The 72,089-nt window shown below is 39.9% G+C and overlaps 2 pseudogenes; both read left to right on the forward strand.

Moving 5' to 3' along the window:
- The first annotated feature begins 6,295 nt into the window (after positions 1–6,295).
- Positions 6,296–54,837, forward strand: LOC123936874 (annotated as a pseudogene).
- A 9,703-nt stretch (positions 54,838–64,540) lies between these two features.
- On the forward strand, positions 64,541–65,183 carry LOC123929575 (annotated as a pseudogene).
- Positions 65,184–72,089: the final 6,906 nt, after the last annotated feature.

Below are 72,089 nucleotides of genomic sequence, written 5' to 3' on the forward strand. Positions count from 1 at the left end.
CCCAGGCACCACGCAGTTCTTTTTCTTAGATGAATATGGTTTAATCTGAACCTAGGAGGAACAGGTCATTGCACTTTCCAAACACAACTAGTTTGGAGCATTTATCTTGGCTGCCCCTTCAACATTTGTCAATCCCCTCACGGCTCCATCCTATTCAAACATGACCTTTTGGCCATTGTTATTAGAGCGCTCCACAATCTTCTCTCACCCTGACCTTAATCCTACATCATAGTCCTTCTTATAGCCTTCTCATGATTGTGCAATGTCAGTCCCTTTAAGTGCCTTTATTCAATTGGCCCAATGTGTTTAAAAAGTGATTTTTAAAATTTAGTTGTCAACTGTTCTCCTATAAGACCCCTGTGTTTCCAAATCAAATTTCACTTTAATCAGTCTGGTATCATACAACATTGAAGTGGTTGCCACAGTTCAATATGCATGTTGACATCCAAACTCATTAAAAAATACCCAGCTATTCCTGGAAGAGGCGCTCAATATATACTGTTTGAGTAAATGAAATAATGAATGACAAATAATCTTTACTATCATCTGGGAGATATACTGCATACTAAAACAACTTTTAATTTATTCCTTAGAGATCTGAGTTTGGATATAGCCTGTAGTGAGTGATGGAATCCATAATGTAATAAATGAAAGGGACTTTTCTAGAGGATGAGTGGTCTCTTTGAAAGAAGGCGATGGTGGTATCTTGTGCCTTGCTTATTAAAAACTGTAAGAAATAGTAACACTCAAGAGAAATACTGTCCAAAGTTAATAGCAGGCTGGGAATTATGGGAGGAATGTGGAATCTGAATTTTTTAAAAAAGAAGGCATTGAGGCACCTGGGTGGCTCAGTGGGTTAAAGCCTCTGCCTTCAGCTCAGGAAATGATCTCAGGGTCCTGGGATCGAGCCCCACATTGGTCTCCCTGCTCAGTGGGGAGCCTGCTTCCTCCTCTCTCTCTGTCTGCCTCTCTGTCTACTTGTGATCTCTGTCAAAAAAATAAATAAAATAAAATAAAAAAGAAGGCATAAGAACAGATAATAACCCAAAATATACTGAGTTTACCTGGAGATCAGAATGGCAACCAGTTACCTGTGAGTAACTGAAAAACCCAGATCACTAGAAGTTTCTATTGTAAACTAAATGTACAACTTGGAAAGCAATGATCAGTTTCTGGAAGTCATCAAAGGGCATCGGTAGCAAAGTAAGGGATGGAGTGTTGGACTCTGAAAGACATCCTTAATGTGGAGGCTAGTACTCCTCTAACCTCATATCCCCCACCCAAACACACACACATACACACACACACACAGCTGCACACACATAGGTGTGCATAGTATGAGTCAGCCAAAAAGGAAAAGAATATACAATGTCTATACTTAAGAAAGCTATATATAATACATTTCATGGGCAAAGAAAAGTAATAATCATTTGTCAAGTCACCTGATAAGGTTGGAGAAGAAGTACTTGAACCAGAGAGGCTGAATTTAAATTACTTGTTGAGATTTGGCCCAGTTAGGAAGGTCCCTGTCATTTTACAAGACAAGTTATCCAGAGGTTTTAACCTTCTGAGTTCAATGAAAAATAAGGCCACATGAATCTCTAGCCTGCTGATACTTGAGAAAATAATTTGATCATCTATTGTTCTTAGACCAAACCTGAAGCAATAAGCAGGAGTCCTGAAGACATTTTAAATGGAAAGGAATGGGAAATGATGGAGGAGAGATTGTCTTCATCAGAGGTTACAAAGGAACTAGGTTAGACGTGGAAGATGATGTGGTCTAGGCATTAACTAGCTCACAGTGATTTCTGGGTTAGGTTTGGGAATCGCTTAATGAACTCACCAACTAATTGGTTTAGCAAAAAATATCTTCTCTGAACCGAAATGGAAATACACTGTTTTACATTCTTGTGGTGTGAAACGGAGAACAGAACAGAAATATTTCTACAGATATATTTATAAATATAAGTGAGATGTCTATGTAAACATACTAAGCATACTAGCTAAATATTCAGGCTGTAGGAAAAATGAGGAGGCAGTTAAAGGTTTATTAACAGATCTTCATACATATTAGTCTACCTATTCTTAAAAATAATTATTTTGTTCAGTTTCGAGAACAATTTCCTTAGCTCAGAAAATCATTCTATGCCACGTTTGTGTTCAGGAGTAATGGGCAGATGTTGCTCAATGACAGGCTACTCTCCCTTTGTCTTCCTTCACTCTCTTGTCTCCCTTTCTCTCCCCACCTATCTCCTTCCTTGACCTCCAGTCCCCTCCTTTACTTCCACTCCTCTCCTCTCCCACACTTTTATGAACTTCTCTTTCCCTTTTATCCCCTCCCTTCCTCTCTGGTCTTCTCCCACCCCATTCTCCTGTCTCATCCTGTCCTCTATGAGGAGCAGAGAAGGAAAAAACAAAGTAGAAGAAAGAAAAAAAAAAATGCCTTTATTCATTTAGTGAATAACTATTGGGATCCACCAAATTCCAGGACTGGATCTAAGTTCTCTTGATTATAGAGTAAAGAATTTAACCATAGTGCCCACCCTCAGAGGGCATATCATTTAACAGGGATGCAGACAACCAAGTGAGACAAAATGTGTGTTGCATGTTGTGGTTGGTATTCTGATAAGACAAGCCATTAAGGATCCCAGAGTAAGAACCCTTTACGGTGTCTCCATGTTATTTCTATACAGACATAAGGGAACATGATCTTCTTACTAAATTTCTTAGAAGACTCTAAGTATAAAGGAACTATTAGATTTTAGTGAGTTTGAATGGATATTTAGTAGATAATTTGACAAATTGTTCCGGCTGTTGATTTTATTTTATTTTTTTAGCCTTATGGACAGTTACTATAAAACCAAACCAGGAGAATAAAGGATTCTTGAGTGGTATTTGTGCAATTCCAAAAGCAGTGTATGTTATTTTCCAAAATGATGAATAAGAAATGAATGTTCTTCTGCCTTATTTTAACTAATTAATTTTTTTTAGCCAGGGATTTCTTGAACTCAAGTGATTATGCTGGGCTCTAGGAATAAAATGATGGGTAAAATAGGCATTGTCTTTGCTCTTAAGGGTATTTAGTAAAACAGGCAGGGTTAAATCTAGTTGCCTTCAATAAATTTTCAAAGGAGTAAATGGGGTTTTAGTTTGGGTTTCCCAAAAGTAGAGACAGAGGCAAAGCTCCAGGTGGTAGTGGTTTAGCTAGGATGCAGGAATGAAGGAACAGAGAGGCTAAGACTGGAAGGTCATTATCATGGGCATGCTGGCTTGATTCCACAAGGGCCCACATTGAGAAGTGCACAATGTCTCCAAGAGCTGCCTCACTGGAAGCCCAGAGATGGGAGTACTTATCCACCACTCCTATCGGGTGAGGGCTGCTCCCAGGGGCATGAACTCTCCTGTGTACTTGTTGAGGGTTTGCATGTAGGCCAAAGAAGCTCCTGCCGTGTCTAAGGACACAGGATGGGATGTGGAGGCATGTTTGCTTGGGGGCTGACACTCAGGTGAGCAAACTGCATCGGCTGGAAGCAGAGAAGTGGTCTGAGAGGCTGTGACTGAGGACCAGGCATCATCTACAAAGGGCATTCTAAGACTTCCCACCTCGATGCTGAGCAAAAGCATCAGGATTCAAGTCTCTAAGAGAGAAAAAATCAGCAGAATGTAAATCTGCTCAACTGATCTTATAAAATTGGTCCAGGGATGAGTTCCAACCGCCAAATCATTCTCTCCATTAGTCATTCCCAACTTGGGAAATACCCTGGCAACATCCAAATGAAATATTCTGGTCCTTACATCTTTCTTCTCTCCCTGCTTCAGCCCCACAGTCCCACGGCTTACGTTGTTTGAAGAGGAATTGACACTATGATAAAGAAAACACATAGACATGATCTTCAGGTAGAAGCAAACAGACTGGCTTTGCCAAAGGAATATGCAGGGACTATTTTTTATCTATAGGAGTCATGCTGTCATTTGTATTTAAGCAGTGCCTTCCAACTCATCACTGGCATGGTATAATGCTGTTTTCCCCCTGAATAATACTGGTGGGTTTACTTTCATCACTCCACAGTTACCCTGGATGCTTTCTAGCCAGGAGCAAGTATTTGTCATTGAGTGGTGTAGCTGCGGGTGGTATTCACCTTCATACATCTGGGACCAAGTTCATAGATGTATGATACATTATTTATAAGTACCAGTGTGATTAAAGTATTTCACAAGAATGTTTGCAACTTAACAGAATGTTATGAATTTGTAAATTAAGGTGGAGGCTATTTGGGAGTCTGTTATTTTTATAATTTTTCTGTTAAGTTTAAGATACTTTTTTCTGAATTTATTTATTTATTTTAATTTTTTGTTAAGATTATTTATTTATTTATTTGATAGACAGAGATAACAAGTAGGCAGAGAGGCAGTTAGAGAGAGAGAGGAGGAAGCAGGCTCCCTGCTGAGCAGAGAGCCTCATGCGGGGCTCGATCCCAGGACCCTGAGATCATGACCTGAGATTGATGAAATAGGTTTGAAAGTGTAAATAAGTGTGATTTAAAATTTAAAATAAATATTAAAGCCTAAAAGAGAAAAGCAAGTTTTGCTATATAATCTTCAAGATTTTTTATGACCCACGAAGAGGCAATCAATGAAACAAATACAGAACTGTCACAGCTATTAGTATTAGCCCATGAAGTCATTAACAGAATTGTTTTAACTGTATTTCAAACAACGAGGTCAGTCCGTGTGCATCCTTGAAAGTGAATGCCTTCTCAGACTCTGTGCCCAGACATGTCTCACACCTGACTCTAGTCCTGGTCTTGGTTCCAGATGTTTGAAAATGAAGTTGAGACATTGAAGACATTAAAAAAAAAAGTCTCAAACGAGAGCTCTAGGAATGGCAACGACAATGCATGAGATGAAAAAATATATTGAACAGGATTAATAGCAGATGACATATTACAGAAGAAAAAATTAGTCATATTGAAGTCATCATAATAGAAACTACCCCAAATTAAATAAGTTGGAAAGGAAAATGCAAAAATAATCTGTGAACTCAAGAGTTTGATAACTCAAGAGACTCAACATATATGTAATTACAGTTTACAAAGGAAAGGAGAACAGCAAAAATATTCGAAAAAGAATGGTCTAAAAAACTCAAAATCTGATGGCATTTAGAAAACTGTATATGTAGGGAGCTTAATCCAAAACATAAAAATCATAAAGAAAACTACACGGAGGTATCATAAGCAAATTGTTCATAACCAATGATAAAATGAAAATCTTAAAAGCAGCCAGAGGCACAAAACACACGTGATGCATAGAGAAAAAGATGACAATAAAGGTCTCATAGGAAACAACACAGGCACAAAGAGCGTAGAAGAATGTTTTTAAAGTGCTGACATTTAAGGAAAGAAAATTATCTCCCTTGAATCCTATAATTGGCCAATATATATTTCAGAAATGAAGGCAGAATTAATAGTTTGCCAAACATAAAAAAACCTGGAAGAATTCATTACGTGTAGCCCCACACTCCAAGAAATATTAGAGGAAATCCTTCAAGCAGAAGAAAAATGATACCAGATGAAAATCTGGATTTCCATAAAGCAACGAAGAGCCCCAGAAATAGAATTACCAAGAACTGTAACTGCTGTGAAATTCTACCCTATCTGCAAGCTAGTAAGTTAGCCTTCCACAATGTCACGAGTGCTGGCAGGAGCGACGAGACTCCTGCATCAAAGAAAAATAACTTTATCACTAATAACGCGAGCCGCATGAGCTTTACGTTTGCGCCGGTGCCTATACCCATCACGTCCCATGTGTTGAAGAAATCACATGTTCACACAGCTGTGTTTGTAGTAATGAAACAATGGGAACCACCCAAATTTCTATCTACAGGTAAATGGGTAAATGCACTGTGCCATGTCCGTACAATAGAATACTAGTATCTGAGTTAGGGGCACTAGGGCAGAACACCATAGACTGGGTGACTTAAACAACACTTATATTGCACAGTTCTGGAAGCTTTAGGGTACCAGCAGAGTCGGCTTTTTGGTGGACGTCCAGTTCCTGGCTTACAGAGAGTCAGCTTGCTGTTGCATCCACACACAGTGAAGACAGCGAGCGAGCTGGGGCTCTTAAAAAGACACTAATCCCATCATGGAGGCTCCACCCACATGACCTAATTACTTTCTAAATGCCCCACCTTCAAAGGTCATCTCATTAAAACTTGGAGAGGTGGAAGGAGAAGGGGGCACACACATTCAGTCCATAGCAACTAGTCATCATTACAACAGAATACACTGCCGATATGTGCTACCGCGTAAATATAGAAGTCATTATGCTGAGTGAAGGAGGCCAGACAACAGGACAGATTCTGTATGATTTCATCTCGGTCATATTTGTGGACAAGAGTAAATGTCAGGGATGATCGTCAGAGTGAGATGACTAAGAGGAAACTTGGGGGTCGAAGAATATGCTCATTATTTTGCTAATGGTGATGGGTTCAGCAGTGTCAACATACGTTAAAACTTACTAAAAAAAAAAAAAAAAAAAAAACAACTTACTGCACACCTTAGGGGCGCCTGGGTGGCTCAGTGGGTTAAAGCCTCTGCCTTCAGCTCAGGTCATGATCCCAGGACCCTGGGATCGAGCCCCGCATCAGGCTCTCTGCTCAGCAGGGAGCCTGCTTCCTCCTCTCTCTCTCTTCCTGCCTCTCTGCCTTCTTGTGATCTCTGTCTGTCAAATAAATAAATAAAATCTTAAAAAAAACCCAACTTATTGCACACCTTAATATGGGTAGTTCATTGTATGTCAGTTATATTTCAATAAAGCGGTTTTTAAAAGCACATGGATACAAAATGCTAATTAATTAATTAATCAATTAGTTTATTTATTTATTGTCTAGCAAGGCTCCCCCGCATTGCTTTCCTACCATGGAAGAGGACTGGCTTTCCCTCATCACTGCATAGTTCTTGCCTACTTGAGAGGTGAAGGGACACTTCATTATTTTCCTTTGCATTTATTTGATTACTAGTTAGTTCTTTTTCAAATATTTAAAAGAATGGTATTGTTGCCTTCAAATAGGATGGAATTGCCCAGTGCTAGCTGGCTTTAGTCACTACATTTCTGATTCCCAGAAGACCTTGGATTCTGAATTATTTGGCAAATCTTTGTGTAAATTGCGGGGGGGAGGGGAAGAAAGAAAGACTGAGTGATATTGGACAATGTATCAATGCAAGCTGAGCAGATTTTGTTTTGAAGTCACTGTGTCAATGCTTTTGTATATTAAAAGGACCTTCCCTAACGGGAGAGGGAAAACACGAATAATGTGACCCTTGTATTCCTACTTCTCCTCTAGTCTGGTCTGTCCTCTGAACTCCGCTCCTATATCATACTTGAACCACAGAAAATACAATCCTCCATCCATGTGTACAGAGATCTCCCTTGACCTCTTCTTTATGGCATTTGTAAGAGTGCTAAAATATTTTTGATAATCACTGAAGAAAGAACAATGACCTTTGTAGCAAGTGCAGCTGGGCCATGGCGTGGAACCAGCTGGAAAATGTCCTCTCCTCAAGAGTTTGCCAATCATTCCTGGCAGGAGGTATCACCGTCTGCTCGACTCCTCTGGAAAGCCTCACCATGCAGTTTGCCGAGAAACTATTAGGGCTTTGGGAGCAGAGAAATTGTTCCGTCTGTGAAAACTACTTGCAGACCTTGGGGTTTAAGACTGGAAACACAGGAGAAATGGCTCTATAATCCAGGAGGTTTAAAGTGTTCCTGGTGAGGACCTTCAGGGTCAGATCGGGAATGTGCTACCGATCAAATCCCAGACCCTGGGGGGCTACATGAGGGAAAGTGAGGTGAGGAGGAAAAGAAACGAAAGGTCTGCTTTTGGGTATTCACACACTAGTCACCCTTCTCTCTGATTTGGCTTTCTTGTTGAGAGAAATTTTCATAATGGAACATTTCAGATACATACCAATATGGAGAGGATAGTACCTTAAGTTAACTCACTCCCAGCTTAAACGACAGCCAATCGTGTTTTATTAAACCGGAGCTTCTCAAAATTCAATGAATATAAAAATTAACCTGAATGTTACAATGTAGTTTTTTATTGTGTTGTACTTGGGCCTGAGATTGTTCATTTCTAATAAGTTCCTAGATGATGTGAATTTTGTTAGCCAGTGAATTACTCTTGGAATTGCAGAGTTCTATCCCCCTAACTACCTTCGTCCTATCTACTTATATTCCAGATACCCTGTCATTTCAGCAAATATCCTGAAAAAAGGAGTTCATTTTAAAACCATAGCCATGATACCATTACTCTACCTTAAAATTTAGTAATTCCTCAATAACACTAAATGTTCAATCACTATTCAAATTTCTCTGGTTGTCTAATAGTTGTTTTATTTTTTTTCCTTCACAGTTTGTTAGACTCAGAATTGAAATAAAGTCTGTACATCACAATTGATTGAATTTTCTATTTTGTCTCCCCCCCCCCTTTTTTTTTTTTGAAAGAGAGTGCAGGCACATGAAGGGTGCTGGGGAAGGAGAGGGGCAGGGAGAGAGGGAGAGAGGGAATCTCTCAGTGCAGAGCCTGATGCAGAGCCTGATGCAGAGCTCAACCCAACAGCCCTGAGACCACAACCTGAGCCGACATCAAGAACCAGAGGCCCAACTGACGGAGTCACCTAGGCATGCCTATTGATTTTTCTTTAATCTATAGATGTTTTTTTCTCTCCCTTTTTACTTTCCATTTTCCCACCCACCACTTATATTTCTTTGCAACAATTTTTGAAGAAATTGCAGAGTTTGTTCTGTGGAGTTTCCAATGGCCCATTTTGCTGATAGCATGGTTTTCATTAACATTCAGTAACAACGCCCCCCCCCCCCCAATTCATGGTTTCACGTTCCACAGTTTCGTTTATGCTGTGGTTAACCGCAGGCTGGGAGCAGATCTTCCTTCTGACATATCTTCAGAAGGTCAGTAGTAGCCTAACGCTTCGTCATCATTTCACCGTCATTCAGCTTCCTTCACCTCATCATGTAGGCATCCTATCGTCTCACATCATCACAAGAAAAAAGGCGAGTACAATACAATAAGATATTTTTTTTTTAAAGATTTTATTTATTTATTTGAAAGACAGAAACCACAAGTAGGCAGAGAAGCAGGCAGAGAGAGAGGAGGAAGCAGGATCCCTGCCGAGCAGAGAGCCCGATGCGGGGCTCGATCCCAGGACTCTGGGATCATGACCTGAGCCGAAGGCAGAGGCTTTAACCCACTGAGCCACCCAGGAGCCCCACAATAAGATATTTTGAGAGAGAAAAACCATACTCACATTACTTTTATTACAGCCTTTTGTTGTAACCGTTCTATTTTATTTTCAGTTATTATTGTTAATCTCTTACTGCGCGTAATTTATAAACTTTATCAGGGGTATGTACATATGTATGTATAGGAAAAAACATATCGGTAGTGTACTATCTGCCATTTCACACATCTTCTGGAATGTATTCCTGAGGATAAGCAGGGATTACTGGATTCCTTTTTACCTTGTTTTTCCTGGTAAAAGGGTAGTTATGGCTATAGAGATTAATTTGGGGGGTGAGGGCATGGGAGTGAAGGAGGCAAGACTATCTCATGGATGTTTTTGTATCCAAGCAAATGTGTGGCTCTCTCCCATTTGGTCATGTTAGTACACATTATTGTTCATTTCCACTATTGATTCATTAATTAGGGATTATAAATGGTGATGGTCTATCATTCTTCTATCATCTATCATTTGGCATAGATATACAGAAAAAAATCTTTCCCTATCAACTGTGTTTACCCTATATATTTTGTATTAAAAAAGACAAGATGATTGCTTTGTACTTTCTCCTTCTTGACCAGTTTTCAAAAAAGAAGTTTGATTACCTATTGCTTTGAAGTGATGAACTAAACTTTCATGTGTGTGTCTGGGGTCAATACCATTATAAACACATAGATTTAATTATATTTAATATATTTCACTCCATTGCAGTTATTTTTCTTAGCAATGCTCAGATGTTCTTCCCTTGTCCAAAGTAGCCTCCTTGAGTTGACTCCTATATAGTGTTGTGTCGGCTAAGAGGACCTCAAAGAAAAAAAAAGCTATAGTATGTAGCATGGTACAATTTCTTTGGTATAAATTCTCTCAACATGACTGATTGTAAGCTACCACTATTTTAACAACACAGTCAGAAAATTCTGGATATTTAATAATCAACTCTAATGATCTTACATATCCTCGCTCCAGCCTACCCCCGCTCTGGATACCCATTGATATAACCACCAAAGCCTGGGAATGCATCTTTGCGACCTATATGACAAGCTACTTCAGGTTTGTCTTGTATGTGTCCTGCCCCAGGCCTGGAATAGGCCTTTTCTCTAAGCAGCCCTGTTTCCTTTTAAGTGGGATAAGGGAATATTGGCAACATGGAATAAGCCACTGTTTAGACCTACTCCCTGAATATGGCTAGAAAAATTGCTTCTTTTCAAAAGATAACCTATTTATAGTTTTCTACTAATAATTGCCATTTAACTTCAGGACTGCAGTGTTTTTACTAAAAGTTATGTTATCTGTTTCTCTTTTCTCCCACACAAAAAATCCCAGTTCCCAATGAACCAACAGAATTGCTCGTTGGATTTATCCTACAATTCATGTACAATCATTTTAAGATAACAATATCAATACTATCTCCAACAATGTGGTTACTGAAAATATTTTGAAATTTGTCATTTTTTCCCTATAGTTCATTTTGTGTTATGACATATTCCATTAGGAGCATATGAACATTTTGCTCTGTTGTAAAATTGATTGAACTAATTCCTTCCATGCAGTTATTTTACCCATTTGATAAATACTTAAGTTTGTTTCAATATTGTTTTTGACTTTTGGGCATTGCTTTTCTAAAATTTAATTTTATGTTACAATTATGTAAAAATTCCAAAGTCAAATTTAGAAAGCAAAATATATTCAAAGACGTCTAGATCTATCTAGACGATTCCTATCAGTTCCTCCACCCTACTTCCTCTCTCCCACTACAGATGGCATTTTTAATAAAATGTTTTGGTTTATCCGTCCACTTAAAAATATGAATATGTGTATACACTCATCCCCTTCTTACATGAAATTTACTATGCTCATTTTTTTCTCCATATTTTTTAGACTTTATGTTATGGAGATCAATCCATTGCACTACGTGGAAATACTTCTCATGCTTTGCTTACAACTTTATAATACTCCATTATATAGACAGACTATTGTTTATTCGGCCAGTGCCTCGGTGAGGAAGTTTTAGATTGCTTCTAGTCTTTTTATTACAGGTACGATGTCTGTATTTTCTTTTCTTTTCATTTTTAAAGTAAGTTCCATGCCCAGCATGGAGTCCAATGCAGGGCTTAAACTCATAACCCTGCGATCAAAACCTGAGCTGAAATCAAAAGTCAGACACTTAATGGACTGAAGCACCTTGTTATGTCTGTATTTTTGTCATCATATCTTGGGGACAGATTCTTTGAAGTGGCTTTCTAGGTGAAGAAAAATGTGCACGTAATTTTGCTAAGTATTTTTTTCTCAATTATTGACCACCTTTAAGTGCAAAAGGCAAATAATAGTAAAAATCTTGAAACTCAGATTCACTGATCACTGGTACTGGTTTCTGAGTTTTAAGTCAGTCTCCCTGACTTCAGTAAACTCTTGGTACTGCTCTAAGAAATATTCCCTTTATTCGTTTTTCATGACAACTCCATTTTCTTTTCTAGAAGCATCGAATGTTTTCAAGAATTTTTAACATGACTTAACTTATCCTAAAAGTGTGTATAACATCATAACACAGAAATATAAGCTTTATACAATTTTTAAGTTAGAATTGACATTAAAAATATTTTCCTTTATTAAAAGTGGAGGAGTATAGATATTAAACAAAATAAGACTAAAGGGTATATTAGTGGTAGAAGCAGGATTAGAATCCAGGCTTCACTGTATGGGCTCGAGACTCATCTATATCTGAGATTCTCAAACTAGTATGTCAAGAGACACACGATTCCATGAGAAAAACATGGTGTATCTTTTTGGAATTTGATTCTAATAAATAATTCGATTCCATGGTAAGTCAATTTTATTCCATGGTAAGTAATGTAAAATATTTTTGTATTTATTTTTTAGAAAGATTTTATTTATTTACTTGAGAGAGGGTGAGAGAGAGAGCATGAACAGTGGGGAGAGGGAGAAGCAGGTGCCCCACTGATCAGGGAACCCGACATGGGGGTCAATCCCAGGATGCTAGCATCTTGACCTGAACCAGAAGCAGACGCTTAACTGACTGAATCACCCAGGTGCCCCAATACTTTTGTATTTAAACATATAATTGGAGTAGGATAAAAAAAAAGCCCTGTGACATTTTTATTTTTTATTTTTTGACATTTTTAATGATAAAGTGTAGAACATTGAAAACTTCTCCAGTCTGTAGCATCCCATGTAGAAGTGACATCCCTAGACTTCGAGGGTATCAGCTCATTCTCCTCTTCCCAAGGGCACTTAATGGAAAAGTTAGAGGAGCATTGTTCATCACTGAGCTGACTTTCCCTTGAAGTTGATGGCCATCTTTTCCACCAGTCTAGTAGTTAACATGTGTACATACTACTCAAACTGGGCTAGGTACATGACTGAGGAAGAAAAAGAGAATGAGGAGCCTGCTGGTTTATCTTGTCCTCAGGGATCAGTTGGCCTTATTTGATCCACACTTAGGTAAAAGAGAAAAGGAGGAAGCCCCAGCCTCCTGACTCAAGATGGGCTGAGAAATCTTAGAACCTTCTCTGTTGCCCACCATGTAAAGGCTATCACAAGATCAAGAGATATTGGGCTGGGTAGGAGTTGCTGCAAAAATAAAAACAAACCCATAATTTTCCTCCCTGTATTCAGAGGAATAAATACTCCAAGTGGTTGTCATAGAAATATCTGAAGCTAGAGCATCGCCTTGTAAACAAAGACTAATTACGAAGAAAAGTTGCTCATGGCCTAGCACCATGGTTCAGTCTGATGCTCTCTAATTCCCTCGAGGACCCATTAGCTCATTTCTTTAGAGGAATCACAGGGACCAATGTCTAAAATCAATGTAGAAAGTGAAAACAAAGTATGGAAATAGTTACCATTGTAAATCTCTTAAATCAACATATGGAGTACATTGAGTGTACATGGTTCTACGCACACAAACCTATACAGCAATTTCTTTGCAAATCCAGAATTTAAACAAAGGCAAGAAGAGAAGAAGAGCAGGATGCAGATGTCTGGGCTTTCGATCCGTTTTTTGTTTTGTTTTGTTTTTTTGAAGTTACCTATCAAATCCCTGGTTGTTACTAACAGAATAAAAGTACATTCTAAAGTTCTCTTATTTATAGGGCTTACAAGTTTCTGACTCAGCATTAAGTCAATCCTTAAATATCCAAACTATTCTTTAGGTGGTACAAAGAGGTAAGCAGAGACCAGTCATTACAAAGTCTGTTTTGATTGACTGGTGCTTATGTGTGGTTATTGTATTCGTAGAAACCAGATGAGATGCAGAAGTTGATGTATGTACAATATATTGGGTACTTCATGTTACTGGTCACAGGAAATGATGTTTATATCTTATAGTATTATTTCCCCTCTGATAAAGTATCTTTGCGTGTCTTGGCCAATCTTAAGTTACTATGATCCAGACTGCATACTGACAAGGTAAAATGTGATTAAATCAAATTAACTGAGCTGGCAATGAAGCCCTAGGAGCTTGTTCAGCTAATTAAGATCAAAGGTTTTGAGGATTGTCCATAATGGATGATTTTAAAGACAAGGCTGTCTTCTTGCGTGCAACTTCCTGTTAAAAGTCTGGATGTTTTTGCTCCATGGAACAGTGGTAGTTCTGAGTTGGAAAGTTGCTTAAGCCCTCACGCAACTGAAAGGCAGAGTTAGTGGCTTACAAGCAGTGGAAAAATAAAACTGGCTGAGAAATGTTTGGGGATTTTTTAATGCTTTTGGATCTTTTGCCACGATATGCTCTGTTACTTGATCACCAAATGTGAACCCTTCCAAAATGTGCTTTTTTTTTTTTTTTCCGTTGAAAGATTTGCCTCAAGTATCTGTTTGACTGGACTGATGAGTGGGAGAGTCTGCAGTATAGAAAAAGCAGGGAGACCATCTCAGCACTAAAACGGAGTTCACTTTTTCTCAATACGTGAGGTGTGGGATCTTGTTATCATTTAAATTTATCGCCTTATTATTAAAGAGTTTAATTTAAAAAAAAAAAAAAAAAGAAAAAGCAGGGAGTAGTGAACTGTGAACACACCGAGCGGGGAAGTGACCAGGCCATTTGTCACACTCCAAGTTTTAATATTGATTCAAAAGCCTTTGGTGAGACCAGGAATTGAGAGATCCATTTGGGGACACTTGTGCAAACTTGGGAATTCAGGGCAATAACCTAGTGCCACCCCAGTCACTTCAAACCCTCTGAATCCATAACCACAGTGACCAGCACATGGTATCCTGAAACAGTCACACTGTGTGAGTGACGACAGAGTGGCTATGTGAGCCATGTGAGCACAGCGGCTCTCGGGGGCTGTCACTTTCCACCCCTACCCACCCTCCACCCCTACCCCAGCCAAGCAGCCTATAAGAGCATTTCTCCCCACTGACACACAGCACTCATCCTGAGAAGAATTATAGTCATTTATTTCAGTTTCTTATATTTGCCGGAATGTCGAATGCCTGCGACACACAGGCCCTTGGAAGGGGCCCAACTGGCCTTTGCGTGGGGTTTGAACCTGGGTGTCTGTCGAAACGCACAGTTCTGAGTCTCAGCTCTCTGCTGCTTACAAGTTACGTGCCATTGAACAATTCACATAACTTTTACCAGCCTCAGTTTTCTTTTCTGTAAATCGAGGCTAGTCATTATACCACCTAATAAATTGTTGTATAGTATAAGCGAGATTTCTTGTGCAAGTCATTTCACACACAGCTTAATACGTGAGAAGCACTCTACAAATGTTAACTAACATTATAGTTTCCACTTCAGTCTTGAAGTTTCAAGCCCCTTCTCAACATTTTGAAAAAAGGGGGGCTTGAAACTTCAAAATGAAATTACCAAGGGACCTCATTCATCTCAGGGCCCCATGTTCTCTATTGCTCTGAAATCAATTTGGTGTTGGAGTGAATTCAGTGTAATCATTGGTCTCTGACAGGTTTTGACCTATCGAAATGGCTGTTGTAGATGCTTAATCTAATGTCATTTTGTCCAAAGAGGAAGTACAAAGGATAAATGTGATGATTAAGAATTTTGCAGGAAGGTGGGGCTCCTGGGTGGCTCAGTGGGTTAAGCCTCTCCCTTGGACTCAGGTCATGATCTCAGGGTCCTGAGATTGAGCCTCGCATCGGGCTCTCTGCTCAGCGGGGGCCTGCTTCCCCCCCACTCCTCTGTCTGCCTCTCTGCCTGCTTGTGATCTCTCTCTCTGTGTCTAATAAATAAATAAAATCTTAAAAAAAAAAAGAATTTTGCAGGAAGGTGATTCTGTGAAGAATGTTTACTATGTTCCCTCACCCCTTATCTCTCAATTGCTTCTATACCTGGCTTGAGATGGAGATGATTCCTGAAAGCTATGTCTGCACTAGAATAAGTTCTTTTCAAGAAAGTTCCTGTGCCTCTCTGTATTTGCTCCTGGAAATGAAGCCTCCTTACCATTAAAAAGCTCAAAATCATATAAAGTATAAAACTTCTCTCAGGAGAATTCTTTTTTTAAAGATTTTGTTTATTTGACAGAGAGAGATCACAAATAGGCAGAGAGGCAGGCTGAGAGAGGGGAAAGCAGGCTCGCTGCTGTGCAGAAAACCCGATGCTGGCCTTAATCTCAGGACCCTGGGATCATGACCAGAGTCGAAGGCAGAGGCTTAACCCACTGAGCCACCCAGGCGCCCTCTCAGGAGAATTCTTAAGAGAATTCTGAAAGGACAAAGGGAAAGGAAAGGAAAAATGTTGCTCTTTACTTGTGTTTTGATTTGCCTTTATATGTCTCTGTGGTTTTCCTAAGCAGGAATGATCAGGTCACCACCTATATCGGAAAATAGCTTTATTTTCAACATATTGTTCAGCAGCTTATTTTCTCAAACTATTTCCACTGGGAAGAAAGGAAAAAGAGTGTGGTGTGTCTCCCATGTTAGCGTCAGAAGGCAAGAACTTTGGAATACACACCAAGCATTTTTATTTAGAGACTTTGGGCAAGAATCACAAAGCAATCGAACTTGCGGCAAAAGCCAAAATGAAAGTCTGTTGTTTCTTCTTCTTTTGCCAATTCCAGTGGCAGGCTCTGGCCTGCAGATCTCAGGATTTTTAAACTTCTTTCCAGCACAGAACTGCTTTCATGTTTGTATCCTCCTTGCTAAATCTGGACCTCTTCTCACAGCATCCTTCTTGCATTGTGTCCAGGAGCCCTTTTTTGTTTGGAAGGATTCTGAGTTTTCTCTTCATGGAAACCAACGCCCCAGTTTGCACTGATGGAAATGTCCTTCCTGCCTCCTACACTGTGGAGCATGCTTTGCCAAAAAGTATTAAAAAGCGAATCCATTTGAGGAAAGGCCATGAAATCAAACTGTTTATGAGCCTTCATGTTCTTGATTGAATGCTTCGGCATTCCATTTTTTTAAATCTTTCAATATGGAAGCCATTAAGAGACTCTCACCCAGTCTCAAGCACCAGAGAGTAACAAAATCCAAGTGTTACCGATGTCCTGAAGTAGTTGTGATGCCCTGCTCTTCCAGATGTCTTTCCTCTTCATTCAGTTTGTTGTGTCCTAAAATTAGGATGCCTGTGAAATTCTTGTAAACAGAAGATTGCTTGCTTGCTGGCAGTTGGAAGAAGAGCTTGGAGAATTGAGTCCAAGCTTGGTATTGGTGTGCATCTGTTCTCCTTCCTCAGTAGACGCTGAGGATACAAAGACAAATGAAATGCTCTTCCTGTCCGGAAGGATTTGTCATCCAGTTAGTGAGGAAATGAGAGACATCAAAGATCAGGATGCAGGCATGTGAGGGTTGCCATGGAGAAAACTAAGGGAGGTGGCTGAAGGGTTGGAGGAGAAGATATGTTACCTGTGTCCCACAAGAACAGCAGGGGGAAAAAAATAAAGATGTAAAATAATGTATTTCTAGTCTAGGAAAAAGCGGATGTAAAGACATAAGCAGTGGGTGTTTTAGTTCAGGCTGCTATAAGAAAATCCCATAAATGGGGTGGCTGGCAAGCACCAGAAATGTATTTTTCACAGTTTGTGAGGCTGGAAGTCTGAGATCAGGGTATCAGCACTGTCGGCACCTGGTGAGAGCCCTCTCCTGGGCTGTAGACTGCTGACTTCTCACTGTGACCTAATGTGATGGAAAGAGAGCTAGAGAGCTCTCTGGGGTCTCTTACAAGATACTAATCCCATCCATGAGGTCTCTACCCTCATCAACTAGTCACCTCCCATAGGCCCTACCTCCTAGTACCATCACATGAGGGGTTAGGATTTCAATACATGAATTCAAGCATTCAGTCCATAACTGTGGTAAGAATGCACTGGTTATCAAACTTGTAACCACAGGAAAAATTTTAAAAAGATACTTATGTTTTGGGCACCTGGGTGGCTCAGTGGGTTAAGCCTGTGCCTTCGGCTCAGGTCATGATCTCAGGGTCCTGGGATCGAGCCCCGCATCGGGCTCTCTGCTCAGCAGGGAGCCTGCTTCTCCCTCTCTTTCTCTCTGCCTGCCTCTCTGCCTACTTGTAATCTCTGTCTGTCAAATAAATAAATAAAATCTAAAAAAAAAGATACTTATGTTTGAGTTTCATCCTTAGAAATTCCAATTGAATTGGTACAGGATTCTGTCCGGGCATTGGGACTGAGCTTTGAGAAGCTCCATTGGGTATTAGAATGTGCTTCTCATGTTGAGAACCACTGTTGGAGATTATCCTCTATCTGGATTGTAGAGCTTGTGGGGAATGAGTGGAGCAGAGACTTATAAAGTAGATGGGGTTCACTGTAGGAAGCTCAGATTTAAAATAAAGGTCATAGAGTAGTCCTCAGGGATGTTATGCAGGTGAATAGCAAAATCAAGTTTGTGGATTAGACCGAGACCATAGGCAGGGGGGGAGTTGAATGGACTGTGGACGTGACATTGTGAGTATATTATGGGTGGGGTGGGAAAAGGAATAAGCCTAGGCGGTGGATAAATCGATTCCTCAGAGGGAGTCTGTGGCTGGGAGTCAGGAAGGACTTGATGACAGCTGGCACTAAGGTGGTTCCAGGGCCCCACAACCAATGCAGCCCAATGGAGCAGTGACACATGAGCACGGGAATTCTTACCTGGGGAATTCCATGTGTACACCCACATTTTCCAGGACTTCAAGATAAAAGGAATTTTTTTCTGGTTCCTGGGAAAACTGTCCTCTGTGCTTGCCTCCATTTTGCTTGTGGAGAACAGCCCTCAGGGACTGCTGCTGAGCTCAAAGCTAATCAGAATGGGAAGCATCTTTTAATAAAGAAAACGAGGTAATTCCACAGGCTTTTCTTTCCTTCCTTTTTCGCAAGCTAAGGCACGTTTCTTTGCTTTTACTATCCTCACTCCTCCAAAAAAGCTGCAGCAATTTTCAAAAGGTCATTTGCCTGAGTTCGCTGAGATTGTCTGACTTTCTTGCTGAAAATACTACAACTGATAGGGTGGTTTACCCGTACCCCACCAGCTACTTCAGCCTAGAGGTGATTTCTCTGGTTCCCTGCAACTGCTTTCTTCTGATACGGTCTTTGAGCAGCTGAAGAGCTTGCAAGTGCCCTATCAGAATCATTGTGGCCAGAAGAGATGTAGCAGTGGTTTCTGGCTAATTGGCAGGGTGAGCTCTGGCTTATGTAATGGTTACCTCTGGCAATTTGTCCCAACACCCCTTTTGGCAGCAACGCTGCGGTATTTTTAATGGTAAGAGCTTGGCCAGCGTTCAGCCAATCAGCTCATTCATTTTGCTGGCTGCAATTAGAATTACTGTTTCTTTCACCTGTTCCCAGCCAGACCTGGTTCAGTAAATATGTCACTGGGGGTTTGGATGGAGCTGTGTTCAGCCTCAGTGCCTTAAATCCATTATTTCAGTTCAAAAAGTCATTTTATCTTTACAAAAAGAGGTCCCCTGGGGCACCTGGGTGGCTCAGTGGTTTAGGCTGCTGCCTTCGGCTCGGGTCATGATCTCGGGGTCCTGGGATCGGGTCCCGCATCGGGCTCTCTGCTCGGTGGGGAGCCTGCTTCCTTCTTGCTCTCTCTGCCTGCCTCTCTGCCTGCTTGTGATCTCTCTCTGTCAAATAAACAAATTAAAAAAAAAAAAAAAAGAGATCCCCTGATGTATCTGACCTTAATCCTATGTGCCAGTGAGACCCTTAGAGAGGGAATCAGATGTTCCAGATTTTAATGACACTTTATAATTCGCAAGGAGGATGTGAGGATTGTCAATAGAGAGGAAAGCAGCCTGGGCCTCTGGTGTGCTGGATCCATTAGGTGTTGTCTCCTGTCCTTCATGCCAGTCATCACCTGGTTGTAGCCAGCTGCTGGAAAAGAGGTATAATGTTTCCTGACAGAGCCCAGAAAGGGGAAAGGAGATCCCATTTTCCAGAATTTGGTATCTCCTCTTTACCTTCATCACCCCTGCTGGGATTTATTTTGGCCTTGCCAGTGTTGACGATAGATAAAGAACAGAGCTTCCTTATTTACCTTTAGCAGACCTAGAGTGTTCTTGAACATAGACGTTAAATCGAAGGAAGAAACTAGATGTATTACGTAAGAAATACACTTCAAAATTTACAAATACTATTCTCAGAGAGGAAATTAAGCCTTCTTTCATCTTAATTTCTCTGAGGAATTGAGACAAAGGTAATGGAGAGAACTCTAAAGAGTAGTGAGAAAAAACACTGTCCCCATCCCAAAAGGGCCAGGCAGCTCTACTTTGCAGTCTCTCTCCCACAAACTCCCTTATGTTGAGAGGCCTGGGAGGTCACTTCTAAATTGCCCTCCACAATACAAATTTCCCCTGAATAACTCTGTTGTCTAAGGAAATGTTTGGGTCAAAATAAAATAAAATAAAATAAATATTTATGTTAGTACAGGTAATTTAGGCCACATGAACAGAAAAATGTCTTGGATACATTTTGAATGAATATGTTTAGAAATATTTCCAAGCCAAATAATAATAAGCAGCATATCTGACAATCTCCATACTTTCTCTCTCTTCCTCTTTTATGTGTTCTTACTGTTTTGATGATATAGTTGCAATTTTTTTTTCGATTAGGTAGTGATGAACTCCATAAAACCTTCTAACCTCCATTATAGCAGGGAAGGTCCAGATATTCTTCTTATGGCATCAGAAGCAATTCTAGGGACTGGCAAAAGAGAATAAGGAGAGGGCCCTGGGACCCAGCAAGAGGAAATCTGTTACCTTAACTCTCCTTTATCTTTAACCTTGCCCAACCAGGTTAATGGACTAGTCAGCAGCACCACTCGAATTACATGGCAAAGTAAATTGATCTAAACCCTGTTGAAGTAGTCAGCATTCCCAAAAGGGAATTAAAAAAGAAATCAAGTTGGCATCAGCCTAAATGGGTGTTTTTTCTGGCACGTATGTACAGGCGAAGTAAGCTGAAATTATAAAAGTAAATAATTCATGAGCATGCCTAATGCTTTCTCTGGAAGCAATGATTATTTTATTATCCAAATTTTAACCCTTTAACATGCATCTCCAGAGGTAGATTGACTCAGAAAATCTCAAAGGAAAATTGAATGCAGTATGAATATTTTCATATGCTGATTTTTGCTCCCCGCCCCCTGCAACACTGAGTTTTCTTTGGCCAGTAGAAAAACTTTAATCAGTGACTTCACACAAAGTTTACTGCTTGGCGAATTACCATAAAATGAAGATACATGTGGATGCCACCCAGAAAAGAAATAGAACATTTCCAGAACCTTGGAACTTGGAGTTGGAGGTCCCAAGTTTGCAAGAAAGGAAGAAAAATAAACAAAGCAGGAACAGTTTTGAAAATAAAGAAATAAAATTATCATTTTTCATCCTGATACTATTGTATATGTAGAAAATACAAAGTTATCTACAAATAAACTATAATTAAGCAAATTTAGCAAAGTCACAGAATACAAAGTTAATATGCATAGATCCACTGTATTTCCATATCCACATAGAAAATAATTAGAAAATGAAATTTTAGAAAATAATACTATTCATAATAGCATAAAAAAATCAAATCTCTAAAGTAGTAGTTTTCCAGGTGTGGCCCTGGGGATTCCTAAATTCCATTCAGGTGACCCTTTTTTACTCTCATTCTTTTATGAGTGAACAGCGGAGTTTTCCAGAGGTAGTTTATACGTGATAATACATCAAATCGAATGCAGAAGTAGATCTGAGGAGCTAGCTGTTTTCTATTACACAAAGCTTTAAAGGGATTTGCAAAAATGTAAAATAATGCGTCTATAATCAGTTTAAATGGTTATATATGAGTGTTTACTCTGAGACTAGGGGACTCAAAGGACACTTTTTCAAGGATAGCATCTCTTAGGTCCAGATTTCCAGACTGTGTCTTCACATCTTACTGCTCCCTTATACTCTATACTCTGCTTCCCCAAATTGCTTTCCTTTCTTCTCATTTTCATAAAATCATACTCACTGTCAATTCACATATATATTGTTTCTGGAGTATCCTTCTCCACTTTTCTCTCTGGAAAATCCCTTGTTGTCATTCAAGAACTAGTTCAAGTGCTGCCTCTTCTAGGAAGATTGCTTGAACCATCTTTGCCTTACATTAAAATTAGATCCATCTCTGCTCCATGTTTATACCAGACAGAGCCGATATTTGGGTTGATATTTGGTTCCTTAATAGAAAAGAAATAAAAAGAAATAAGAAAAGTAAAATTTTCAAAAGTAGCCAGCATACAAAATGACAAAACATTTCATAAAGAGATTAGTGGAGAATTAGTCAACATAGGATATACAGATAGGACTAGAAGTCCAGAATGTGCAAAATCTTACCAGAAATGGAGACGGAAAGGAGCTGTGTCCATGAAAATTTCATGCTTATAATCCATAAAGTAAATGGCCATCTATAGAATATTCTCTTTGTTATTGTCAAAAAGAGTATCTCAGTTGTGATCAGCTCCTGGCAAATCTTGATTTTAAATGTATTACCCTTACCTTTTCTGCCCAGCTGCTTGATGATAAATGTCTATATTGATGCAGCCTGTAATTTTTTCCCCCTTCACTGAAATTTAAAGTTTTTTTATGTGTTATGTAGAGAAAATCTTTGAAACACTTCTCTTTCTTTGGACTGTTTTTTTTTTTTTCCTTTAAGTTTAAGATACAAATCCATAATAGCTCTAAGTAAGTAAATTATTACCTTGCATTAGGTTACCTTCTCAAAAGACAAAATCAGGAAATTGAACAGCTTTCCAGATTCTTTACACTATTATTTATAGTGTAATAATAATTGACACTCGGTGGGTCATATCCATAGTGATGAAGGGTAGGGATGGGCAGAGTTGACCCTATCCTACAGATTATAATATATATGGTCATGGGGCTGGAGCTAAGAGAGAGTACCAAGCATTATGAAGCCTGAGTGGAAACTAGTTAATGCTAGGATTATGAGCTTGGGTTGGGAAATTGTCAGGGATTTCTTGTCCCTGAAGCACACAGTAGCTCTATATGAGGTACTTGTCAAACCACTTCCACTATATGCTCCAAGAATCCCACACTACCACATCCACTACTTGCTTGTTCCTATTCTTGAGCCTTGATTAGAATTCTTTTTCTGCTGCAGTCATCTGGAGTGGAGTGGAGAAATAGAGCACGTATGATGAGGTTCCACCCCAAACAGACATTTTCCTACAGGAGAAGGTAAGGAAGAGTAGTGGCATAGAGATCCATTTCTCTTTTCCTGCCAGAGGCTCTGGGAGGTGGCAGTTTCAATGTTGATACTATCTTGATGGTGAAAAGCTACTAGGAGTCGTACAAGAGCTGCATAAAATCCTTTCTTCTATATGGTCCTAAACGTACCCTCTTAACTTGCTTATTTGCTTTGAACTGAATATAAGAATATTAAACACACCTATAATCAAATAGAAATATGTGCATGGAAACATATTTCAAGCCAAAAATAAAGAAATTCTGAACAGCCAAATCACTTTGAATTGTCTGCAGTATATCCCTTTTCTCAGGATAAATAGATATTTGGATATATGTATTATAAATATGTGTCTACTTTTATGTACCTTCTTTTTCTCTGATTCTGGAAAAAACTCTCAAAATATTGCTTTTGAGTTGTTCTTTTGATTTTATCCCCAGAGCATTTATTCAAGAGAATAAATTTGGCCATTTTCAAACTGTAAGAATATGGAATGCATAAATTTTCTTAGTATAAAATACGGTTTTGGTGTATTTATGTAACTCAAAACAGATGCATCTACAAAGTTTACACATAGAAGCAGAGATTACTGAAGAAAAAGAGTCAGGTCTGGCTAGGAGAAGATTTTGGTATTTTTACCCTACGAGTGTTTCCAATGTATAAAATTGGTACTAGGTACTTGGTTCCAATGGCTGGGTTCTGGGAAGATTTCTGTAAAATAGCACAAGATGAGCATCTGACTACAGAACATTTCAGCTTTAGGCCTACAATCTTAAGCACAACTATGTTTATTTTTAAATTGACCGGGAGAGAACTCAAAGGTTGTTTCTGGAAGATTTTCTAAATAGTGGTAGCATGGTCTTGTTTGAAATTACACCAAGTTTAAAAGTTGAATTTTTCTGGCAGTTGATCAAATCAACAATATGGTAATCTGAATTGGCTGCTAAAATGAAAATGAGACTTTTAAAAATGGTTTCGGGAGTCCAGAATTTATTATGCAAACCACAGTCTCTCTCTATGGTATGGTTACTGAAGTGAGGTCTCGGTTTTGGCCTGTGGACTGAGGTATCTAGGTGAATGAGTTTCTTTCTTAGAGCAGCCGTATGACTGACAGTGTTTACCAGCTCTACTAGCAGTATTTAATTACTTTAAATAAGGTTCTTATCTATTTGCCTTCTGAGAAGAGGGAAGTCCAGCAAACACCTGTGATTGTGGGCAGGGACTGGTGGAATGAGTCTAGCAATATCAGGAAGTTATTAGGTATATGGTTCCTGATAAGGCTAATAGTATACATCAAATCCTTTATGGTTTCTCCCCAAAAGCTTTGTTCCCTTCTTCATTAAGTAAATGGCCACATTTTGCACCTAGATCTCCAGTGGATTAAAAATTTAAGATAGATCTGGTCTCATTCTTTCACTCAACACATATTTGTTGAAAAATTTCTTTATTGCAGGCACATGTTAGTTACTTCCCAAGGGTTTGTGTGCGTGCATGCGTGCGTGCATGCCTTTTCCCTGTTCAAATAAATCGGACTGAAAATATTAATTTCTTTCATGAAAATATCATTTTTCTATTCAATGTCTGGTAAATTGAAGCAATCACTTTTAAGGAGCTTTAATATTTTTATCATTTATACTTTGAAGATATTTAACTCTTTTAACTATTTCAATAATATGACCAACTGAAACTTACAAAGGACCTATGAAGTTCTTTACTGCAACTTAGTAATGTTACAAATAGTTTGTCATAAGTATGTGATAAAACATTTTTATATTTTTGATTTTAAAATCACAAGTGTAAATTAGTAATTAGACATTTCAAATTATAGTCACAGCTCTAATATGCCAAGTTCTCTTAAAGATTATAAATATGTCAAATAAATAATGTACAGGGGCACCTGGGTGGCTCAGTGGGTTAAAGCCTCTGCCTTCGGCTCAGGTCATGATCTCAGGGTCCTGGGATCGAGCCCTGCATCGGGCTCTCTGCTCAGTGGGGAGCCTGCTTCCTCCTCCCTCTCTCTCTGCCTACTTGTGATCTCTGTCTGTCAAATAAATAAATAAAATCTTAAAAAAAATGTACAAAGGTTATTTCTTAGTTCAAAGCAAAAATATTAAAACTTTAATTTACTTCATTATTTCTAACCTTAATCCTCAATCTTCCCAGAGTTGGACATTTTTACCCACTGATTAAATAATTTTTCCATCTCCAAGCAATTTGTTTTTCATCCCAAGTAAATTGGTGTTACCTTTTCAAAAAGTGAAGAATTTGGCTAGGAAGTGAGATCTGCAGCACCTGACATTAGGAGATTTTTCTCATGATCATGAGAGACAGGTCTAGGCCCTCCAAATGGTAGATTAGATTTGGGAATTGATAGCAATAATAAATATGAAGTTTTTGGTGTGAGCAGTAGGGCAGAGAGTGATACCATTTCAAAACTAAGAAAGACAGAAGAAAAGCACATTTTAGGGAGAAAATGTAAAGCTGTGTTTTCATTTTCCCAACTTTGGGGGCCAGTGGATATTGAAATGGGTTTGTTAAGAACCTGAATAGATGTTTCTGTAGTGAGGGCTGAGTTGGAAATTAAGGTTCGAAAATCACAGGAGTAGATATTCTTTAAGTCTATGGAACTGAAGGCAAGAATGCCGGGAAGAGAAAATAAGACATAAGGCTGAGAACCAGTGGGTGAAGGTTTAGAGGTCAGGGGAAAGGGAAAGCACTAGAAAAGAACAGCGAGGGGGTGTGTGGGTAACTCAGTCAGTTAAGTGTCCAAATCTTGATTTCAGCTCAGGTCGTGACCTCAGGGTCATGAGATAGAGCCCTGCATCAGGCTCCATAGTCAGTGGGGAGTCTGCTTGCGATTCTCCCCCTCTCTCTGCTCCTCCCCTCCCACACCTTTTCTCTCTATCTAAAAAATAAATAAATCTTTTTTTTTTTTTTTTAAAGAATAGCAAGAAGGAAAGATGATGCAGGAAGAAAACAAACAGCCAGCAGTGAGATGCAGCACGAAAACCAAGAGAAGAGAATGCTTCAAGGAGGAAAAATTTCAAGGAGGAAATGGAAAAGGAAAAAATTTATAGAGTTGAAAGCCATATTTCAACAACTAAAACAAAAGAAAATGTGAATGGGAGAGTCTGTGGGTAGGCTTAAAGAAATCACACATAATGAAAGAGAAAAGGCCATAAAGATATTGCAATAATTTTAGAGAAAGAAATAGATGTGGGTGACATAGAGAGATAGAACATACAGAGAGCAAAAGAGCTCAGCACATATGGACTAACAGCAAAAATGTCTAAAAAATGAATAATAAATAATTTCCTGAAATAAAGTCCAAAATTGATATCCTCATCAAATAATAGAAATTGTTGAAATAAGAAGAGTGAGAGAGTCAGATAGGGTTGTTGTGAAGATAAATTTTGTGAAGCATAAAGATATGTGCCTGGAACATATTAATCACTCAACAAATATAGCTGCAGCTCTAGTTTCCCTCTTTCTTGTCCTACATTCATGCATTATTATTATTATTAGTGTGATTATTAATTCTTACCTATTTTATACTGAATATTGATATTGTTTAAGACTGGGTCTTAGACCCCTCTGTTTTATCAGTGTATTCTCTCTTCTCAGACAATCTATTTTTTTTTTCTTTTTTAAAGATCTTATTTATTCATTTGACAGAGAGAGACACAGCAAGAGAGGGGACACAAGCAGGAGAAGTGGAAGAGGGAGAAGCAGGCTTCCTGCTGAGTAGGAAGCCCCATGCGAGGCTTGATCCCAAGACCCTGGGATCATGACCTGAGCAGAAGGCAGAAGCTTAACGACTGAGCCCCCAGGCACCCCTCAGGCAATCTATTATATACACAAAATTTCAGTTATCCTCTGTTCACTATGACTCTCACCATTACATCTCTACTTGGACGTCACAGAGCACCTGAAATTCAAATGCCCAAGATGTGTTTCATGCTCTCCTCCCCCTCAGGATTCCTCTGCTTTCTGGCCAGAAAGCTCAGTTCTCTTCCAGTATTGCTGATCTACACAAATGGTACCATTCCTCCCCAGGTGTGGGGGTCAGGTGATGAGGAGTCATCCTTGATCTCTCCTTTTACCCATGTCATGACAGTATCTGCTCCTGCCCCCATAGTGTGTTCCTCATACAGTGGCCAGAATGATTTAGATAAGCCAGATTATGAAATTCTTCTGCAAAAATCTTCCAGTATCTTTCAGTGTCATGCAAAGCAGTGGTCTCTGACTTCATTTTCAATATTCTCCGCTTGTCATTCCACAGAAGCTAGAATGGTATCTTGTCTCTCCTCACATACAGCAAGAATACTCTCACTTCAGGTAACTAGCTGATTCACTAGTTGGAAGCTCTGAACTCAGCTACCCACATACTTCCATCCCTCAGTTTCTGCTCAAAGTTACTCTATTCCCTGATCTGCCTCTGTTCCTCTTATTCTTTATTTTTCTTCTAAATACCTAACCACTATCTGATGTATTTAATATCTATTTGTCTCCTTTTCTCTCTCTTGTACTCTAAATTCAGCCACACTTCGTTATTCAATCACTTGCTTTTGCCACAGGGCATTCGCACATAATATCTGCTCTACTTGAAATACGTTTTTCAACATCTTCCCCTGCCATTTTACCTAGTTAATTCCTTCAACTATTTTTATTTTACTTTGGATGCCACTTCATCAGGGATGCCTTGTCTGATTCATAACTCTTGTCAGTAACCTTTATGATTTATAAAACTATTTTCCCTTTCATTTATAGAACTCTTATGTATGTTATCATACATGTAATTGTATATATGATTATTTTACCACCACCCTCACTAGTAGTTTTGGTCAACATTATGGTGTCATCTGTGTTTAGCTCATAACCTCTACATTCAAGAAACCAAAATATTTGACAGATAAATAAATGAGCCTCTGGACCATTGTAGTAATGTCTCTTTTTTGTTTATTGGCTTGCCATCACATTGGTAAGCTACTTTGTAATAATTAACTATCTCCAATTTCTCTTCCTTCAGTCTCCCTTACACCATTTCCAAATTAAGGTTATTAAAACATATCTCAAGTCACATCTCATCAGTGGCCTTCCATTCCTTTGAAAAGAAAATGAAACCCTCTCAGCTTTAAGCCCCTCCCACCCTTCATTTTTAGTCTTACCCTCTCTGCCTGGATAATATAAGTGTGAATGTTATTAATAATGAATTTGTCTCATTATACTGATGACTAACATTAATTAACATTAAATAATTTTAAATAATTAAAAGAAACAAAAATGAGGCTAGGGTTATGATATGGTTTATATAATCTTGAGAAAGACACTCAAGCTTATAATTGTATCATGTCATTTCTTAAAACATACTAACAAGATCTACAGCAATAGTGCACATTGCAGAGAAAGACAATTTGTTGAGTATCCTTGATTAGTTGTACTGTAATTTTTTCTAATATTAATTAATTAATTTATTTATTTTCAGCATAATAGTATTCATTGTTTTTGCACAACACCCAGTGCTCCATGCAATACGTGCCCTCCCTATTACCCACCACCTGGTTCCCCCAAACTCCCACCCCCGCCCCTTCAAAACCCCCAGGTTGTTTTTCAGAGTCCATGGTCTCTTATGGTTCATCTCCCCTTCCAATTTCCCTCAACTTCCTTCTCCTCTCCATCTCCCCATATCCTCCATGTTATTTGTTATGCTCCACAAATAAGTGAGACCATATGATAATTGACTCTCTCTGCTTGACTTTTAAAGAGCTTTTCTCTTATGTGAGTGTTCACTTTCATTATGGCCCATGATTGAGAAAATTCTTTTTTACTCTATGAATTGAACATATTGTCCTCTGCTTTATTGTTCATTGTTCCTCAGTTTTAAACCCAACAGATCTCACTTTGGTATGACATGGTATCCTGCACGCATTTTTACAATTGGATCATCCTAAGAAACAGGAGATGAGCTATTGTGTTTGCTGATGGGGTTAGAGTGAGACAATACCTCTCCCCATGGTGTCACCTGATGATTAAAAATTTGGAAACAGTCCTCTTTAAAAGTTGTCACTTTCCTTATTTGAAATAAAATAAACATTACTGAAAAATTTTAACCTACCATATATATTTTAAATATTATATATTTTAAAGAGATTTTCAAATATATGGGTCTAATTTTCCATCTCATTTCCCTTTGGTTTCCAACTTGGTGAAGCTGTTCAGAAAAAAGTTAGGTTTTTTTTTTTTTTTTTTTTTTCATCTGGCATGGGTCTACTCAAAAGATCCTTATCTACCCAGAGGGCTCACAGAACTAATGATTAAGCTGAGCTATCTCTAGCCCATCCCTACTTTTCTTCTGGACTAATAAAGAATTGGGTGGAACAGGGCTTGGTAAGTAAGGTCTGGGATGTGATCAGCCCCAACCCACCCTCTCTCTCAATGCCATTGTACAGGCTTGTTCCAATTAAGCTCAGAAATACTGGGTCTACCTTTAGGAAAGTTTAAAGAGGGGACACGTGCACTTATCAGGCTAGGTTGCTCCCTGAGAATTTAGTGCTATTAGATCCCAGAGGGTCGCTCAACAGTAGACTTAATATTTTCATCATATACACCATTGCTGAAGTGCGGGAGCTGTCCTATCCATGGCGTCATGTGAACTAGAAGCTACCCAGGTCCGTTTTTAGGAAACTTCATGGATATTAAATAAATGGCTTAGAAGCTACCTGTCTATTATAATTATACTGCTGTTTTCTGGATGCCTAAGGGATTCACAGATAATCAGCTGATTACCTCAATTGAGCCTCACTCCATTGATTATGGAAATTCTGCCCAGAGATCCCAGTATGGATTTGTATGAAATTAATACCTGTCTGGGTTTCTCTGAACAGCTATGAGAAGTTTGTCTGCATAAGGACAAAGGAACTTCTCAGGAAAATTCATCTCAAGGGAAGAAAAGCAAGAAAGAAGGGCTCACCTGGATGGTGATGGTGATCTGAATTTGATTTGCTGGCTGTCAGCTGAATCAGTCTTGAGCTAGTTCTGAAAAAGTGTCTGAATCCCAGGCGGAAATGGAATGGCAAGTACAGTTAAAAGAATATTCCACTAAGAACCTTATACTTTTGAGGTGTTGGTTCAAGCAACTTAAAAGAGAACTTCTTTTGATAAAATATGATATGGAGGAGAAAAAGAATTGCATCCTCCCATGGTTTAATACTCTATCATAATGTTTCTCTAGGCTAAGATGCAGCTTGAAGATGAGGTTGTGCTTCTTTTCAGAACCGTGAGCACCCATATGCACAATTAAGTGCTTAATAAGTCCTTTTAGATTAAGATAGTAAGGTATTAGAGACAGGCATCAGTGCTTCTCTGTTTGGCAGGCATCCTGGTCAGTTAGTTGAGGAAAAGATGAAGCTGCCTTTGTTAGTTAAAAATACTGCTGTCTCATCCCAGGAATCTGAAATTGTTTTCCAGTCCCATGTAGTCAATTAATGCTTTTAATAAAGGCATATTAAGTGCAAGGCATGTGTGCTTTTTTTCTCCAAGCATGCAACCATGAGAAACATGACTGATTGACTATAAAACTATTTTCTAGAGCCCAAATGTGGCCCGAGTAGTATCCTCAACACAGTACTCCAGGAAGTGGCCAGAAACTAATTTACAACCCCTGTTGCAATATGTTTTGGAACAAAAACATGGTGAACTCCTTTGATCCTAAGCTTCTTTATTGGGAAGGAAAGTCCCAGGGTAGGCTCTATTCATGCAAATGACATGTTTAAGGTAGTTACTATTGACAAACAGGGAATCCTTAAAAGAGGAACAGGCTTTCCTGAGCCAGAAGTCCCCATCTAAGAAAACTGAAAGGTCCTAGGCTGAGTGTTCAGATTATATTTTGAAGCATTTGAAATGCTGAAAGATTCTTCAGTCTGTGGTTGCCGAGTAGGTATGTCAGCTCACCTTTGGTTTTCAAAAACCAAATTCGGTACAATAAAATATGTTGAACACAGTAAAGATATAAATGTAAGACTTTTCTGCTCTTGCCTTCTTTGATTCTTCTTAGAAGAAGGCTCCATTCCTGGATCCAACATACATATGTGTATGTCGTAGAATACAACCAGATGAAAAGAAGTGGATCCCTGTTCACTGAGGGGCATATAAACTTCTTTTTTCAAGTAAATGACTTTAAAGTAGAGGTTATTTTAATAACCCATTTAGTGTGGAGGATGATTTCTATTGGTTTATTTAAAGAGGCTGCAACCAATGGTTGGTCAGGAGAGATACTGGACTCATTTATCTATTAGTTATTGAAAAAGACAGGGTAGAAAATTCTGTTTGGATAGCATTACAAGTGTACAAAGAGAGCAGGCATCCAGGAAGTAGGTGGAAATAGCAGATGGCGTGCTTTATTGATTAAGCAATTTCCCAGCCCTGTGTAACAATATAGGAAGGGCATGGGATTTGGGCTTTAGGATGAGTGGCACATTGATCAAAAGAGTAAGGGAAGAATGGTTCCAAAATGAATGCATATTTTTTAAAAAATATGAAGGCCTTATCACTTTTTTGATACTCAGGTCAGCTGGTTTCCTTGACAACAGGAGCCCACCTCATTTAGGTGCTCCATCTATAGCAAATGTAGGCTACTCTCGGATTATACCAAGGTCTCATCACTCTTAACTCAAAATTCCACTCATCAATGTGTTGTATTTTTAATATCCCCTATTTGACAGTGTGGATGATCTTTAGTTAGTAGAGGTATGATACATGCAGCAGTACAGAAGAGAGACTGAGCAGCACAGGGAGGATTTAGGAGCCCAGGACTGAAACCAGACATTCAGGTACAACTCGTGCATTGAGACTAGAAGTTTCAGTATCCTCTTTAATAAAGTGGGCTAATAAAAATAATAAAAACTCCTCTATGATACTGTGGTGTGAATGAAACAGACATTTTCTATATGTCTTAGATAGAGTGGCCAGGGAAATTATGCAACACTGAATTAAATCTGAATTTCAAATGAACAATTTTTTAAGGTATATTATATGCAATATTTAGGACATATTTCCAGGAAAATTTATTGGTTGCTTCTATGTATTTTTATTTGCTAATCTGACAACCCTAGTCTTAGAGGATGAGTGGAAATGGAGCTTGCACTCTCAATGGGATTGGTACAGCCTGACTTTGGTGGACAACTGCTACAGACAGTGCCCAAGCCTGTAGGAGCAATGGTGAGTTGTCTTTATGGGGCCTTTAAGATTTTAATGGCCGAAGCAGCAGATATGTAGATAGGGATCTCAGAACAGAGCCAAGGAGTAGAAAGATGGTGGCATTTGTCAGATAGCTCAACATGCCATTGATGAGACACTTCCTAGAAGCTCCCAAGATTGAGAGATGGAAAAGGAATGGAGATTCCCCAATCAATTCAGGAGCCCAAGATAAGAGAACACACCGTTTATAAATTAAAAAAAAAAAAAATCCCTGGGCAATGATGTAGCCTGAGGAAACATAGGTATGCAAGACCCAGGACAAACTCTAACTCTGTAAAGAGCATGGTAAAATCAGAGTGTTGGGTAAATATTTATGACAGAACTGCATAGCAACCCTGAGTTCCAATGTGATTTAAAATGGTTAATCCATTGTTTCTCCCTCATGAAGAGGTAAGAATTAATAATTAGTCTGTAGGCTGCTGTTTTCCCTGGTGCTGTCCTTGTGGAAGCCGGTCAGCAACACGACTCCCTCCTGGTAATGTTTGAATTTAATTATGTTCAGGGACTACACAGAATGCATCAATTCATTAACATTGTTTACTTCAAGATACTAAATTGATGCACTTATTCAAATAGGGTGGTTTCATATACCCATCTTAGGCCTCTTACTTGTAAAAGAAAAATGTCATCTTTAGCAAGTAATTATAGCCCAAAAAGCCACAACTAGGAAACAAGGCTTTATAAAGGAAACACTGAAGATTCTATTAGCAACCAGTCCTGGGAGAATTCAAGGGTCTGGCTGACACGTTTTGAGCAAGGTGACCAGCTGTAGCCCTCAATCTGTATGGCCCACACTGCCTGCCCACACCCTGAGACCCACATGGCTTAGATTTTCAAAACTGTAATTTCTGCTCGTGGGGGAATGGATGATAGATTTCTAACATGGGGAGTGAAGGAACTGCCCTCCAACAATCTCTATTGAAAAAGTTACATTCATAGGAGATATTATTTTTCTGTATTATCACGCCTGTCACTCTAGAAGAATCTCAAAGTGTGCGAAATCTCTAATTCCATGCTTTTATGACCACAGTCAATTTAGGAAGGTTTTCTAAGTCTTTTCTCTTTCTTGTTCTTTTTCTGTAAGAGACCATCTTGTAATTGGCTTCCTTGACCCAGAAATAATTCTGGAGCTTCTAAACCTTAGTGCTGATCAGGTAGGCTCCTGGCTACTCTGAATCCACTAACTCTAGGCCTCTGGGGTTTCTTGACAAAATTGCCTCAGATCATATTTTCCTAGATAGCTTAATTTCAAAAGAACTTTGTCCAACACAAAGGTTATTCCAGGAGTTCGCAATGGCCCTAGGAAGGCTCCAAGCTGCTGCATGAAAGCTGCATGGTTGAATGACTGCTAGCGATGACAGGTGGCACTTGCCCAACATCGCCAACCTAGACGGTTCCCTCTCCAACCTCTCTGTGAACTTTCTCTCCTGCTTTTTCGTCTTCTAAACTAACACTTTCCTCAGCCTGTTGCAGTAGCTGTGGGGGCTCTACAAATAGTCAGCCCTGTACCAAGTAAACCCTGCAGTGAAAAAAAATCACCCATGATGGCTCAAACATCAGGCACAAAACTGGAGCTCAGATCATGGTTTCCCTTTTCTTTCTTTCTTTTTCTTTTCTTTTCTTTTTTTAAAAGAATTTTTATTTATTTATTAGAGAGAGAGAGAGAGAGAGAGAGCGAGCACAAGGAGGTGGATTCGCAGGTAGAAGCAGAGGGAGAAGCAGGCTCCCCACTGAGCAAGGAGCCTGATGTGGGACTGGATCCCAGGACCCTGAGATCATGACCTAAGCCGAAAGCAGATGCACCAACCGACTGAGCCACACAGGCGCCCCCATAGTTTCCCTTTCCTTAACAGCCCAGCGCCCCCATAGTTTCCCTTTCCTTAACAGCCCAGAGCAAAGACCGTTTATACCTGACAGTTGTGTGCCCACTCTAACCACATCTTCATCCCTACACTCATGAAACTTTTTTCCTGCTGAGAAGCTTCTGCAGTTTTCTCCTCATGTAGTCAAAACAATTTCCCGGCTAGATGAAACTGGCTACAGAACCAGAAGATTCCAATCTGTGGAGAGATCACACAAGTCGCTTCACTCTAACTCCGAATTCTGATTTTCAGGTCCATTAACAAAGAAAACAACAAGAACACGCAAGAATAATAACATCAGACACGTGTGAGATGCCTCCCACGTATTCTCTCTAATGCTCAAAACAGCCCCGCAAGCATTTCCAAATAGGAACACGAGGTCCACAAAGACTGAACGACTTGGTCAAGGGCATACACAATCAGGAACTGGCAGTGCTAGATTCCTACTGGGCAACGTCTATGTCCAAAGCCGATGCTTCTCCTTCTAAAATATTCTGTTGCCCCCAATTATGGAAACACGTCCTAAGAAAACTTTGCACATGAGTTTGCCACAGAGAGGTTATTCTGGTTTTAATTGCTGCCCATATAAAGAACCGTGAGGTTGGTTCAGGCCTCAGTCGAGTATCTTTTCAATCCCCTGCTGAATTAAGTCTTCCTGCTTTGAGTTAATAGTATAAAAACTACTCTACTTAACTTATAATTTTGTTTCCTTTAGCCCTTAGCTTGTGCCCCTTTCTTGACAGAATACCCAGCCAATTGGGCCTTTGAATCTGTTTCTAATAAAGGAAGCTGATATTGCAGCTTTTATTTTAAAGAGGAAAATAAAGGCGGGTTGCCTGTCATTGATTTGTCTCAAAGCATGTGACAGCAAGACATCTTGGTAGAGGTGATTCTTAGACCTTGGGCTACTGCATTGATTGTTATTTCTTCTGATGTCCACACCTTTTCGCAGAACTGGGCTGGGATGCTGCAGGGCATCATGGACTATCTGCACTATTGAAAGGAATATGCCCCAACAATCTGCTCGTTCATTGCAGAAAGAGGTATCATATAAGGGATCACCTCTCTGTCTCGGTTTCCTCACTTACAAAGCAGTTTGCAAAATTTCTAAAGCTATAGGTTTCTTTTACAAAAGAAAATCTTATGCAGAAACCCCGAAACTGATAGAACTGGAAACACTGTGGCTAAAACGCAGGGCTGGAAAGCGCTGCCAGGAGCCTCACCTGGAGTCTTCCCTATTCCACCCCCTTAGCTGCCTTTGGGACACTTGCCTAAGAAGCTCTCCAAGACACGGAGTGACAATGACTGGATGAGATTTTCTTGAGGCTCCTCCCCAGCTCTAGCATTCAAGGATCTGTGGGTTCCCTTTCTCCACGCGTCTGTCACATCAGTGGCATGGACATGTGTTCTTGTCCCCTCCTGTAGCCGTTGATCCCTCTCAGCCCACACTAGCGATGCTCCTGCGATTCTGGAAGGTTGATGTTGGCTTCTCCCCTACTCCCGCGCCTCTGGACCCTGTGAGTTCAGGGCCTGGGCCTGTCCCACTGCCTCCACTTCCAGACCCAAGCACTGTTATTGCAGACTCGCTGTCAGAAACTCGCGCCGAACAGCTATCTTGCTGCTTCTCCTTATATACGAGAGTCAGGACATTTCACGTTCTCAAACAATTTTCAAGAAACATTTCAGCACATTCGAATCTGGATATCTTGGAAAGGAAAAAAAGTGTTACATATTCAGTTCCTTGTAGAGGTAGAGACCCTTTGTAAAGAAAGCAAGCCAATGGTGAGGACTTGAAGGTGGGATGCTGGGATCAGACTACTACTGCCTCCCAGTGGTCCCCCGGGGTATCGCAGTACTGATGCTCCAACGGAGGGAAGAGCGTTCTAATGAAAAAATTCAGCAGATCCAATTTAATAATCCAAAGCTGAAGAGCCCTTACCTGCTGTTTTTTGAGTAGTAGCACTATTAGAAATGGGATGAGTATCTTCTGAGCAAATGTATTCTGGAATCCGCATTTGTATAACAGCTTTGCCAAATTATAAGCTGTGTAAAATAGGGAAACATTTTCAGACCCCCTCTGAGCATTAATTTCCTTTTCTTCAGTAGAGATGACGACACCCACCTTGCAAGTCTTTGTGAGAATTAAATGACATGGTGTACTAGATTTCTCACCAAGTGCCTGGTATGTACTTGGGGCTCAATTAAATGGTAGTTATTTTCCTTTAAATGAAAGGGAGACTGGACAAACTGAATACATCCTGAAGCCAAAAGCAGAAAGATAATTTCACTGGTGTTCAGTAGGGGAAATATGATTAATTTCCCCTCTTCTCAGACAAATATTCACTAACACTGCAGACATTATGCCATTTTAGTACAGAAATCAGAGTGGTCTTGAAAACTATAAAACAGCCAATGATGTAATTTCCCCCAAAGTGGATCATATTTAGTTCTCTTCTCAGAAAAAAACAGAGAGAGAGAAGAAGAAGAAAACAGAAATAGAGACTTGACAAGTAAAAGGAATCACATGCTTTTAACAGTGCCATGTAATGGAGTTCAACCAATAAATTATTTTTCCTTTCTTTTAGATAAATCTTCAAGGAAAACTCATGAGAAGAATGCTGGGGATATTTCTTGGATTGGATACCAGTTGTGGCAACTTCCTTTCTTTTTAAAAGTTCTTTCAATTTGCTTTAAGTTGTTTTCTTAGCAATTTTTTCACAAGGAGGAGTTGGGGGCGGGGGTGGGAATGCTATTTGGGGATCATCTTTCAAGAAAAATGATCTGAAATACTCCACAGGGATGAGCCAAATAAAATAGCATTTGAAAGGTAAGAAGCTTGAGTGGTAGGTTTTACAATCCATATTCCAAGCACCCAGAACTTCCTGACTGAAGGCATGCGCAAATTCTTCTTTTCACATGTTGATTACTACCTGAAATCCTGTTTGTCTTATCACTTCCAGGATCCTAACAGCTGAGGGATCAGAGGCACACTACCTAGAAAGGAAAGTTTGAAAGAAAGAGCATTTACAAACATGAACTCAAATACCCCATTTCAGAAAAATATAACAGATAGGCGGACGTTACATAAGCTCCAGGAATATTGTGTGTGTGTGTGTCTCTTCTGTAGCTAATTTGGACTGCGTACATGCAGAGCTATGTTTAAGCAAAACCAGTTACCATGGTGACACAGTATCCCATCTAAATGCAGTGTGTGACATCTAATTCCGTTTGTGTGTTAACTATTTAGCTGAAAACTGGAGACCAGCTTAGAAGCCCAACAGACTGATCAAGAACACCTCTCTAGGTTTCCTTATTTTTGCCCTGTCTCTGTCCTGGTCAATCTCTTCTGTCTTCAGATAAAATATGAAGTTTTCTTCTGTACATGATTGTGGGTGAATACTTCTTTTTTCTTGTGAACCTAGCTGTACAACTTCAAAAAGAATCCAGAAAGGCTAGCCATTTCTCCTGTTAGGACAGGACAGAGCTCCAACCTGCTAAGCAAGTCAGTTCATTTTTAGAGAATTCTTTGTTAGTTCTCATTAGAGGTGGCATTTTCGAAATAAATCCCTAATATTAGAGCTTGTTGGTCTCTCTAATTTTAGTCTTTTCCCTCCCACACCCAGTCACGAGTTCTTCATTTTAGAGTCATGCTCTCTGGCTGAAGTATGGGGAAGCTGTTTTATAGAAAAAAATGGAACATGAGTGCATGTTGAAATAAACAAGAATATATAAATTCCAATCGTTTAAAAATTATGTTCTAAAAACTTAATGCTGATAAGAGCTCTTTCAATATTTATAAGAGCAAATTATACCCATTTTTTTGGGTGATTTTGTAGTTAGGCACTTGCTGTTCTGTCTGATCAGTGGTAGGGACAATTCCAGGAGAAACTATGATAGAAGGTTAAGAGGCCTAGTGAGTCCGTGACAAGAGCCAAGTCTTAGTTAACCAAGTCTTGGCCCCATGATCTGGGGGAAGGAATCACGTGGACCATGAATTAAACACATAATGTCCAGCCAACCTTCTTATAAAGTTATTTAGAAGAACCAAATTTATTAGCTGAGTTTTTACCTCTTCTCCTTTTTCCACATTGTAGTAGATATCCTGATAAATTAAGCTTCCAAAAAACAGGTACTGGATGAACAGAGAATTGAGATATTACACTTTATCAGTGAAGAAGTGAAAAAAAATTATGGCCAGAAAGCCCAAGGAAGAGCAGTTACCTGACGCTTCTGTGTGATGGATATAGTCTTCATTGACTGAAGTAAGTGTCTGTTCTTGGTAATGCACTCTACTTAGTGCTATAGGAAATTAGATTAAAAAAAAAAAAAGACTCCATCTGGCCTTCTGAGCACTTGCAATCTAGTGTAGAAATAGGTATATAGAGTTTTGTAGCTAGTTATTAAGTGGTAATCTTTGTGACTTTAATGTCTACAGCCTTGGGAGTCCACTTATGTAAAAGGAGTAATTTGTGCTTATAAGACTATAAGCTGGGAGTCTTTGAATACCACAGATAATCACAGAATTCATTCTAAAAGTACTCAAATTATTTAAATTAGGTGGTAATAGTATGAGTTCTTGTGCTGTGTGGCTGAATAGAGCTAATCTATAGAGTGTTGGATGTGGGAGGTGTGCTGTGTGATTTCCTTTTTCTCTTTGTGTAAGTGATTGTGAAAACTTACGATATGCCTGTTTCATTTGTTCGCACAGCTAAATAGTCATTTCCAAGAAGGTGGAACAATTGCTTTTCTGGGAAGATTCCAGAATTGTTTTATTCCAAATTCGGGGGCAACGCTAATGACAGATTCACCATCCTTGGGAAAGTCCAACTGACTTTCCCCTGCTCGGGCTCAATTAATGTATGAGCAAGCTATGGTTTGGTTGAGCTCTTTTTAAAAATCCCTCTTCATTTTTAAATGATGGGACATAATTGCCATAAACCTTTCCCTCCCTTTGTATCTCCATTTCGTTCTGATCTTCATTTCACTAGCACCTCTCTCCCACCACATGGAACCGTCTACTCAACAAGAACAATCACTGTTAACACCTTGGTTTGTATCTTAAGATTTTTTTTTTTTTGCATATGCAATTACATATGTAAACATACATATTTTACCACTTCATTATACCAGGAGGACCAGTACTGACACACTTACCTCTGGAGTCCCGAGGATGGAGCAAAGCGTTTCCTTTAATTCATGCCACCTGTCAGTTCAGACAGATCCCAGTTGGGACATAATCACAGAGATCCCATCCCTCTCACTCTGGTTTGCTCCTTCTCCTCCTCTACAAGCTCCTGGTCATACCTATAACTCTTATTGAAAACTTTGATGCTCAAGTGCTTAGATGTCACCTAGAGACAGAGGACAGGGCCTGCTCCTTTTTTCCTGAGCTCTACAGAGCTGGAGAAACCTGGAGAGCCTTCCAGTCTTCAGAGTGAAATACCCACAAACCAAACCAGTACTTTGCTGGCTGGTAGTGATGGTTTCTCCTGGCAAATATTTGTATGTTATGCCCCAAAATCTTTTTATTATGTCTCACCAAGGACCACTCTCCCTTAATAAGACATGGCAAGAGCAGGGAGTGTCAGGAGAGGAAAAGAAAGAAGAGTCTCCCGAGTGCTATCCAGAAATAGTTGTCCCCTGCCCCCCACCACACATTAATGTATTTAAAAAATGGAATCATCCTATATAGATTATTCCATGTTTTATCCATATTTTTTATTTAACAGTATATCATGGAGAATATTTAAAGGTCAGGATATTTTTGATGGTTTATAAAATTCAACTGTATGAATGTTACCACTTTTTTATTTAACAAATCTCCTATTTTGGATATTTAGTGTCATATTTTTTAGTATACTAAATAATGATGCAAAGAGAATCTTTGTATGCATAGCACACATACTTGAATTAGTGTATCTGTAAGATAAATTTCTAGAAATGGAATTGTTGGCTCAAAGTCACGCACATTTTAAAATGTTATGTGTATTGCCAAGGTGATAAATGATGCCGAGAGATTCTAGTGGTATGCTTGATGGAGCATTCAGGATGCTTATTTTAATTATTAATTACCAAATAAGTTTCTAAAGATGTGGTTTATTAATCTGGGACAAAGGAAGAGATTAAATAAGGAGGTGGAAAATAAGCAAACCCTCACCAAGACGTCCTGGATTCTTAGGTATAATTTTGCTTTACAGATAATCATCCTGTTGACTTCACTCTGAAAATTCTCTTCTTTTGATCTCAATGCCTTGCATTTTTAGTAGTACCTCTTATTGGTTTATCTGACAAGTAGTCCATCAGTCCATCCATCCATCCATCCATGCATCCATCCACCCATCCAGCATCAATTAGGCTTTTTGTTTGGCTCTGTATTTTACAAGCAAATGTAATTGCTTGGGAACAAGATATACCTGGTCTTAACCTTTAAGAATCTTATTATCTTACACATGGGTATTAATAAATACATTAATTAATTATAGCTTAGATGAGTGACACAAAGGAAAAATAGTAGATAATAAAAGAGCATATAGTAGAGAAATCTAACTGAAGAACACTTCTTTGACAGTCATCTGCTGACTTCCCTTTTCCACATTTTTAATAACTTTAGCACTTGACTCCTACCCTCTATCATTATCCTTGCTGTGTTCAACGCCTAAAACCCTGACTCACAGTTTTTTGATTTCTACTCTTCTTTATTCCATCAAACTTATTTTCAGCAACTCATCACAATAGCCTTGTTGTAAAACTCCAAAATCCAGAATGGTTTTACCACTATGTTTTCAAGTCTGATACTCTTTCATGATGACTGCCTCCTTTTCTCATCCCTACTGAACATACTCTTATCCTTGCTAGCATTGCACAACTTGAATGATTATTTAGAATGTAAGTGTTCTACATGCAATTGTCTCATACAATCTCCCCCCAAATCCTAAGAAAGAGTCACTACTGTCATCTCATTCAATGAATATAGAAATGTTAGAGAGTTTAGACTTATCCAAGGCCATCTGGATCATCGAGTGTCTTGAAATAGGTCTATTTGATCTGCAGGCTAGGGCTTGTAGCTCATATGACAATCTAAATCAACTATCATTTCAGTTTGGGTATTTATAGAATAAACCAATGAGGATGAAGTATAACAGATTGCAAAATAGGGGCAATATATTCACGGTGTAGCATCTTAAGATTTGGTAATTTTTAAAATTATTTTGGGGTTGGGGCAGAGGGAGAGGGAGAGAGAAGCTCAAGCAGACTCCCTGCTGAGTGCAGAGCCCTGAAGTGCGGCTTGGTCCCAGAACCCTGAGATCATGACCTGAGCCAAAAATCAAGAGCTGGCAGCTTCATTGACTGAGCTACCCAGGTACCCTTAGCCTTCTGAGATTAAAAAAAAAAAAAAAGCTCTGACGATATTAACTGGATTTACAACCTTCTTACTCCATCTCTGGTAGTTCTGGGAGGTGAGCGCTCATACAGGAGGCAGAAAAGTCAAGTCAGTGTGTCTGCTGCATCCCATGTGCTTTGTCAAATTAACCATCGGTGATATGAAAACTATTGATATAGGGACCTATTAATAAGTGTTACTGGCACAATGGAGATTTTCCCTTTTTTTAATGCTGATAAAATTTGCCAAATACTTTTGTCTATGTCAAGCATCTTAGAGAATAACAGCCTATTTTAATTTTCCTAATGAATCTACCCTCACTGTTAGTTGTCTCACTTTAGTTTTGTTTCTATTTGGTTGTATTGCATTTTAAAAAATATTTTCTTATTTATGTCTCTTTTCATAGGGATAGACTCTAAGAGGAGGGACTTCGACTCTGTCTCCTGTTTTTTACCTAGCATCTCAGTAGTGCCTGTTGAATACATCTGTGGAATTAAATATAACCTAGGATCTGGCAACTGACAAAACCAACTTTTAAAAATATGCATTTGTCCATTTGCCATACTTTACTATTATTATTTTGTTCATCTCACAAATGTATTTTTTGAATCTTGGCTACATTCCGGGCCCTGTGTTAGGTGCCAGGAAAATAAAGAGAAATTAGCCACAGCTTTGTCATGGTGGCCTCCCCAAAAGACATTGATTGACAGAAAACTAGACAGAAAAAGATGTTATATTGCACTAATGAAAAGCAGTTCATAAGAATCTTGTTGAAATCCTGGGGAAGATAAACACTGAAAAAAAAATCTATAACAAAAAAGAGACTACGTTGATTATTTCTAATTTAAGACACGTACCATTTCATTTTTGCCGATGTTTTGTGTTTTGTTTAGTGCCTTTTGTTTTATTATTAATGGATATTATAAATATACTGTTGTATAAGATCTCAAAGAGTCAAAATTCACTTTTCTAGGCAATTTTATTATTTAAGAGTAGAATGAATGATGGCTAAAAATAGAAGGTAAGGGCACATAGGCTCAAAACTAATAGAAGTTCATGTCTTGCACAAAGATGGAATGAGGTTGATGTTCTTGATCAGCTAATATTTCTCTTCTCCAAGGTCTCCCAGGGAAGCAGCTTTCTTCTTTTGGCTCCACCATTCTTTTTTTTATTTTTTTTTTAAAGATTTTATTTATTTATTTGACAGACAGAAATCACAAGTAGGCAGAGAGGCCGGCAAAGAGAGAGGGGGAAGCAGGCTTCCCACCGAACAGAGAGCCCAATGCAGGGCTCGATCCCAGGACCCTGGGGTCATGACCTGAGCCGAATGCAGAGGCTTCAACGCAATGAGCCACCCAGGCGCCCCCTGGCTCCACCATTCTTTAGAACAATAGTTCAGACCAGTGGCTCTCCAAGTGTGATGCCAGGACCAGTGAGACTGGCATCATCTAGGACCTTGTTAGTAATGAAAATTCTCAGACATCATCCTAGTCTTATTGAATACAAACTATAGGGGTGAGGTCTAGTGATTAGCACTTTTAAAAGCCCTCTGGATGATTCTGATCCATGGTAAAGTTTGAGAACCACCGCCCCTGGTGTGGAGCCCCACACTGTGTCCATCTAGTAGGTGGAGGGGAAAAAGGAACACCGGCTTCATAAAAGTCTCGACCCAGAAATGTCACATATGAGTTACTTCCTCCACATTTTATTGTCTAGAAATACAAATGTTGTAGCCACAGAATCTCTTCTATGGAGTCGTCGATGCAAACTCACACGCTATATAGGAGATTTGGGCTTTGGGGGCTGAGGTACGGCTGCGGAGGGACGATCTGAAACGTGATACTGAGGACTGGTTCCAGAAGATCTGTAATGCTGTGTGATAACCCTAATACAATTCAGTAGATAATGGCAAGATTTGGGGACAGAAAAACGTTTTTTTCATACTGATGATCACTAGTGGGAGAGTATATCTTGTTTGAATAACGTTGTGTAAAGAAGTGGCAAGTGGGAACGATGGTTCCACCCTGAAGAATAATTTTTTAAAAAGCAATGGGGCAAGAAGAGAGACTTGCAGCTGCTGAAGAAGAGACCAGGCCAGTTGTTTTTGTTTTTGTTTATGTTTTTTTTTTGAGGGGGTGGAAGAGGACGTGGAACTGAGGAAAACAAGTTAAAGATGAGCATGTGTCAGGGCGCCTGGGTGGCTCAGTGGGTTAAAGCCGCTGCCTTCGGCTCAGGTCATGATCTCAGGGTCCTGGGATCGAGCCCCGCATTGGGTTCTCTGCTCCGCGGGGAGCCTGCTTCCTCCTCTCTCTCTGCCTGCCTCTCTGCCTAGTTGTGATTTCTCTCTGTCAAATAAATAAAATATTAAAAAAAAAAAAAAAAGATGAGCATGTGTCAAGCTCGTTGAAAGGCCTTCTTGAAAGACAGATTCCCAGGCCCCAGCCCTGGAGTTTCTGATTCGTAAGTCTGGGGTAGAACAGGGGACTTGGCATTTTCTAAGTTCTCTGGTGATGCTGCTGTTGCTATTCAGGGAGCCTCACCCATTAAGGATTATAAAAGGAGCCTTTCAGCTGAAACCCGGATTTGGGGAAAATCCTCCTTGCCCTGGGGCTTTTTGACAGGTGTATATGTGAAATGCAGGCCAGAGTAGTTTTCTTTTTGTTGGCAAAGTCAGAGGTGTGCTCCCAAACTTAAGGGTTGGAGAAGAGATGTTGGCTGTTCTCCAGAGGAAAAAACAACAACTTTGCACCTTGAGGGAACGTTTATTAATCCTCATTATACCAGCAGTTCTTGTAGTGGGAATAAGGAGCTAAAGGTGTAACTCATTTCATTAGACAATCTTTTTCAGTCACAGAAGTATTTTACTACTTTCTTCCTTTCTCACCCTACCTGTCAGTAAGGCTGATCATTTTCAAATATACACAGACATAGGTACATGGATGTAAACACACACACAGGCACACGCGAGCACGTGCGCGCGTGTGCGCACACACACACACACACACACACACTCTAAGTCCCTTCTACCTTCAGAAGGTTTGACTTCATGTAGCTACTAAGACATCAACTTCCACTGTAGCCAAGTAAATGCATTAGGAACAGGAAATTATCTTGCTTAATTTACTTGTCTCCTATAGGATAGCTTGCCTAATAAGTATGGTTTTTCCTGCAGTTTAGGCTGAGTCTGTGAATTTATTGAATCCAATTGCTCTTGCTGCCTTCTGATCTCTCTTTGTTGCTTCTGAATTAAAATTCTGTGTTAGCTGCAGCCTGGTATTTCTGCAAACTGCAAGAGGTGTGCATTTTCCTTGTGTCTTATTGTTATTATGATATTAATTATACTATACACTCAACTGAGTGTCAGCGGTGTCCCAGGAATTGTACTGAGCAAAGATTTTGACAAGGTCCCTGCCTAGGGATTATGTAAAAGCCATTCAACTAGAATTGAATTAACATATGACTTAGTTTAGAGTGGCTGAACTTGAATATTGATTGATTCTTTGGATGAAAAGTGAGTGTGGGAGAGCAAAAGAAAAGAACTCTAGAAATTTTAGGCTCTAGTTTTCTGTCATATCCCATGATTTTAAGTAAGAACTCAATTACATCTGCACCAGATAGTTTGTGTTTATCATTTTATTTCTTGGAGTTGAAATAGTAGTTAGGCAGGGACTCAAATTGGGAGTAGGGAGTGGGAATGATGTCTGATATCCTCATCACACCTTTTTTTCGGACCAAATGTGTTCAGGCTTCTTAGGTTTAAATTCTTCATTCTGTTTGTCTGTTACAGGTGCATGAGAGGTAGCGTTTTATTTCATGTTAAAACAGGTTTGAAAGTTTCTCTACTTTCCTGGGCCACTTCTCCCACCTTGTTTGTTTGTTTGTTTCTTTATTTTTTACTGAAGTTTATTATATGTGAAAGAGGTACATAAAGTGCATTGATTAGAAATGCATGCGCTGATCTATTTTTCCTGTCTATACACCTGTGTAATACCCAGCTCAAGACAGAATATTCTCATACCAAAGAATTTTCCTCATTTTTCAGTCAGTACCTCCCCCAAAAGTAAGCACTACTCTGATTTCTGTGTTCTAACATCTTGAATTAGATCTACACGTTCTTGAACTTAACATAAATAGCATCATATAGTGTATTTTTTAAGTCTCTGTTTCTTCTGATCACTATAATGTCTGGGAGAGTATGTGGTTGACTGTCTGTGGTTGTAATCTATTCTTTATTTTATGAATACACGTAATTCATTTACCCATTTTCTTACTATTGGATGTGGGTTGTTTCCAGTTTGGGATATTATGACGAAAGTTGCTATCAATATTTTTATACATGTTTTTGGTGGTCATATGAACTAATTATTCTTGAATCATGGAATCAGCATATGATTAGCTCTAATTTGTAATGGCCATATTCTGAATTATTTTACTAATTTATGCTTCCTCCAGCAATGTTTCACAATTTCAGTTGCTTCACATTCTCCTCAATGTTTGGTATTATAAGTTTTCAAAGTGTTAGCTATTCTTGTGGGCATGTATTAGTATCTCATTGTCAACTTAGTTTTTGAATTTCTTTTTTTTTTTTCATTTTTTTTTCATTTTATTTATTTTTTCAGTGTAACAGTATTCATTCTTTTTGCACAACACCCAGTGCTCCATGCAAAACGTGCCCTCCCCATTACCCACCACCTGTTCCCCCAACCTCCCACCCCTGACCCTTCAAAACCCTCAGGTTACCCCAACCTCCCACCCCTGACCCTTCAAAACCCTCAGGTTGTTTTTCAGAGTACATAGTCTCTTATGGTTCGCCTCCCCTCCCCAATGTCCATAGCCCGCTCCCCCTCTCCCAATCCCACCTCCCCCCAGCAACCCCCAGTTTGTTTTGTGAGATTAAGAGTCATTTATGGTTTGTCTCCCTCCCAATCCCATCTTGTTTCATTTACTCTTCTCCTATCCCCCTACCCCCCCATGTTGCTTCTCCATGTCCTCATATCAGGGAGATCATATGATAGTTGTCTTTCTCCGATTGACTTATTTCACTAAGCATGATACGCTCTAGTTCCATCCACGTCGTCGCAAATGGCAAGATTTCATTTCTTTTGATGGCTGCATAGTATTCCATTGTGTATATATACCACATCTTCTTTATCCATTCATCTGTTGATGGACATCTAGGTTCTTTCCATAGTCTGGCTATTGTAGACATTGCTGCTATAAACATTCGGGTACACGTGCCCCTTCGGATCACTATGTTTGTATCTTTAGGGTAAATACCCAGTAGTGCAATTGCTAGGTCATAGGGTAGTTCTATTTTCAACATTTTGAGGAACCTCCATGCTGTTTTCCAGAGTGGTTGCACCAGCTTGCATTCCCACCAACAGTGGAGGAGGGTTCCCCTTTCTCCACATCCTCTCCAGCATCTGTCATTTCCTGACTTGTTAATTTTAGCCATTCTGACTGGTGTGAGGTGATATCTCATTGTGGTTTTGATTTGTATTTCCCTGATGCCGAGTGACGTGGAGCACTTTTTCATGTGTCTGTTGGCCATCTGGATGTCTTCTTTGCAGAAATGTCTGTTCATGTCCTCTGCCCATTTCTTGATTGGATTGTTTGTTCTTTGGGTGTTGAGTTTGCTAAGTTCCTTATAGATTTTGGATACTAGCCCTTTATCTGATATGTCGTTTGCAAATATCTTCTCCCATTCTGTCAGTTGTCTTTTGGTTTTGTTAACTGTTTCCTTTGCTGTGCAAAAGCTTTTGATCTTGATGAAATCCCAATAGTTCATTTTTGCCCTTGCTTCCCTTGCCTTTGCCGTTGTTCCTAGGAAGATGTTGCTACGGTTGAGGTCGAAGAGGTTGCTGCCTGCATTCTCCTCAAGGATTTTGATGGATTCCTTTCTCACATTGAGGTCCTTCATCCATTTGGAGTCTATTTTCATGTGTGGTGTAAGGAAGTGGTCCAATTTCATTTTTCTGCATGTGGCTCTCCAATTTTCCCAGCACCATTTATTGAAGAGGCTGTCTTTTTTCCATTGGACATTCTTTCCTGCTTTGTCGAAGATTAGTTGACCATAGAGTTGAGGGTCGATTTCTGGGCTCTCTATTCTGTTCCACTGATCTATGTGTCTGTTTTTGTGCCAGTACCATGCTGTCTTGATGATGACAGCTTTGTAATAGAGCTTGAAGTCCGGAATTGTGATGCCACCAACTTTGGCTTTGTTCTTCAATATTCCTTTGGCTATTCGAGGTCTTTTCTGGTTCCATATAAATTTTAGGATTATTTGTTCCATTTCTTTGAAAAAAATGGATGGTATTTTGATAGGGATTGCATTAAATGTGTAGATTGTTTTAGGAGGCATAGACATTTTCACAATATTTATTCTTCCAATCCAGGAGCATGGAACATTTTTCCATGTTTTTGTGTCTTCCTCAATTTCTTTCATGAGTACTTTATAATTTCCTGTGTATAGATTCTTAGTCTCTTTGGTTAGGTTTATTCCTAGGTATCTTATAGTTTTGGGTACAATTGTAAATGGGATTGACTCCTTAATTTCTCTTTCTTCAGTCTTGTTGGTGGTGTACAGAAATGCAACTGATTTCTGTGCATTGATTTTATATCCTGACACTTTACTGAATTCCTGTACAAGTTCTAGCAGTTTTGGAGTGGAGTCTTTTGGGTTTTCCACATATAGTATCATATCATCTGCGAAGAGTGATAGTTTGACTTCTTCTTTACCAATTTGGATGCCTTTAATTTCTTTTTGTTGTCTGATTGCTGAGGCTAGGACTTCTAGTACTATGTTGAATAGCAGTGGTGATAATGGACATCCCTGCCGTGTTCCTGACCTTAACGGAAAAGCTTTCAGTTTTTCTCCATTGAGAATGATATTTGCGGTGGGTTTTTCATAGATGGCTTTGATAATATTGAGGTATGTGCCCTCTATCCCTACACTTTGAAGAGTTTTGATCAGGAAGGGATGCTGTACTTTGTCAAATGCTTTTTCAGCATCTATTGAGAGTATCATATGGTTCTTGTTCTTTCTTTTATTAATGTGTTCTATCACATTGATTGATTTGCGGATGTTGAACCAACCCTGCAGCCCTGGAATAAATCCCACTTGATCGTGGTGAATAATCCTTTTAATGTACTGTTGAATCCTATTGGCTAGTATTTTGGCGAGAATTTTTGCGCCTGTGTTCATCAAGGATATTGGTCTGTAGTTCTCTTTTTTGGTGGGATCCTTGTCTGGTTTTGGGATCAAGGTGATGCTGGCCTCATAAAATGAGTTTGGAAGTTTTCCTTCCGTTTCTATTTTTTGGAACAGTTTCAAGAGAATAGGAATGAGTTCTTCTTTAAATGTTTGGTAGAATTCCCCTGGGAAGCCGTCTGGCCCTGGGCTTTTGTTTGTTTGGAGATTTTTGATGACTGTTTCAATCTCCTTACTGGTTATGGGCCTGTTCAGGTTTTCTATTTCTTCCTGGTTCAGTTGTGGTAGTTTATATGTCTCTAGGAATGCATCCATTTCTTCCAGATTGTCCAATTTCTTGGCGTAGAGTTGCTCATAGTATGTTCTTATAATTGTCTGTATTTCTTTGGTGTTAGTTGTGATCTCTCCTCTTTCATTGATGATTTTATTGATTTGGGTCCTTTCTCTTTTCTTTTTGATGAGTCTGGCCAGGGGTTTATCAATCTTATTGATTCTTTCAAAGAACCAGCTCCTAGTTTCATTGATTTTTTCTATTGTTTTTTTTGGTTTCTATTTCATTGATTTCTGCTCTGATCTTTATGATTTCTCTTCTCCTGCTGGGTTTAGGGTTTCTTTCTTGTTCTTTCTCCAGCTCCTTACGTGTAGGGTTAGGTTGTGTACTTGAGACCTTTCTTGTTTCTTGAGAAAGGCTTGTACTGCTATATATTTTCCTCTCAGGACTGCCTTTGCTGTGTCCCACAGATTTTGAACTGTTGTGTTTTCATTATCATTTGTTTCCATGAATTTTTTCAATTCTTCTTTAATTTCCTGGTTAACCCATTCATTCTTTAGAAGGATGCTGTTTAGTCTCCATGTATTTGGGTTCTTTCCAGCTTTCCTCTTGTGATTGAGTTCTAGCTTCAGAGCATTGTGGTCTGAAAATATGCAGGGAATAATCCTAATCTTTTGATACCGGTTGAGACCTGATTTGTGACCCAGGATGTGATCTATTCTGGAGAAGGTTCCATGTGCACTAGAGAAGAATGTGTATTCTGTTGCTTTGGGATGAAATGTTCTGAATATATCTGTGATGTCCATCTGGTCCAGTGTGTCATTTAAGGCCTTTATTTCCTTGTTGATCTTTTGCTTGGATGATCTGTCCATTTCAGTGAGGGGAGTGTTCAAGTCCCCTACTATTATTGTATTATTATTGATGTGTTTCTTTAATTTTGTTATTAATTGGTTTATATAGTTGGCTGCTCCCACGTTAGGGGCATAGATATTTAAAATTGTTAGATCTTCTTGTTGGACAGACCCTTTGAGTAGGATATAGTGTCCTTCCTCATCTCTTATTATAGTCTTTGGCTTAAAATCTAATTGATCTGATATAAGGATTGCCACCCCAGCTTTCTTCTGATGCCCATTAGCATGGTAAATTATTTTCCACCCCCTCACTTTAAATCTGGAGGTGTCTTCGCGTCTAAAATGAGTTTCTTGTAGGCAACATACTGATGGGTTTTGTTTTTTTATCCATTCTGATACCCTGTGTCTTTTGATTGGGGCATTTAGCCCATTAACATTCAGGGTAACTATTGAGAGATATGAATTTAGTGCCATTATTAGCCTATAAGGTGACTGTTACTGTATATTGTCTCTGTACCTTTCTGATCTACTACTTTTAGGCTCTCTCTTTGCTTAGAGGACCCCTTTCAATATTTCCTGTAGAGCTGGTTTGGTGTTTGCAAATTCTTTCAGTTTTTGTTTGTCCTGGAAGATTTTGATCTCTCCTTCTATTTTCAATGATAGCCTAGCTGGATAGAGTATTCTTGGCTGCATGTTTTTCTCGTTGAGTGCTCTGAATATATCATGCCAGCTCTTTCTGGCCTGCCAGGTCTCTGTGGATAAGTCTGCCGCCAATCTAATATTTTTACCATTGTATGTTACAGACTTCTTTTCTCGGGCTGCTTTCAGGATTTTCTCTTTGTCGCTAAGACGTGTAAATTTTACTATTAGGTGACGGGGTGTGGACCTATTCTTGTTGACTTTGAGGGGGGTTCTCTGCATCTCCTGGATTTTGATGCTTGTTCCCTTTGCCATATTAGGGAAATTCTCTCCAATGATTCTCTCCAATAGACCTTCTGCTCCCCTCTCTGTTTCTTCTTCTTCTGGAATCCCAATTATTCTAATGTTGTTTCATCTTATGGTGTCACTTATCTCTCGAATTCTCCCCTCATGGTCCAGTAGCTGTTTGTCCCTCTTTTGCTCGGCTTCCTTATTCTCTGTCATTTGGTCTTCTATATCACTAATTCTTTCTTCTGCCTCATTTATCCTAGCAGTGAGAGCCTCCATTTTTGATTGCACCTCATTAATAGCTTTTTTGATTTCAACTTGGTTAGATTTTAGTTCTTTAATTTCTCCAGAAAGGGCTTTAATATCTCCAGAGAGGGTTTCTCTAATATCTTCCATGCCTTTTCGAGCCCGGCTAGAATGTTCAGAATCGTCATTCTGAACTCTTGATCTGACATATTACCCATGTCTGTGTTGATTAGGTCCCTAGCCTTCGGTACTGTCTCTTGTTCTTTTGTTTGTGGTGATTTTTTCCGCCTTGTCATTTTGTCCAGATAAGAGAATATGAAGGAGCAAATAAACTACTAAAAGGGTGGCAAAGACCCCGGAAAAATGCGCTGTAACCAAATCAGAAGAGACCCCAAATTGTGGGGGGGAGAAAGGGGATAAAAACAGCTTCTGAAAAAAAAAAAAAGAAAGAAAGAAAAAAATTTAAAAAATACAACAAATAAAAAATATAAAAAAGAAAGAAAAAATATATATATTTAGATGAACTAGTCAAAAAATGTTAAAAAAGAAAAGGGTAAAAGTTTAAAAAAAATTTAGCAGAAGAAGAAAAAAGAAAAAAGAAAAAAAATTGAAAAAAGAAAAAAAAAATTGAAGTAGCCGCAAGACTAAAGAATCATGGGGAGAAAGCCATGAGTTCCGTGCTTTGCTTTCTCCTCCTCTGGAATTGCTCTGCTGTCTTAGGAATTGAATCTGCTTTCTCCTTGATAGATGAACTTCGTCCTGGCTGGATATTTTGTTGATCTTCTGGGGGAGGGCCCTGTTGTAGTGACTCTCAAGTGTCTTTGCCCGAGGCCGGATTGCACCACCCTTACCGGCGGCCGGACTAAGTAATCGGCTCGGGTTCGCTTTTGGGAGCTTCTGTTCCCTGAACGCTTTCTGTAGAGTTCCGGAGGACGGGAATGAAAATGGTGGCCTCCCAGTCTCCGGCCCGGAGGAGCCGAGAGCCTGGGGCCCCACTCCTCAGTGCGCCCCCAGAGGACAGCACCCAATCACTCCCATATCCCCAGCCTCTAGCCGCGCTCCGAGCTCACCCAGCCCGCGACCAGTTCAAGGTAACCCCGAGCTGAGAGTTCAGTGCTCGGCTCTGTCTCTCCAGCCGGCTTCTCCGTTCTAATACCTGCGAGCTCTCCAACACTCTGACACCCCCGATCCTTCTGTGACCCTGCGGGGCCTGGGGCCACGGTTTAGCCCCTGGAGCAATGTCCCTCAGTGGAACAGACTTTTAAAAGTCCTGATTTTGTGCTCCGTTGCTCCGCCGCTTGCCGGGAGCCGGCCCCTCCCCCCGCGGTCTATCTTCCCGTCGTTTTAGATTCACTTCTCCGCCAGTCCTACCTTTCAGAAAGTGGTTGATTTTCTGTTTCTAGAGTTGCTGTTCTTCTTCTCTTCGCTCTCCCGTTGGATTTGTAGGTGTTTGCAATGTTTAGATAAGCTATCGAGCTGATCTCCTGCTACCTGATGTAGTCTCAGGCTGCTACTTCTCCGCCATCTTGACTCCTCCCCCCCGTCAACTTAGTTTTTTGTTTTAATTAATTAATGAAACTTCTAGATTAAATGAAAAAGAATTCTTAAGATTGTTTAGAAAATGTCAGTTTAATCAGCTTTCAATATTTTAAAGCTGTGAGAAACATCTACACAGTTATTAACCAGTCAGTTCAGTGACAACTGGTGAGCTGAGATTCACACAAGAAATAATAATTATTAAATGTGTGCTAGGTAACAAATAATTTGCTGAAGTATTTATTGTTGTGACTGTGATACAGTAGTATCATTGTTTCTAAACACACCACAGTTTGGGGTGCTTTCAGCCACTAATGTAATCCAGATGTCCTCACCTGATCTAAGTATACTTCTTTAATGAACCCCACAGTTTTTAGAGGCCCAAGGAGTTACTCTGAGAACAGAACATACAAACTAAACAAGATCATTTTTTTCTGAGAAGCTGCTATCAGTATTTTGGTATAATTTTTGGTGATCGTATACTCTTGAGTCATTAACTTTTTTCAAGTAATTTCATTTAGAAAATTTGTCTTTGTGCCATAATGGGAAAGTGAAACAAGGAGGTGTTTTTCTGTATTAACTGCTTTTGGGAAAAGGCTGTTCTTTATTCTCCACTGGGTATTTTTTGGAGCCTTTTCCAACTTATCCTTTTCCTGGGTGTCAGAGTATGGGCTGACCAGTCCTGAGACACAGCAATCTCACTTTCAATGAGTGGTGTTTGGAAATCAAGATTTCCGGGTTTGATTAGAGGCAAATAAAACTTGAAGGAAGAGGACCACATCTCAGTTGAGGCAGTTCTGCAGTTTCTTTGTTCAAGCCTTTTGACAACTTCTTTTGATGAACAAATACTGAGTAGGGAAGAGCAATGGGGCAATGAGTGGAAAAACAATGGATACTTTCAAGTGGCTTTTAAAACATCCTTAACAATCCTCAGTATGACTTCTGTTTGCGGCTGAACCGGAACCCAAATGCGGAGGCCAGAAAAGAAAGGGGAATACAGACACATAAGAGAAAACTGCTTTAGCAGTATGTGGTGTTGAGGTCCAACACAGCAGTGTAATATAGTTAATAAGTACCAAGGCAATTCAATGGGGAAAGAAGATGGAGATGCTGCAGGCTCCACGAGGAGCCTGACTTAGAGTTGGAAGGTCTTGGAAGCCCGGGCCCCGCTGTGTGGGCGCGTCCATTTGGCGGGCGTGGGATCAGAAAGCAAGCCTCGGAGCTCCTGGGAGAAACCCGTGGCTTGAAGTTATCCGTAATCGGTAAATTTTTTTTTTTTTTTAAAGATTTTATTTATTTATTTGACAGAGAGAGATCACAAGTAGGCAGAGAAGCAGGCAGAGAGAGAGAGGGGGAAGCAGGCTCCCCGCTGAGCAGAGAGCCCGATGCAGGACTTGATCCCAGGACCCTGAGATCATGACCTGAGCCGAAGGCAGCGGCCTAACCCACTGAGCCACCCAGGTGCCCCGTAATCGGTAAATTTGCAGAATCGCCAAACTGAGCCCAGCTCGTCTCTTCCCCCACCCTCCTGCCCCGCCGAGTCTCTGCCTGCCAGCAATCCAAGTCCTGGGCACTGTGAAATGGTTCAACGTCCGGAATGGTTACGGATTCATCCACAGGATGACACCAAGGAGGATGTCTTTGTTCACCAGACGGCGATTAAAAGGAACAACCCCAGGAAGTTCCTACGCAGCGCTGGAGACCGGGAGACAGTGGAGTTTGATGTCGTGGAGGGAGAGAAGGGTGCCGAAGCTGCCGGCGCGACCCGGCCCGGGGGCGCGCCCGTGAAGGGCAGCCGCTACGCCCCCAATCGGCGCAGGTTCCGCGGTTCATCCCCCGGCCTCGCCCAGCCGACCCCCGCGCATGGCGGCAGAGGCTCCGTCCCGCGGGGCGGACCCGGGCAGTGAAGACGAGCGAGTTGAGGACTGGGGCAGAGGCCCAGGCGGCGGCGCCCACCGCCCTTCTTCTACCAACGGCGCTTTGTGCGAGGCCCTCGGCCCCCCAGCCAGCAGCAGCCTATAGAGGGCACGGACGGGGTAGAGCCCAAAGAGACGGCCCATTGGAGCGGGGCCAGCAGGGAGATGAGCGCGTGCCCCCTCCCAGATTCCGGCCTCGGCACCGAAGGCCTTTCCGCCCCAGGCCACCCCAGCAGCCGAGCACAGAAGGTGGGGATGGCGAGACCAAGCCCAACCAAGGCCTCGCTGATGGTTCCCGGCCTGAGCCCCAGCGCCCACGAAACCGCCCCCATTTCCAGCGGCAGCGGCAGCAGCCCCCCGGACCCAGGCAGCCGACAGCCCCGGAGACCTCAGCCCCCATCAACAGTGGGGACCCCCCACCCACCATCCTGGAGTGACTCCAACATGAAGGACCCCCAGAGCTACCATCTGGTGCGCGGCTGCGCCCAGGGGGCAGGCCCGGAGACAGGGCGCCGGGCCTGAGGAGGGGTCCCCGGTCACGACTTGTCGCCGTCTCTCTCTCACGCAGGTTATCTGCTAGTGTTTCCAGCCGCCCTGTACCCCACCCAGCACCCCCTGCCCCCTTCCCAGAACTCATGACAGCAAAACACCAGCTTTCCCCTTTCCCTTGAGACTCAGGAGGGCCGAAGCAACAGCCTTTTGCTTTTTCTCTGCCCTACCAAGGGCTGAAAGAAGGGAGCCATCCTGCTGTTCAGAGGCACCACGTCCCTCCCTTAAATCAGGCTGCGAAGGAACCAGCCAGCTCCTGCCTCCTCCTGGTTGATGTTTTTCTCCCACCCCAGTTTATTTTTGTCTCTCCTCTAGCCCCTACCTCTGAAGCCATTTAATGAACTGTCATGTGCCATAGTCTTTTCAGTAAGTGTGGACAACGGGGTATACACATGCAAGAGAATGCTGCTGGACTCTCACTTCTCAACATATTAGAAAATGAACTGAAAAAGGATCAAAGACCTAAGTGTAAGAGCTAAAATTATAAAGCTCTTAGAATAAAACAGAGCCCTAAGTTTCTGTGACTCTGATTTGCACAATGATTTCTTAGATTTGACACAAAAGCACAAGTGACCAAAATAAAAATAGATAAATTGGACTTCATCAAACTTGGAAACTTTTCTTCAAAGCACTCTATAAAAAAGTGGAAGACAGCCCACAGAATGGGAAAAAATATTTGCAAACATATATGTAAGGGGCTAGGATCCAAAATGTATAATGACTCAGCTAATGACTAAAACAGATAACCTAATTTTTAAAAATTGGCAAAGGATTTGAATAGACATTTTCCAAAGAAGATATACAGATGGTCAACGAGCACATGAAAGTATGATCAATATTATTAGTTATTAAAGAACTACAAATCAAAATCAAAGTGAGATTCTATTTCATACCTATTACAATGGCTAGAACTAAAAAATCTAATAATAGCAACCATTGGGAAGAAGGTAGAGAAACAAGGACCCTTTCACACATTACTGATGAGAATATAAAATCATATAGCTGCTTAGAAAAAAAAAAAGTTAAATGCAGAGTTTCTATATGACCCAGCAATTTCATTCCTAGGTATATACCCAAGACAACTGAACATCTATCCATACAAAAACTTATACAGAAAAATACATTATATGTTTATAAAAAAAAAAATTGGAAGGGGAGGCTAACCATAAGAGACTGTGGACTCTGAAAAACAACCTGAGGGTTTTGAAGGGTCAGGGGTGGGAGGTTGGGGGAACAGGTGGTGAGTAATAGGGAGGGCACGTTTTGCATGGAGCACTGGGTGTTGTGCAAAAACAATGAATACTGTTACGCTGAAAAAATAAATAAATTAAAATGGAAAAAAAAACAAAAAAACTTATACAGGATATTCATAGCAGCAATATTCGTAATAGCCAAAAGTATAAACCAAATGACCATCAATTGATGAATGAATAAAAAAATGGTATATCTATGCAATAGAATATTATTCAGTCATATAAATGGACCAAAAGGGGCACCTGAGGGCTCAGTCAGTTATGCGTCTGCCTTAGGCTCAGGTCATGATCCCAGGGTTCTGGGATCGAGCCCTGCATTGGGCTCCCTGAATAGTGGGGTGTATCCTTCTCTTTCTGACGCTCCCCCTTCTTGTGATCGCTCTCTCTCTCTCTAGTAAATAAATGAAATCTTTTTTAAAAATGTGGAAAAAATCTGGTGAATGTTACAGCACGGATGAACTTTAAAAAAAGCTCTCTCTCTATATATATATTACTGTCTAGAAATAGATCCAAATAGACTTTGGATTAGTTCTTCAATCTTTATAGGCTCTAGTTTTCTCACTATAAAATAATGAGTCAATTTGAAATTAATCATCAAAATCTCATAAGAAACTACCAGTTTCAAATATTCTGTGTTGAAATAACCTGTGTTAAAAATATGAAGTATAAGAATCAAATATCAGCAATTTGAATCCTACAGATTTTCTTGTATGAAGAAATATGTAAAATTTTAAAAATTATAATAAGTAGTGTGTTCTATTGACAAAGTTTTCATTTTGTTCTTGGATGGTGAAGGAGGAAATTCAAAACACAAAATCAGATATAAAGATTTTTTCCTGGAAACAACTAAGTGTTCCTGAACAGTGTCCATGGAGTTGAATGGATAAAAAAGATGTAATGTTTATGTGTGTATGTGTGTACAATATGCATATATATAATATAATATATGTATAATATATAATATTATAAATATAATGCATAAAACAAAATATTATTCAGCCATGAAAAAGAAGAAAATCCTGCCATTTGTGAAAATGTGGGCATTGTGCTAAGTGATGTAAGCCCGCAGAGAAGGACAAATACTGTGTGGTATCACTTATATGTGGAATCTAAAAAGGTCTAAGTTATAGAAACAGAGAATAAAAAAGTGTTGTCAGGGACTAGGGGACAGGGGAACTAGAAGGAGGGTGGTAAAATGATACAAACTTTCAGCTGTAAGAAGAATAAGATCTAAGGACCTGATGTACAACATGGTTACAATAGCTGATAACACTGTATTATATAGAGCTGAAATGTGCTAAGACAGTAAAACTAAAGTGTGGTACGTGTATTCATTTAAGAAAGAGACAGATGAGTTGGTAAATGTGTTAAAATTAACCAGATGAGGTGAATACTTTCAAAATGTAAACATAGAGCAAAACACCACAATGTCTGCTTTAAAAATCTTACACTTTTACATGTCAATTATAGCTTAATAAAACTGGGGAAAACCCCTTATTGAAATGTCAAAAAAAAAAAATGACAGTAAATATCATCCTCATTTCTCCCGAAGGAAAGAAGTTAGTGCAAAAGACTGGTTGCTTCTGTGTGTTATGGACACATTAATGGAGAGGGTAAGATGCCAGAGGAAAAGGGAAAGGGGACAGGGGAGGGGAGGAGACGAAAAGAGAGTGATGAGAGAGGGGAGAGAGAAAGAGGAGAGAAAAACCTCAAACTTTCTGAACAGATATTTAAAATAAAGTGAATAATCCAAATTGTCTCCCATCTACTTTCTTCTAATTCCAGATGTTCTAAATTATAAATCAACCAGAGGTGTATTAATTATAAATATGACCAGTGTTAAAGTCAACATACTGATTTTCGTTTTATTCCTTTTTAACAGTACACGTGAGGTTTTCATTGTCCATGTGCATTTTTAGTACACTGGGCCTATGTGTAAACATTGTGTAACACACAAGACTATTTTTTAAGACTTTGAATGTTATTGACAAGTATATTTTGATAAAAGTTTTATTCTTACAATATTTTTGCTTCTGTGACACACTATTGGGCATATATATGATTTCCTTGGATTCCACACAAGAAATAAAGCCTCAGACAACTAAAGCAAAATGTGATTTGCTTTTACCCTGATTTCCAAGAATGCTTCGGAAGGAATTAAGATGCTAATGAAATGAACATGAAATTGGAATAAATTGAAGGAAAGGCAGGCCACTGCTTTTAGATTCAGGGAATTCCAGAAGGAGAGACTCTGGGCACCCATGTGTTGATGCTGGAAGTGCAGGGGTTACCTCTCTGAGCAGTTGGGTGGCAGGAGAAAGAATGAGCTTGTCATGAGGTGGACAGGTTTTTTTTTTTTTTTTTTTGGTTTGGAGGCAAGTGAGTAGTGATTAAAACAAAATGATATCTCTCTCCATTAATGGCTTTCTAATCTACAAATCCTATTGGCCTTGTGAAATTAATTGCTATTATTAATTACCAACAACTCCGGAGGAAGACTTGTTATTTTCACATTTTAATGAGTGATTGCTTTTACTGGAAAGGCGGTTTTGTGCTGCAAGCCTAGAATTGCTGTGTTTTACTGCCTGAATGAGTGTCGAAGTGTGATTCATCTCCATGCAAAGGAAATGGTCAGTTTATTTGAAGTTTCCTAATTTCTTTGCTACGACAATGTCACATCTGCATTATGAGTAATCAAATATATATATATAATACTATGTTTCCAAGAGTGTAAATTTATCAGCGTAAACCTAATGGTTCACGATGTTTGCCAAAGCATTCTGGAATGTACTTTGATGAAGGACACAAAAGATGTTGTTGACTTGATTTCTTTACAAATAATATCAGTGATTGTACTCTCTTGCTTTCTTTTTTAAGGGTTCTTAAAGGTCCTGAACTCCCCTTTCTGGGGAGTTGGAATGATGAGACTGTCTTCAGGGCAGGTGAAGAGGGATGACACACGCAATGCAACAGCTGAGCAGCCTTGGGATGGGCTGAGGCTGGAGCTTCAGACCATCTTGAGACCAAGTTCCACAAACCCAACAAGAGTGTTTGTAAACCCGTGTTACCATGGTGGTAAAGATAATAGTATCACTTAGGAAACTTGTCTTTGTTTTCACCTTCATACTTTATTTTGTTCACAACAGTTTCTATCCTCTAGCCAATATACAGACAACAGAGAATATTGTCTTAAAAATGTACAAAATAATATATGTTTATTGATAAATATTAAAAAATGGTGGGGTGGGGAAGGAAAGAACTAACCTATTTTGGAAAATAATATTTAAAAAAAAGACCAAAAGAATTGTATGTGCATGCTGTCTTCTCATTGGTAATTATTATTTTCTTATAGCAATATGGATTAGCAATTCTGAGGCTGCATTTTGGGTATACTAGGATTGCACAAATAAGTGAAACATATTGTAGATTATTAAAGCCACATTTCTTCTGGTTGGAGAAAAATGTTACAAATAAGGAATAAGAATAGGCTAAAATGAACCCTGTGGTGTTGAATTGAAATTGGAGCTGCCAATATGAATCTGGGGTTTTTCATATATTTTTACAGATAGTTACAAAGATAAACATAGATGTGCATATGTATATGTGATTGATATTACATACACATATTTTTTACTCAGTCCACTGAATGTGCCTAGAAAAAAGATGACTCCAGCAGCAATGGGCATGCCTATTGCCAGACCTTGGTTTCTAACTACCATTCTCCAATAAAAGAAATCAGGTCTCTGGAGAAATCGCTGATTCCCATAGTGGGTTAGGGAAAATACAAGACCTTAGAATATATTTTTGTACCAGAAAATAAGGAAGTGATTGAAAAAGAATGGATTGTATTGAAAGGATACAGGAGCCACACTAAAGGAGCCACCAGTGACCAAACCTGGAAAAAAAATAGATGACAGTATTGAATTATAATGGATAGACTAAGATGAATTATCTATAACCCATGTAAATATAAATAAGTAAATCAGACAAATAGGAAAATGGGGGAGAAGAGAAGTAACTCTTTCTTACAGACGAATTCCAATTCATCAATGTAGAAGACGCAAAGGAAATACAAACTTTATTAGGTAAACCGCCCTGTAATAATTGTAGACACAGTTGATGGATGGTTGCTAAATTAGTGGGTAAAAGTTTTAGGAGAAACAGGCATATGCATAATCTCAAAAGGTCTTACACAATGTATTTATTATATACAAAGGGAAAACAGGGAGAAACTTAGCAAACACCAAATTAAAATTATTAATCTTAATATCATCATAATTAAGATCTATCAACATCAGGTATACTGTGTTATGATGCAGAGGATACCAATTTGTGATAATCTTGCCCAAAATGTGTAACTTCAATTTAATTATGAGAAGATATTCGTTAAACCCAAATTGACAAACACTCTGCTGAACCATTGACCAGCAGTCTTCAAAAGTGTCAAGGTCAGGAAAGATAAGACTGGGGAACTGTCACAGATTAGAGAAAACTATGAAAACATGACTATTAAATTCAATGGGATCCTTGTTTTGGTCCTGGAACAGAAAAAGGACATCGGTGGAAAAATTGGTGAAATTTGAATAAGGTCTGTACTTTAGCTCATCCAGTACCAGTATTAGTTACCTGTACCAGTCATTAATACTGTACAGTAATTAATACTGGTACAATTAATGTACCAGTATTAATTTCCTGGTTTCAAAAATTATACTCTGATCATGTAGGATATTAACATTAGGGGAAGCATGGCAAAGACTATATAGGAAGCCTACATAGTAGTAGTCTTTCTACAACACTTCTGTAAATTTAGATTTATCTCAAAATAAAAATAAAAATACAATTAAGACTATGTGAAGTCCCATCACTGGAAAAGGCTAATTAGACCCTTCATGACTTGTTCCTATGTGTGTACATATTTTAAACAACAAAAGTTATTCCTTGGTGGTTGAGAGTACAGACTCTGGAATAAGAACCCCAGTTCGCCTACCTACGAGCTTTGTTACCTTAGAAAACTTACCTTGCACCTGTAGCTTATTGGAACACTAGGAAGAGTGATGATAGTAGCACTCTTGCAGGACACTGTGAAGATTACATGAGTTTTGTTTTTTGTTTTTTACAAGATTTTATTTATTTATTTGACAGAGAGAGAGAGACCACAAGTAGGCAGAGAGGTAGGCAGAGGGAGACAGGGAAGCAGGGTCCCTGCTGAGCAGAGAGCCTGATGCGGGGCTTGATCCCAGGTCACTGAGACTATGACCTGAGCTGAAGGCAGAGACTTAACCCACTGAGCCACCCAAGTTCCACAAGATTACCTGAGTTAATACAGTTGAAGCACTTAACACGATAACTAGCACACAATAAATTCTCAATAAAGTCTAGCCATTGTAAATGATGGCTTACCTTTTGGAACTGTGGACTAGGTAAGTATATAAGGACACTAGCATGTGTTTAATGGCATGTGTGAAATATTTGGATAAGTAAGAAACATTCCTGGACCAAAGGAAGTAAAATGCTAGTTGCGAAATTCTAGAATTACACAATAAAACATTAATAGAATTACTTTGCCTTTTGCCTAACTGGAAAGTATTAAGGTTGAACCTCTTCTGTGTTATCAGTTCAGACTCTAAGTATAACTGTACAACCACAATTGACTTGTATTTATTTTCTTCTCTAATAACATGAGCATTGCACTTAAACAATTATAGAGTGTGATTACACAGAAATGGTGTAATAAAAATCAAGTATGTTTGATAGCTACTGACTTTCTTTCTGAAAGTTCAGAAACAACAGGGAATCAAAACAGAAACAGAGAGGATAAGCCTTTCTATTGCCAGAAGCCATAATCCAACAAGTTTGGAAATCCTTTGCCTCAGTGTGACATGCTGAATTAGCTGACCCCAAAGGGCAGCATCTCTAATAAGCTGAGTAGATTTTGAGAATCTGGTCAGCCTTCTTGGAAATTAGTGTACACAGAGCCAATGCTAGAACCCTGTTCAATGACCTTTCCCAAATCTTCAAGTGAATGGTGGTGCATTGAAATGAGGAAAAGCAAAGTGACTTCCTGTCTGGGAAAAGACAGATAGTCCATTCCGTGAGTTAGGCTTACTGGAGACATTTAGACCCTCATTTTTAAGCTTTGTAAAGATTAAAACAGCAGCAATATCCTATTGCTGGCTTTTTTCTTTGTCATCAATCCCATCCACATTGTTCAGGCTAATGCATTATTAAACAGATGGGCCACGTCCTGATTATAGGAAAACATAATAACAAGTTAAGTGTGAGACCAAATTTGTAGAGAAAGAAATTTCAGAGGTATCGCTGTATGTTGAAATATCCTTACCTTGAAAGAGATTATCTTTAAAGCCCAATGGCATGTCGGGAACACAGTAGATTTTACCCAGCCAGTTCTTCAGGGAACCGTAGAAGGGTAAACTCATAGTTGATGAAGTAAATATTTATCCATAATTAACACAAGTTCATGTAGCTTTTGTTACAATAAATTGCTTTCTGTTTTTCTTTCCTCATTTGGTCTTCTATAAGTCCATAAAATGCCAATATTGGAAAGAGTTATATCGCTAAATTTTACTTTTAACTGGTGTCACAGAAACCTGGTAAGCCCTCCCGCCCCAGACTGTTTTTAATTAACTTCCCCACAGTACATGGAGTATGTCGACTCCAGCTCTGAAATACCTATCTCTATTCTTCTGATTCTACTTTCTCCTTTCCCACTCTCTTGATCTTTTCTCCTCTGCACTATGCAGTGCACTCAAATAGTCTTCCTCCTTTTATCCCCTTCCTTGCTGTGAGCTGTTTGTTAAGTTACAAATAATTATGGCATTTATCTGGATTGGATTCTCTGATAGGTCTCCATTTCCTACAGATTGAAATCCAGCTTCTTAGAATGACTTACAAGGATTTTCACAATCCCATCACAACCTGTCTTTCTTGTCTCACCTACCAAAATCATACTTCATATCTTCTGCTACGTGATGCACACCATATCCATCCTTTCATGCCTCCATGCCTTTGTGCTGCTTGCTCCTTCCAACCAAATTGCCTTCTCCCTCACTTCTGCAATGAAAACTTGCTGGTATTCGAATCATCCTTTCTAGACCAGCTAGAATGTATTTTCTCTGATGCACAACTCTCTATTCTTACACAGTGTGAATTAATCATTGTCTTATTGCTCTATTTATACAACTACTACAGAGCATATCATAGAGCATCATATTTAATTGTGCGTTTAGAGTATGAGTTCCTGAAAGCAAGCTCCGTGTATTACTCATGTTGGTTTATCCCAGCTTTTCTATACTTAGTAGGAATTTAATGAATGTATGTATGAGTCAATGAATAGACAAATAACGGTGACCCAGGGGCTCAGGTACTCCTCAGAGACAGGAAAGTTTAGACTAAACTGATTGAAATTTGGAAAACACTGTTCTTCAATCCATGGGACCACCCCTTGCACTGTGGACATTAAGTCTTTTTAAATGGTGCTTTGTGGTTGTCATAACACTCTAAAACACTGCTAGCCACACATTACTCCCTACTTCCAAAAGTGTGGTACTTTCCTGGTTGCAAATAATTGCTGGCTTGGCCCTTTCTTTGTGTTTCATAAGGAATTCAGATAGACTTGTGATCTTATAAAGAAAGAGCTGGGGAGTAGAACACCACACATTGCACATACTTCTCCCAGTTCTCTGGCGACACCTCTCCATTTCCCCCTCAAAGTTCACCCTTCCAACACTTGATCCCTTTTCTGACTTCTGTTCTACAGGAAGCATTATCCAGTCCCTCTCATGCTAATTCTTTTTCTTAGGAAAGTGGCCCCATGTGAATGGTCTGTCTTCTCTTCCCTGATATTCTTTAGAAAGCCTTATTCTTGTAGTATTAAAGCAAATAATATATATTATGCTAATAATCAAATTATGGTTCTGAATTTCCTGTAAGCATTCTCAAATATTACTAATAAGTTCTTGGGAAAGCCCACCCTGTTTAGGGGCCTATTATGAACTGATTGTTTGTGTCCCCTGGGATCCTCCCCAAATTCCTATCTTGAAGTCCAAAAGCCCAGTGTGGCTGTATTTGGAGATGGTGCATATAAGGAAGTAATAAAGGTTAAATGGGGTTATAAGGTTAGGCCCTGATCCAACAGGATTAGTGCCTTTATGAGAAAAGACACCTGTGTCTTTGTTCCCTCGTTCCCTCTTTCTGTGTACACACAAAGGAAAGGGCATGAGAGTATGTAGCTAGATGATGGTTTTGAATGATCCAAGAGAAGAGGTCTCAGAATGAAACTTATGTTGTTTTCTTTTCTGTCATTATGTCATGTGGCATCATGAGCAGGAAAGTCTCCTATGACATGGTGTACAAGGCAATGTGGGAAGTCCTATACAGCAATCAGTGCAAAAGCCAGAAGGTTTTGAAGACAGTGGGGCTGTAGATCATCTTGAAGAACTAGGATACTCAGAAGGACAAATGCTTCTTGGACACCATCAGACTTAAGTGCATCCCCACCCCAAGTTCTCCGTATGTGTTTTGGGAGACCAGCAGCACTGCGATGAGGCCAAGGCTGTGGATATTGCCTACTTGGACATTGAGGTGCTGAAAAAACTCAACAAGAATGAAAATTTAGTCAAGAAGTTGGCTGAGAAGTATGATGCCTGTTTTGCCTTTGGAATTTCTGATTAAGCAGATCCCATGAATCCTGGGCCTAGACCTGAATAAGGCTGGCAACTTCCCTTCCTTGCCCACCCACAATGAGAACGTGATGGCCAAAGTAGATGAAGTGAAGTCCACGATAAGATTCCAGATGAGGAAGGTGCGGTGTCTGGCAGCGGTTGCTGGCCTTGTGGAGATGACAGATGATGAGCTTGCATATGACATCCACTTAGCTGTCACTTTCCTGGTGTCACATTGCTCAAGAAGAACTGGGAGAATGTCTGGGCTTTAACATTAAAAGCACCACGGGCAAGCCCTAACACTTGTACTAAGGCACACTTAATCAACACTTGTGCTACCATTACTTGTCTGCCTGTGTAAGAGAGAGGGAGGTGCTTTCTGAGATGATGTTGCATGCCATAGCACTGTGCTGATGACAGCAGTTTCTGGCACTCAGGGATGGGTGTCCTTTTCTCCATACTGCAAACCAGGAAGTACGTTCCATCTACCTTCAAAACCATGCAGTCTTATTTATTATTTAGATCTCCTGGATACTTACAACATGCAACAGTTGTTGGCTGCCAACCAAGACTGAAACATTCCCGAACCTTGAGAGGGGCAGATGTGGCCTAGGACTCCAGCCTCCAGTGCTCCCACTGCTTACTAGTGGAGAGAGGGGTAGGACCTTCTCATTGAGGATGTTGACTCAGCCCTTGGCAGCATGCTTACCATATGGTCTGCAGTGGTTTCCCTTTATGCCTTTTCCCTTTATGGGCTTTTTGTTTTGTTTTATCCCTCCAGATCATGATTCTGGGCTCTTGTTCTGTAGGGATCACAAGGAATTTTCCAGATGGAGATTGAAATCTTAGATTCTTCAGATGGGAGCCGTCTGAAACCCTGACTGATCTAGAATTTGCTTGTCTGACCCCAAACTGCATACTCCATATTCAGGGTAGTAATTTACTGTGTGAATTGGTTAGGGATACACAAGTAGGAGACCTGTGCAATATTGTAATTCATCAACCCTGTTTTCTAGGGGACCTTAGCAAATGGGTAAAATCAGGCTGTGGAAACTTCCAGGCCCTTTGTCCTCCAGGTAGACTCTGCCCTCTTCCTGACCTGAGGCAGTTTCCTGTTGGAGTTCTGCCTCCAGTGCCTAGTACTGGAAGTCAGTTTTTGGTGTGGTGGAAAATACCTACGATTTAACTTTTGACTTGAATCTGCTTCATTGAACTTTGGTAAAGTAACAAGTTCATACCTCCCTCTTTTAATACAGCACAAAGGCTAATCCAAGCATAAATAAAAATGTTACACCTCAAAACAGGCTTGAACCATGAAGAATACAAGGTTTACGCACACACACACACACACACACACACACACACACACACACACACACAGAAACCCATGTTGCTGGCATCTTGATTTTGGACTTCCAGCCTCCAGAACTGTGAGAAGGTAAATTTCTATTGTTTCAGTCACTTGTGGTATTTTGTTATGACAGCCCAAACAAACCACTACAGGGTTCGGTATTCCTCAGTGTCAGGCTTGAGAAAGCTGACTAACTTCCCTTAATTAGGATGTAATAGTACAGAAGCCCAAATCACCTTCCTTCTCACCTAAGCCCTGCCCCTGAGGTCCCATTCTCATGCCCTAAGCTTCTCTGCAAGTCACTGCTTGGTGCATACTTGCTTCCTTCCCATGTTATTATTCCGTGGCCTATCTGGCTGGCCTCAGCTTTGTATCCTCATATTGATTGTTTCCTGCCTCACAGATTGTGCTCAGTCTTGGTTTACATGACTTAAAATTGGGACTTCAGAATCCCGCTCCCACAGGCATTTTTCCACCTTTCTGATCATCTGCATGAGGGCTTGATGTGCGTTGGTATAGTGAGGTAGAAAAAGTCAAAGCCTATCTTCAAAGAGTGCTGGGCAGTGTGCTGAGAGGGGTTCTCAATGACTATTCTGCTTTTGTCCAAGAGGAGCTCAGTGTTCTGAGGAATGCACCTACCACCAGCCAGTGAATGACCCCATGTGGACCCTTTGGATGAATGGGCACCCCTGAGATGCACATTGCATGAGAAGCTCAGTATGCTGACACAGGGAGAAGCTTCCAGTGACCTGGAAGCTGCAGAGCGAGAAGTCATGAGGGTAAGATGGGAGAGTCTGGGGGAAAGAAAGCCATGGAATAGCCTGTGATCCAAGTGAATAAAAAGCTGAATGAGCTCCTTTTCAGTAGGGACTCTGATGACCAAGAAAAGGGCCAACTTTTCTGGCTTAGGAGAACTAGGGAGCCTTGACTAGCAGTTCACTAGCAGTTGTGCTGGTGTCATAGGTGGTAGGTCACAAAAGCTTGATTAAGGGTTCTAAGGATAGTAGTACAAACTCAGAGACCCTTGTGGATGATCAGGAACAGAAACCCATACTCCCCACATCCTAGAATGCTGGGGCTACAATAACAGATTACCAGGGACTAGGTGAATTAAACAACAAAAAGCCATTTTGTACAGTTCTGAGAAGTTCATGATCAAGTTGCAAGCAGATTCCGTGTCTGGTAAGAACCCACATCCTGGTTTGCAGATGACTGGCTCTTGCTGTGTCCTCACATGGCCGAGAGAAAGGAAGTACTCTCATGACTCTTCTTCTAAGAGCACTGATCTTAACAGGAGAGCTCCACCCTAGTGACCAATGATGTGTCAGCCCAATTGGGTTAAGTGATGCTCCAGATAGCTGGTAAAACATTATTTCTCAGTGTGTCTGTGAGGATGTTTCTGGAAGAGACCAGCATTTGAATTGATAGACTGACTAAAGACGGGTAGTCTCACTGATGCCAGTGAATGTCATCAGATCTCTTGAGGGCCTCAATAGAGCAAAAAGGAAAAGAAAGGGCAAATTCACTCTCTGCCTGAACCAAGATGTCCATCTTCTGCCCTCAGACATTGGTGCTCCTGGTTCTTAGGCCTTTGAACTCAGACTGAATTCCAGACAGCAGATTATGGACTTGGTTTCCACAATCATGTAAGCCATTTCCTATAATAAATCTCTCTCTCTCTCTTTTCTTTTTAAAGATTTTATTTCTTTATTTGACAGACAGAGATCACAAGTAGTCAGAGAGAGAGGAAGGGAAGCAGGCTCCCTGCTGAGCAGAGAGCCTGATGCGGGGCTCAATCCCAGAACCCTGGGATCATGACCTTAGCTGAAGGCAGAGGCTTTAACCCACTGAGCCACCCAGGTGCCCTCTCTCTCTTTCCATCTCTCTCTCTCTCTAATATTTCTGTGCTGTTTCTTTAGAAAATTCTGACTAATACATAACTTGATTACCTCCCAAAGGCCACATCTCCTATTACCTTCCCGTTGGAGGTTGGGGATTCAACAGGTGAATTTGTGGGGGACACTAACAGGTGGTCCACAACACCACAGTAGGCTTTCCCAATAGAGCTGCTCTGAGAAAGCAGAAAGAATTGACAATGAAGCGCACTAGTGGACACACGAAGCTCCCTGCTGGGCAGGTGGTTGGGGGCAGCATGGTCCCAGATTGCTACCACCCCCCAAGAAAGAAATGGTAGTGTGGTGGACTTGGATGACGTATTCGACCTCACATAAACAAAGCCCCGGTGACTGGATCTCTTGTACAAGGTGCTATAGCAGCTGTGGCTCTCCTCTCCTCTCCTGTTGGCTAACCTCTTGGAACGCTGGCTCAGTTCTTCTCAGAGCACCTGGGGAAAGATGACAACCTCTATAAATCCACCCACATTTCTCTCTCTTCCTTATCCCTGCCACACAGAAGGCCTCTATCCAACCTTCTCACTGCCTGCTGGATTTTTTCATCTCAGAAAAGAAAGGCTCTGACAGGATCTGAACGTGAAAGTGGACTTGCATGTGTTGGCAGCCTGAGGTCTTCAGCTCCTCCAACCCGCTTTGATAATTCTCACGCCGCACGGTGCTGGCAAAGCACACCTCTTCCTGCCCTTGGAATTCTGCTCCATCAGCTTCATTGCCATGGAACTTGCCCAGGTGGACTCTGTCCTGCTTACCAAACATCAGGCACTTCACAGTCCTCTCCGTGAGGATGTCTAAATATAGCTTGTTTATGCTCCTGACTGTGTTTCTGCCTTCATTTTCCTTCGCTGTGTTCTTAAAGATTTTGTGGACCTTTTCCACTTCCCCCTCTAAGGACAGCAACAACAGTGACAATGGCAAAAGTACTGTCATTTGTAGAGATCTACCTCTGTGACTGTCCCTGGGTTTCACACCTCAGGAACACACACAATTTTGTTGAAACCTCGTGATACTCCTAGATATTTTAAGCTGTGTTTTCTTTGAGAAGTCATATACTAATGTATGCATATTGCAAAATATTTAAAGAAACAGAACTGTTTATAATAAAACTGAAGGTACCCCTCCCATTCTCTTCTCCATGGTTACCATTAACAGTACTGGAATGTGTTTCCTTCCAGATCCGGTGTGCGTGTGACTGTGTGTATGTGTGTGTACATATGTTCACAAAAAAGCTTGGATGCAGATTTTTAATATAAATAGAATCATAGAATAAATATAATTTTGTGATTTTCTTTTTCACTGAACAATATATCTTAGAACTAACAGTAGGGACTATAACTGTCCCCATGTTATAGGCAAGGAAACGGAGGTTTGGGGAGATTAAACAGCTGGATCCTATTAGGTAGGAGTTTCCATTACATGATAGGTTCCTTGAAAACAATATAATGTTTCTGTTTTATGCAGAGTTCTGATGCTTTGTATTGCAGTATTTGTAGCCATCTTATTCCAGAAGTTTGGTATTTCTCTTCTGTTCCTGTTCTTGAAGCTGGATCCTTATTTCTCTCTGTGTGCCTGAGTCTCAGTCTACCTAAATCCTGTAATTTGAGTCAGGCTGTACTTTTACTATGGCTCATCTAGGTAGTGCATTCTCCACCAAGGAATTTGAACACCTTCCATCTGCTGGCAGCCTTCCTGAGGCCTCCTGCTTGCCTGGGGGAATTCCCTTTGTTCCTGACCTGCTGATGGGACACTTTTTGGGCTTAACATTGACTGGCACTACCTACGTGATTGTCGTCTTTCCTGCCATCTACTGGGCTGTCAGACTGGGCTTCCTGCCAGTGGTGCAGCTGCATCTCCTTTTCTTACCTCTCTCTCAGGCCCCAATACCTGTCCTCCATCATGGGGTGGTCCCATTCCAGGTCCCCGGCAGCACACTTGATCTGACCTAACTCCTGCCTGCCCTATGTTGAGATGAAATGCAACTTGTCATCACTTAAGAGAATACTAAATTCACACTTAACATGAGATGAGATCACAGTATATTCCATTGAGAGAATAACAGGTATACAGTCAAGCCTTTGGCATAAAGTAGAGCAGATAGAGTGAACCAGTGCTTTACATTTTTATTTCTCATTTCTTTAACATTTGTGAAATGGTTATTCTGTTTGGACTAATCATCAACATTTCCTCTGGCCATCCTGAGCTTGTTGGTTTCTTTTATAAAATAGAATACTGCTTTTTGTTATAAGAATTAATTATCTAGAGGGACACCTGTAGTGGCTCAATCCGTTAAGTGTCTGACTCCTGATTTCAGCTCAGGTCATGATCTCGGGGTCATGAGATGAAGGCCCACATCAGGCTCCATGCCCAGCATGGATTCTCTCTCTCCCACTCCCTCTGCCCCTCTCTCTCCATGCAGGGGCTCTCTCTCTCTCTCTCTCTCAAAATAAATAAATAAATAAATAAATAAATAAATAAAGTTACTTATCTAGAGATTGAAGGATTTTTTTTCAGAGATTTTTGAAACTCCTACTCATGAGGCTTTCCGATTTTAGTAAATAGTCTTTCTTAATTTCTCAGCAACCTGCCTTACTTCTCTCATTTCTGTATCAGTGATGCTAAGATTTTTTTAGTCACCCAGAATGCAGACATGGGAATCATCATGTATCTTCTTTCTCCTCTATTGCTGCTGCCTGTGCCCTAGTCACGTACTCAGAACCACCTTCTTTTCAATCTTCCAGACTCCAGTTTGCTCCTTCCTTCACTATGCCCCACCTCCATGCTGTGATATGCTTTTCCTATAGGCATTATTTTTATTACATCATTGCCCTCCCCCCCCACCTCTGGTGAGTGCTCTCTCTCTCTCTCAAATAAATAAATAAATCTTTCTTATAAAGTAAATATACACATTGTTTTTATGAAATCCAAATTCCCATTAGTTATAAGATACATCCTTATTCTATTTAACAGTAAAAAAAAAAAAAACACTGAAAAAGTGAACTGTGATTTACATTTCTATTTTAAATTTACTGAAAATAATTTTTAAATTTCTTTTAGAAGATTCTGGTTATACAGCACTCTTATACGTGTATAAAATGGAATATATATGCTGAATATATTCGTTAAGCTCCTTCTAAGGCTTTGCAGATTCTGACTGTTTTGAATCATACTTTAGCTCGCCTGTTGAGGCCTGTGGTTTCCCACAGTGTGGTTCTCCATGCTGCTAAGAGCAATGTTGATGCAGTGATTCTTTCAAGTATACTCCACTGTCGTTTGGGGGATTTTCATCTAAGCTGCACATACCCATCTTTCAAGTTTTGATGCTGTATATTTCTTGATATTATCAGAGAAAGTCAATAAAACTCAACAACTAAGTATTGTATTGATTCCTCAAAAGTTCAGCCAAGGGTCACAGGGTTGTGGTTGTCCAGTTATGCTATTAGAATATCAGCCAAATGTGTGTATGAATGGGTAACGACACATATTTTTACTGACACCAGGCTAAGAGCAGCTTTGAGATACCAGTGCCTGTGAGACTTCTCACTAGTTTAGAGATATTAAAAAGTGGAAACATGTATTTTAGTATAGATGAAATATAAGAGTAATTGTTCAGTTCACTCATCTCAGTGGATTAAAAGTGAATATAGTTTTCTTTTTTGTTTGTTTTTAACGAGAAGAGTCATGTGTATGAGACAGGACAGTTATGTAGAGAAATGGTTGGACACGTACTATCAGGACTGTGGTCCAGGTTTTTTTGTTTTTTGTTTTTTTAAGATTTTATTTATTTATTTGACAGAGAGAGAGATCACAAGTAGGCAGAGAGCCCGGCAGAGAGAGAGGGGGAGGCAGGCCCTCCGCTGAGCAGAGAGCCCGATGTGGGGCTTGATCCCAGGACCTTGAGATCATGACCTGAGCTGAAGGCAGTGGCTTAACCCACTGAGCCACCCA

This window comes from Meles meles, chromosome 2, assembly GCF_922984935.1.
Source record: "Meles meles chromosome 2, mMelMel3.1 paternal haplotype, whole genome shotgun sequence".
Lineage (NCBI taxonomy): Eukaryota > Metazoa > Chordata > Mammalia > Carnivora > Mustelidae > Meles > Meles meles.